Genomic DNA, 72089 nt, shown 5'->3' on the forward strand with positions numbered 1-72089 from the left:
TAGCAGATGCGTTGACCACTACGCCGTCCGGACACAGTGGTCAGCACAACCGCACGAACCACCCTAGCATGCCTCAAGTTAGACACAAACTCTGAGCTTACATCACACACTAATGACTAGTGCCACTGTTCATTAGTCTCATTTCTCGCAGCATCTCCTAGATTCCCATAAGAGTTCGAGCTTGTTTTGTATCTGTACTGAAGCGATCACTAGCAGTCACCACCATAATTAGCTAGGGTCATTGTGTTGCAGTATGAACAGCATGACGAACTTCTTTGCCGCAACAATTTCACAACATCTCAGTTTATACTTCAGCTGTCCCGTTGTAAAAAATAAAAAAAAAGATCCTTTGGTTTAGGGGTAGTGTCTTTGGCTGATAATCATAAGTCATGGATCCCGGGTGCGAACCCAGCACTGCGTAAATTTCGTATAAAAATCGTCAGCAATGGCGGCTAAAGACTTCCGGCATAAGAAGTTGCCATCGGTATGCTAACGGCCTTGTCAAAGAGGCGGAGGAGCGGACAGAGGTTCATGGTGGGAAATCGCCCCAAACAGGCGGAAAAGTCAGCTATGATTAAACACAAGAGGATGCAGAACCTCTGCATTAAAGGCACATATTGTGACATGTGGCCTTAATTCAAAAAAGTGTCATGCTTGTCTCTCCACTGGCAAAAGATTTCGGATCAGTCTCCCATTCGGATCTCTGGAAGGAGATTGCCAAGGGACACATGGCCATAAGAAAAAGATGGAATAATCAGCGACGGTATAGTATTGCAAAACATAGAGGGTGGATTCTCCGAAGTTTGAATGTTACAGGAAAACTAGAAAATCAGAAGAGGGAAATGGTACGGTTCAATATGATATAGTGGGTGCCAGTGAAGTGGAATGGAAAGAAGATAAGGATTTCTCGTCAGAAGGTTACAGTGTAATACAACAGCAGCAGAAAATGATGTAACGGAAATGGGATTCGTTATGGATAGGAATGTAGGACAGAGACAGACCTACTGCGAACAGTTCACTGACAGCGTTTTCATCATATTCAGCATAAAGCTAACGCCGACAACAATAGTTCAGGTACACATCCCGACGTTGCAGGCAGAAGATGAAGAAATATGGTCTGGGCAGTAGGAATGAGGGAGGAGAGGAACTAATTGAGTTCTGCAATACATTTCAGATCGTAATAGCGAATATACTGTTCAAGAATCACAATGTGTGGTGGTGTATTTGGAAATGACCTGGATACACGGGAAGATTCTAGGTGGATTGTCATGGTGAGACAGAGGTTCAGAAAAAGGGCAGTCAAAGTTGTTGGAGGTCGTAGGTACAAGGAAGGCAACCTTGAGTAACAGGAGAAATTCTTCAACTGACGGATGAAATGTTCAGTGAAAGGCTGGAATACAGCAATATAAGGCTTTTAGGAATGAAATAAATAGGATGTTAAGGGCAGCCAAGGCGAAATGGCTGTAGGAAAAATGTGAAGAAGTCGAAAAAGAAATGATCATCACAGCATATAGAACAGTCTAAACAACCTACAGTGAAACTGAAAGCAAGGGTGGCAATGGGGATTCTACGGTTAAACGCTGAGGAAAGAGCGCTTAAGTGGAAAGAATACATTGAAGGCCTCTATGAGTAGCATGACGTGTCTGATGACTTGATAGAACAAGAAACGGGAGTCAACAGAGAAGACGTTGGGGATCCAGTATTAAAATCAGAATTTAAAAGAGCTTTGGAAGACTTAAGATCAAATAAGACAGAAAGAATAGATAAGATTCATCGCAATTTCTAAAATCATTGGGGGAAGTGGCAACAAGGCGACTATACAGAGTGGTGTGTGGATACGGTTACATTGGCGACACACCATCAGAATTTCGGAGAAATATCGTACGTACAACCCCAAAGACAGAAAATGTTCACCACAGTGAAAACTGTTGCACAATCAGATCAATATCTCATTCATTCAACCTGCTGACAAGACTAATATACAGATGTATGGAAAAGGAGAAGGAATATCTGTTAAATGACTATCAGTTTGGCTTTAGGAAGGGTAAAGGCACCAGAGAGGATGTTATGACGTTGCGTTTGATAATGGAGGCAAGGCTGAAGAAATATCAAGATACGCTCACGGGATCTGTCGATACAGAAGAAAAGTTCAACATTGTCAAATGGCGCAAGATCTGCAAAATTGTGTGAAATGAAGGAGTAAGCTACAAGGAAAGTTGTATAATTTGTACAAGAACCAAGAGGGAACTATAAGATTTGACGACCAAGAACGAAGTACTTAGATTAAAAAAGGTTGTAAGCCATGAATTCAGTCTTTCGCCCTCACTTCAATAAATGCATCGAAGAATTAATGACGACAATAAAAGAAACAGAATAAATTTTAGGGTGAAAGGTTATCAATGATAACAGTTCCTGAGAATATTGCTATTCTCAGTGGAAGTGTATATTGACTATAAACTGGAAAAAGACAACATTAATGAGAAGACCAGAAATGAGAATGCGAAAAACTCAATATCAAAGTTGTTGGTCACGAAGTGGATGACGTTAAGGAAGTCTCCTACTTAGGAACCAAAAAGCCCCATCATCATTTTCTTGGTGCCTTATTCTCGCTGCAATGCGGCGTCGGCCTTGTAAATGTTGATTTGGCAGTTTTAGTTGCAGAGGGTGGCTGGATGCGCTTCCTGCCGCCACCCCGAACGCCCCCCCCCCCCCCCCCCCCTCCACGACAGAATTGGTGCAGCCCAAGAGTCTGCATCTAGTGTAAGCCATGGAACAGTGCAAAGGTGTTTCACATGCCTGTAAGACGTGTAACTGAGGCAAAACGTGGGGACCAGCGTGGTATTCACCTGGTGGGATGTGGAAAACCGCCTAAAAACCACATCCAGGCTGGCCGGCATACCGACCCTCGTCGTTAATCCGCCGGGCTGATTCGATCCGGGGCCGGCGCGCCTATACGAGTTCAGGAAGAGGCGCATTACCTCTCTCGGCTGCCCTGGCGGGTCTTGCAACCAAAAAGCCCATGACGAATGTATCAAGAGGTCGACTAGTACAGCAAAAGAGGGAATTCCTGTCCGAGAGATTTTTGCTGGTATGAAACTTAGTCCTTAAATTTAGGAAAAAATTTCTCAGAGTGTATGTTCGAATCAGAGAACTATATGGTAGTAAAATATGGACAATAGGAAAACTGGAACAGCGGAGAACCGAAGCATGTGAGATGTGATGGTACAGAAGAACGCTGAAAATAAAGTAGACTGATAAGATAAGGAGGGATGGAGTTTTCCGTAGAATCGGCGAATAAAGGGACAAAAGGAGAACACTAAAAAGAAGGGACGGGATGACAGGCAAATGTACGAGGTAGATACAGTTATCACACAGTAAAGTTTGGGCACATTCTAACTTTTGTTACAAAAAAAAAAATAAGAGATAATTCCATGCAACTAACTTCGTGAAAATATGTGAATAGAGGAAACGAGGAATACACATCACTTCGGTAAACCACTTGTTTGCAGATTTCACCTTGCAACAGTGTTGATTGTCATGGTTTCGTTGATAACTCGACAAATTGTCAATATTTTGAAATTGTTAGGTTTTGGATTTTATTGCTATTATCAACAATCACTGAATTTGAACGACATCGTGTGTTAGGGCTACAAGAAGCTGATGTACCTTTTGTGATACTGCACAAAGACTTGGCAGGAATGTAGCCATTGTACAGGATTGCTGGCAGAGGTGGCCACGATTTGTTGCTAGACGACCCGACTCCTGACGGACACGTGTCACTAAAAAGTGCATCGTGTTTTGTGAATGGTCTGGCGCATCGCACTGAATCTACAGCAGCAATTCGAGCAGCAGTTAGCACCACAGTGACTCGAAGAACTCTTACATAGCGGTTACTTCAAACACAGCTCCGAGCCAGACACCCTTTAATGTGCATTCCATTGATCCCAAACCACCGCCATTTCCGACTTCAATAGTGTGAAGCCCTCACTGGAGGGCAGGATGGAGGTCTGTTGTATTTTCGCATGAAAGATAGTTCTGGCTCGGTGCCAGTGATGGCAGAGCGTTGTTTAGAAGGAGGCCAATGGAGGGCCTGTAATCAATTAGCCGGCCGAAGTGGCCGATCGGTTATAGGCGCTAAAGCCTGGAACCACGCGACCGCTACGGTCGCTGGTTCGAATCCTGCCTCGGGCATGGATTTGTGTGATGTCCTTAGGTTAGTTAGGTTTAAGTCGTTCTAAGTTCTAGGGGACTGATGACCTCAGAAGGTAAGTCCCATAGTGCTCAGAGCCATTTGAACCATTTTGTCTTCGTGTTAGATGCACTGAACCTATACCTGGACTTATGGTCTTGGGTGAGATTTCGTATGAGAGCAGGAGAACTCACGTTGTTATCCCATGCACCCTGACTCCAAATTGGTACGGAATTTGGTTATTCGACTTCTTGTGCTGCCATTAATGAAGAGCATTCCAGTGGTTGTTTGCCACCAGGATAACGCTCTTCTAACCCAATGTACTCTAAAGGGGTCAACATGTTGCCTTCAACCGAGCACATGTTGGACATCATCGGACTGCAACTCCAGAGTCGTCCATAAGCAGCATTAACTGTCCATTTACTGACCAACCAAGTACCACAGGCATGGAACTCCATCCCACAATCTGACGTCCGGCACCTGTACAACACAATGCATACACATTTGCATGCGTGCATTCAACATTCTGGCGATTACACCTGTTATTAATGTACCGGCATTTCACATTTGCAGTGGATTATCCCGCGCTTACATAGACCTGTGATCTTGCAATATTAATCACTTAAACATGTAACTTAGACAAATATATTCCCGAATTTACTCTTCATTAATTATTATTCCGACGATGTCTTTTCCGTCAGCGTATATGTGTAGCTACCATAGTCTACATATAATAACCGGCTAGAAGACGATCTGTCGGACGGCGCTGCATGCCTGCTCTCCCTTTGCAAATTTGCTGTCGGCGACAGCTCTGCGGATATTAGTGATTACTCGATAAACCGGTCTGGAATTGCTCTAGCAGCAACCGCTTCCGGGGTCACACCGGAATGACGTCACGAACTGTCGCCCTGGCTACGGAGACACCTGTTGCGTCAGCTCTGACTGGACGGCCGAACTGTGTCACCTTCTGTTGGTCGTGCGGTTGAGAGATGCTGGAAGTTGTGCGTCCTGAGAATGGTGAAAAGCGCTTTACACGGATTTTCACAGTAGGAGTACCTTATTTTCGATTGAAGCACTTGCGTTCTCAGGCACACGTTCCGAAATTGATGACGTGAAAGGACATAAAATGAATAATGTGCGGCCTGAGGAGTTACGTAAGACAACGTCGAATCACTGCTACGTGTCCGTCAGAGGAATCAACGACTGAAAGGCTTCAAAAACGTCGCCTGTTCCCTCCCTATTCTCTTATCACGTGACGAGCAAAATAGATACACGCCTGAGTTACATTTTTTCTTATGTGGGGGACCATCAGTAACGTCAGTGAACTAAGAACCATGGAGCGCGGACGTTAAAAATCGCAGCATTAATGAAACGAAACATATTTGTCCCAGATTTTCAATTATTTCTCTAACAAATCAAAGCAGTTTTTCTGCATCTATTACTGCCGTATTTTTTCCTATCCAGTTACATTCAGGCTGCACATAAATGCAGAACAATTAACTACAAAAATATATCACATAGTAACACTTTGTTGAAATTCGTAAGAAGTTATGGAGTACCAATGGGGCTGATGATGTGAATAGAAAGTCTGTCACTCAGATGTCGATCTCACCTGTTCTTGGCTTGCTTTTCCAAGCTAATGACGTTCTGATAAATTCGTGACGTAAGTGTAACATCTTCATCTACACGACTACTCTGCAGTTCACAACTAAATGCCCGGTAGAGGATTCAATGAACTACGTTCAAGAAATTTACCATCATTCCACTCTTGAAGAGCACGTGGTAAAAACGAACACTTAAATCTTTCCGAGCGAGCTCTGCTTTCTCTTATTTTATTACTATGATCATTTATCTCTCTGTAGATGGAGGCTAACAACATGTTTTCGCATTTGGTAATTGAAATTTCATAATAGGATGCTATCGCAACGAAAAGCGCCTTTGTTTTAATGATTCTCAACCGAATTAGAGTAACATAACCGTGGCATCCACTCTCCTGTTTCGAGATAATACAACACGATATGCCCTTCCTTAAATTTTTTCGATGTCCTCCCTCAATCCTGTCCGATGCGGATCACACACCACTCCGCAATGCGCCAGAAGAGGACGGACAAACGTAGTATTGGTGGTATCTTTACTAGACCTGCTGCATTTTCTAAGTGTTCATCCAGTCAATTTCAGTCTTTTATTTGTCTCCCTCGCAACATTATCCATGTGACTGTTCCAACTAAAGTTTCTCGTAATTGTAATCTCTAAGTATTTAGTTCGACTCACAGCCTATAGATTTGTGTAATTTTTTTGTAATAATTCAGCGGATTCCTTCTAGTACTCATGTGAATAACCTCACACATTTCATTATTTGAGGTGAATTGTCACTTTTCGCACTTTACAGATATTATCGAGTGAGAAGTAGTTGCTGCAACAATACTTTTTAAGGAGAGAGAACGCTCCGATTCTTAAGCTCGAAGATGACAGCTCTACCACCAGTCTCACCTGCTCTTGGTCAACAGTCTATTTCGGGTCTTTTCAGAATATTCTCAGCTCCTACATTTGCCTCGGAAAAGAGGACATATTTTCGATGATGACCAGCTAGAGAAATGAATGAAGGAAACGCGTATCTGGAAAGGTAAGATTAGCCACACAGAAGTCAAGAGCAATTGCTTACAAATGAGAAGACATAGCAAAGGTATTCTCACAAAAATAGATAGATTTTGCAGCTACCTCAAAAAGTAAATAGAATCTGAAAGGTCGTAGATATGTTGAAAAATGTCTAATATTGTGCAGAAGGAAGATTGTGTTTAACGTGCCGTGGGCTTAGAGGTCATTCGAGGCGAAGTACTAGCTCGGACTGTGTCAAGGAAGTCGAAGGAAGCGTCCGACGCCCTTTCAAAAAAACAACCCCGGCATTTCCCTGAAATGATTCAGGGAAATCACGAAAAATCTAAATCAGGGATGGCCTGACGCAGGTTTGGACCAACGTCATCCCAATTCGAGTCCAGTTTGGTAGACACTGCGCCACCTCGTTCGGTCTAGTGCTGTCCAGTGGCGTACAACAGAAAGAAAGACCAAGTATAATTGTGGCAGTATACGCGAAAAGAAAATGGAAAAATATGTCAATAATTATGAATGTATAAACGAAAGAATTATAACAGCATCCATAAAATCAGAAAGTGAAAAAGCCTAATTCTGAAAGTAGTTCACACAACAGAGGAATTTAAGATTGAATCAGTTACATTTTACAACGCCTCTCATTTTTCTGTTTGTTTTTGGGACGGGGGGCATCAGTTTTCGTAATGATTTGATGCCCTCTCCCCCTTCCCCCCTTCCTATGAGTTCCTCTCTTGTACAAACCTAGTTATCTCAGAGCAGAACTTGCACCCTACATGGACCAAAAAATTACAAACATAAACTTGTTCTGTTCTGTGAGCTAAATGCAAGCATTGAAGACATTTCAAGATCTAATGTTAGAATGTCGGAGAAACAAACTGTAATCATAATGAGCGAATACTTAGAGATTTTTCAACTTTTAATAATTTAAAAATAACTGACAACATTTCCTTAGAGAAAACGATATTCTGAAATGTAATTGGACCCCAAAGGATACAGATAGAAGTAAATTACGTAATAGTGAACAGAGAACGGAAGGTTGAGTAATAGATGAAAGTGCATACAGAAGGTCTGATTTCAGTACTGATCAGTATCTGTCAGACTGGCACTATTGTTAAATGGAAGCAGAAGAAACTATGTAGAACACAGAATCAAGTAGAGGCTTACATTGACTTCAAGATGAAAGTTTTAAGGGTATGTATTGGAACACATTAAGGAAAGAATTAGAACAATTATTCACTAGGACTCTGTCGTGGAGGGGCTAATACTGAAAAAGCAATACAAAAGCTACAAGTGAGGCATTAAGAAAGGAAAGGAAATATAGCCAAAGACGAAGTTTAAAAATTTGTTCAGAGGAAATTTCGGAAGAAATACAAGAGAAAAGAACAGCGTATAAAAATATATTTCCAAGAGTGCCTTTGAAAATACACAAATACATAAACAGAAAGGGAAGAACATGAAAGGAGTCGTGAATAGAGCTCACAAGTACGGTGCGAACAGATATATTATTGGTGTAGCAGTACAGCAATTCTTATTCATGCCCATCAATAGAAAGTATACAAAACTTCGAAAACATTAAATGAAACAGGAAAAGAGACAATTTTGTTGAATAATTATACGAAAGAGGAGTGGACTATATACTATAAAAACCTATGGTATGATGCTAATACGGAATAGAAGAAAGAAAAATGATCCAGATAACGGTACAGAAGTAAAAAGCCTCAATGATTTAACAATGAAAGAAGGTTTAAAAGCCGCAAAAAATCGAAAACTAACAGATGTAGATGGAATTAATGCACAGTTAACTGAGTGTGGATGATTATCACTACACTATAAGTTGTTGTATCTATTTAGCATGAGTTGGAAGAAGCAAAAAGATTTGCAGCAAAACTGGAAGAAAAAGTCGGAGTAATCTCGATGTAACAAAGGAGAAGAAAATATGTGTGAAAACTACAGAGGGATGGCCTTACTTGTCAGTGCGTATAAACTTTATGGAAAAATTTTGACCAAAGACTGATGACAGCAGCGGATGAGCACGGGTCGCTCAGTAGGACTCAGTGGCTTCGAAAGTGGACTAGTCGCAGGATGTGCAGAAAAACCTGAATTGATTCGGAAGTATCTGTGGCTCAATTAATAGAACACTGAAGCATAAAACACGAAAAGAAGCATGACTGAATTTTTATAAAACATTTCCAAATTCAAACCCGTTGTATGGAAGTTGTGATGTAGGTTTTTTCTCTGTTATACAGATTCGAGTAGTATCTATTCATCTGTGGTCTTCGATTGTAAAGCCGATTACACATTTGCTATTAACTTTTACTGTTTCTTTTGATACATGTTCGCAAAAGGGACTTCAAATTAAATGTACATAATGTTATCTGTAAGTGTATGTTCTGCTGCCGTATTTTATTTATTGTGAGTAAGAAGATTGTATTTTATGTTAAAGAAGTTCTGGAGTACCGTAGGGCAGAAATTAACTGTGCGATTATAGACGAGCACAAAGACAGTTGAAAGGTCGAATTGGAAGTCGGAAAGATGGACTGAGATCTGGAAATTCTTTAGTGGAAAATGGACTGTATTTTTGGATAGAAGAATTAATTTTGCTACAGTGGATGGACGGTATAGCGTCGAGAAGAGTGGCAGAAGAGTGTTGCTAGTGGCAAGTGAAGAGCTGATGTTGTTGGAGATTGTGTTAGCAGTACGGAGAGCTTGGCGTAGTCGCTGTAATGACGTCTTGTCACATTGACTGATAGAACTTTTCGGTGAAACGTTAATTTTCTTAAGTATTCGACGAAGAAGAGTGCAATATGAGAGAGAAGAGAAGGAGAGAAGTAGATGGAACAAAGAAGAGTGAGCTACAATTGTACATGCGGAAGATCGTCAAGTAAGAAGAGAACAAAAGGAGCACTGGAAGAACCAGAAATAGTTTGACTCTCATTAAGGGTATGGGCGTGGACGGAGTTTTAAAAGAGATAATGGCGAGTGAGGTTATTTGTTATTTATTCGTTAGAGAGAAGAATTGTGTGGGTGGACTGTGGCATACGAGGGACCGCGTCTGCAGAAAAGTGACCGTTAAGTGGACTTTAATATCTAACAACGCAATTCATAACTTTGCAAGCAAGTCCGAACTACTGCTGTGAGGGTATAGCTCGCATGAGTATTCAAAGTGAAAGTTTTAAATATGTAGCGCACTTCGTCTGTTAAATGCACCAACTGCGCAAGCGGTCATCCTTAAAACCTGGGTGCTTTGTTTTGGACTTTACCTGCTTTGGAAACCAATCCAGAAATCTTCTCTTCTTGTCGCCGAACAGTGTAACCAAGCTGTATTCTGAGTTCAAGAAATTTTTAAGTCAATTGATTTAACGCGTTGAGTGCAGCCGCAACGTACGCCTTGTGTCCACCGGCCGCTCCAGCAGAGCCGTGTACACGGCATGACCTGGCAGAGAAACATCCGTCACTAGGAGCGCGACAGTCAACGTGTTAATTCCGGGCACGATACACTGCCATATTAGCACCTGGGGCTAATCAACGCCGGAGCTGTGGGCCAGAGGGGACGGCAGGATTACGACAGCCCAAGATACGGAACATCACCGGAATTATGTCAGAATAACTGATAGCTAGTCCATATTTATACAACTTCAATTTGGTTAATCAGAACATTCTGAGAAGCAAATCCGTAGAGATAGTGAAAGTTTTTAGCAGTGAGAATGTTCTTGTGCAATAGTATAAATCAGACTCCAGATTGCAGTTGGTCGTATACAATTTCTGCAGAAGTTCAGTTAGCTAAACCGTCATTACTTGAGGGAGAGAAACATTAAATTAACTTCAGTTATAACTACAATTCAGTTTCTTCCATGGGGTAATTTAGTTTGTGGTCCTATTCAGTGAACTTTAGAGTTACATTAATTACAGACAGTGCCAAAACTACGCACAATTATTATCATTTACTCACAACAGAATATATTTCTGGAAATTCATATCGTTTCAATTTAACACATGTACACTTAAACAAACATTCAGTTATTATCATGATTACTAATAGTACTATTATTACCAATTATTACTCTTATTATTTATTTATTCATTTACATTATTTAGACGCATAGAGGATCACTTAAAGCAAATTAAGAACTGTGGCTGTTATTTTTCTTGTTGTTCCAGAATTGTTTCATCATCTCGCTATGTTGAGCTCGACGTTAATCTGATCAGTTTGTTCTACGTACGTCGAATTTGTCAAGTGTAGACCTTATATCTGAAGACGTTTCGATCTTAGATGTCTGTTGATGAGATTTTGGCATTTCTTTAGATCTATTTGGACCTGTTTTATCAAGAATGTTGTCGTTTTCAGTTTCAGTATGTACGGCAAAATTTTCTTTCTTAGTCGGTTGTCATCTAGTCTCACGATGTGTCCATAGAATTTCAGGCGTCGTTTGCGGAAATGGATTTCGATGTTGGAATATTTTTCTATGACTGTGTGATTGTAGACGGTATCCTTCGACGGTGAGTTTTGGGCTAAGGATTTTTGGGATGATTTTTCTTTCAGCCATTTTGATATTATCGAGGTCTCCTTTGTAATGAAGGTTTATAGTCTCGCTGGCGTAGAGTATGTCAGTTTTGATAACAGCCGTGTAGTGTTGATATTTTGTGTTGATGTTTATGCATTTTTTATTGTATATGTTCGCATCTTTCTCGTAAGCTTTACGCATTTTGAGTTCCCGTGTTTTTTGTGCTAATCTTACTGTAGCACTTGGCTCAATAACAACTCCTAAGGTTAACCTTGTTTACTGTGCCATATTTTGTGATTAAATTTTGTGTTTTTATGTGTTTTGTATCCATGAATTCAGCTTTAGACAAAGAAATTTGCCATTTATCTTTCTCGGCACATTCTTTGAGGACTTCAATCTGATGGATTGCTGTTTGTTCATCACCAGAACGATCGTGAGATCATCAGCAAAGGCTAGGCATTTATCTTCGATATTATCCTTTTCTTTTCCGACACTGATGGATCTCCACATGTCTCGATTTTCCCGTTCTTGTTCCCATTATTTGATGACTTCCTCGAAAAAGATGTTGAAAAGTAGTGGAGAGAGGCCATCGCCTTGCCGGACGCCAGTCTTGATGAAAAAAGGCTGTCAGATGTTGAGGCTGTCAGAATTTGACTTCGGAAGTTGTGTCTTTTAAGGTTTGTTGGATGAGCCGTTTTGTTTTGGGATCCAGATTGTTTGCTTTTAGTATATTAAGCAGGAATTGTCGGATTATGGAGTCGTAAGCTTCTTTGAAGTTGACAGATGTGCAGATGGATGAGAGATTTCGTGTAGCTCGAATTTTCAGTTTAGATTTCAGGTTGAAAGTTTCTTCGGTGCCGGATCTGTATAGTCTGAACTCTGCTTGATATTAACCTATTAGGGTCTCGAGTTGTTCTTGTGCGCGTTGTAAGAGGACTTTGAAAGGAAGGGAAAGATGGAAATTACTATTACTATAATTATTTTATTATTGCTACTATTAATTATTTCTATTATTTCTTCTTCTTATTATTATTACTGTACTGTAATTCTTTACCTCTATTATTTCTAGTATTTTTATTACTGCTACTACCGTACTGTAATACCTTACTCTTATCTTCAGATGGTGCGGCTTAACCAACATCAAACACGTCTACCGACTGGGCCGGGGTTTTAAGTACACATCATTCACCATTTGACAAACTTTATTATCATTAAAAAACGCTGTATAAACTAAAAGAAACAGTTTGTGAGATTAGCAACTATTACATTAAACAGCATTTATAAAGGGAACAAAAGTCTCGATACCACAGCAGTTCTAAAATGAAACAAAGCCTTTTATCAAATTATAGCTCTTTATACGTAGACAAGCCCATAAACCGGCACCCTCTAACGTCAAATTACGCCCAAATGTTATTATCAGTTAAAGCACAGCATATTTTAATAAGGGGCGCGTCGGCCGATGTGGCCGAGCGGTTGTAGGCGCTTCAGTCTGGAACCGCGCGACCGCTACGGTCGCAGGTTCGAATCCTGCCTCGGGCATGGATGTGTGTGGTGTCCTTAGGTTAGTTACGTTTAAATAGTTCTAAGTTCTAGGGGACTGATGACATCAGATGTTAAGTCCCATAGTGCTCAGAGCCATTTGAACCAATAAGGAGCGCAAATAAGTTAAATACAGTTTCTCACCTCCTTTGACAAGAACATTACAGACTGGTACTACTGGGGTGACTAAGCATTTAAACAACGATCAAACTAAGACGCAACGGCCTGAATTTTTAGCATTAAAAAAAAATGATTATGGCATGCCGAGTCCAGGCGCAGTCTCTATATCTGCAGCGAGAAAAAAATTCCTGCGCCGTAGCTAACCTTAGAATTCAATAAATGAAGAAAGAAACTTAATATTTCACCCTACGGCCTTATCCATTCCCCTGTTGTTTTGTTTTTATGTCAGTACCAAGGAACTCTACCCCGTGCAAGACTGGCCACAGTTCACAGCGCGCGGCTAGTGCTCGGCAGAGATAAATCCCTTAAGCACGAGATGCAGATTATATGATTTTCCTCTTACAGGACTGGACTGGTAGCAGCAAACTCGAATAGGGTGCTGACCTGACAAAATAAGAAGTAAATAAAAACAATGTCTTTGCATTTAGGCTCCGCGTCCACGAAATACAGTCAATTGTGGCCAAACCAAACGCGAGGTCCATAAAGCCAGTGCCGTTACAACACTTGACATTAAAAGAAAGGGGGGAGGGGTGCCACAATAAATAAAGTACATAAGTACTGAACCAAAAGAATGAGTAGTTTACAACAGGAATAGTTTCCCACAGTAATTAAAAAACCTTGGTCAAATTTAAAAACATATTACACTGTTGAAATAAGGGATATCAAACTGTAGCGAGATCCATTGTCCGCCCCGGTCCGTTACAATAAGGAAACTATAGTTACATGAAACAGTTAATAGATTAGAATTAATCAGATTAATAACTTAAGATCGAGCCACCACTGCACGCTGAACTCTGCCGCAGTCATAGCGCTCAGCGAGAAAGGTAGAGTTGAATGAACGATATAGTACTCACGCACTGTAGGTGTCACGAAAGATGAGGGGAATAGAAAAATAATTCCAGAAGTACTGAAGTAAATTTGCAACTCAACTCGGCTCTTCGCCGGTTAACAGAGGCACCGGGAACGAGACACGCGAGCCAATGAGGCTCTTGAACGGCGTAAACAGCCACGCTCACTTGTAATAGTTGAGACAAGAAGTGGGTTCCTCGGAGCCAAAATTCACTTTAGGCGAACAAGCAACAAGGGACCTTAATTCTGCGGCCAAGAATCAGCTAGCAAAACATCACGCCGAACATTATTCAATTCCGGAAGACTTGAGTGAGCTCTGCACTAAGAAAGCCGTTGTCACACACAAACGTCCCAGTGTGCTAAATCAGTACGCCTTGTCATAGATTCGAGCTACGCTACCCCCTTGGCATCGAGAGGTGATGACGTCGCCGCTCAAGCAGCACCGGTCCCAGCTGTCTACCTCCCGCTCCCGCGGCAATGCTTCGCTTCACCGAACGCTACCCGACTGCGAACTCATGTGTACGAGGCGGGCAACTTGTAAAAGTTTATGTTTTGTTTGTCTGGTATTTATGTGTGAGATTAAGTTACTCCACAAGTTTGACTTAGATGAAGCACAGTTTCAAATAAAGTCGTTTATTAATTTAAATTGTGGGTAGATTACTGTGTAGAAGGAAAGAGACAAATCCTAGACAGTGTGGCTGTACTTTGGTACAGCAAGAGACCGAGTGCACAAACCGTACCTGAGTAAGCAATATTCAGTTAGCAAGAGCTCAGCTAAGTTAACGCAGAGTACACAATGAGGTGGTTAAAGTCACGGAATACCTCCTGATATCGTGCTGAACTTCCTTTTTGTCCAGCGTAGTGCAGCAACTCGACGTGCCATCGACTCAACAAATCATTGGAAGTCCCTTGCAGAAAAAGTTGGTTCAAATGGCTCTGAGCACTATGGGACTTAATATCTATGGTCATCAGTCCCCTAGAACTTAGAACTACTTAAACCTAATTAACCTAAGGGCATCACACTACACCCAGTCATCACGAGGCAGAGAAAATCCCTGACCCCGCCGGGAATCGAACCCGGGAACACGGGCGTGGGAAGCGCGAACGCTACCGCACGACCACGAGCTGCGGACATGCAGAAAAAGTGACCAGTGCTGCTGTAACGATCCCACCCACCATCTTGAAACGGCAGTTGATGCTAAAGTTATACCTCTGCGAGGAATTTTCGAAAGATGTGACCGTGAGGTAACCGAATGCAGACAGAACAATCAAACTGGGATTCGTTTCCGAAACACTCCAGCTGAGTATAACAAACAGTAAACGGTTTGTCACGAACAGACGTTCTGCCAGCACAAAAGCAAGTTTTAACATTACATATTAAAACCTATCGCCAGCCTAAATGGGTATTCTTATGTCAAGAAGGCAGTGCTAATGCTAACCTATCCGTCCTTGGCACATACACTAAACTCTTTGCTGGCCGCTGTGACCGAGCGGTTCTAGGCGCTTCAGTCCGGAACAGCGCAGCTGCTACGGTCGCAGGTTCGAATCCTGCCTCGGGCAAGGATGTGTGTGATGTCTTTAGGTTAGTTAGGGTTAAGTAGTCCTAAGTCTAGCGGACTGATGACCTCAGTTGTTAAGTCCCATAGTACTCAGAGCCATTTGAACAAAACTCTTTCCTCACACGCGTTCGTACTACAACACAGTAACGTAATCTTGCAGATAAATCTGCTACCAACCAGCAAATGGCCAATGAGATAGTAAACAGTAACATAGGTCTCTCAACAACACGTACCTTAAATGAACTAGGTGCAACAGTTTATAAAACCAATTACTGATGCACATGAAACTAGTAGCAATACTGAACAGGAAAAAGCTTGAAATGATCCTGAATTTAACTCAGGGTGTCTACTACTGATCATACTCTATAATTTGGTTCGCTAGTACAGGGTCTCTATGCCTTAGATTAACCAACTTCCATTAGAATAGATAACACAGTAAATAGTTGTTTCTTAAACTCGTTTTAAAGCAGCTAAACAGTGGAAATCTAGCTACACTGTCCCTGAAGGAGCCTTTGCACTGCTTCATTAACTAACTAGCCAAGTTCATGGGGACCCTTTAACTTTCGTGGTTCGAAGAACCATGCTCATTAACAAAACTACACTAGTTTGTATGATAAATGCTAAGTATTCTTATCGTTATTTATTAATTAAGTAAGTTCAATAATCTATAACTCTTTAAGGGGAGTTGGAACTCACTGTCCCGACAATGTTTAATTTAGTTGCTTGGCTTCCCTATATTTCAGGAACCATTGTAGCCATTGACAGGAAATTTTCACAGGATATTAAACTGTATATTCAGAGTTTACTGGACTACAATAATTGCATTTCAGCCACAGCTTTCGGAAATACAATTTGTTAATTACACGGTTAAAATTTTGTGTACTTTTTTGTACGTTATCCTAAATAATTTTAATTATACATAACATTATGTTCTTCTTTTAGTTCAGGAGATTCAGGATATGTGTGTTATTACTCCCTGAAAATTTGAATACTCTACTTGAAGTGGTTTCTGAGATATAGGGAAAAATGCAACAGAAAATGTAATGTTTCAGCAACGGCTTCTAAGGTTTCAAAAGACTGTAGCTCACTTAATATACGGTGATTTTTTTATTTTTAGTCACTCAGAAGCACCTTGCACCATACTGTATATCCATCCTCTTGATCTTTTTCCAAGTTTTTTCTTCTTTCTGGACTACCTACCTAGTGGCCAACTGTGCTGCATACTATGCTTTATCAATGCGAACCTTATCCATACGTTCAAGGTCTCTGCTGCAGTTTGCTACTCGAATAATTCCCATATGCTGTAGCACTTTCACCCTACCAATGTTGCCATAATGCAATAACAGCATCACTGACGCCCACTTTAGTACCTTCATTCCAACAAAAACATTTTTTGGTAAGCGAGTCCATACAAGATTATTGAACGACTCATTGGGATTTTGAGTTTGACCATGCAGACACTTCTTCAGTAATTCAGGATTTTCGAGGTCTGTAAATAATTTTCATGATTTCCATAACATGGATGGTGGTGATGTACTGCTTTTTCATTACTTGACATCCTGTGGAAAAAGGTAGCCGATACTGCCTGCTTCATTTTCAACAAATCCTCAGTATTATTTCTAATGGCCATCCCATGGCCATGCTGTTGTTAGCCAGCCTCTTATGGTTTTACCATCATACAGTTTCTTGTCTCTCAAACTTTGTTTCAACTTCCTCAACCTCTTCTGGATGTGACCGACTCATACCAGTTTTGTGATAATCTTCTCACCATAAGGCTGAGCGACTATTACACTGTTATATGCTTTTGACTCCCCATCACCTAAGAACTTAGCGTAACACATTCCCCTTTCGTTCACAGATCGACTAAAAATTTCAACAGCTGCAGAGGCCTTCATACCACCACTTGTTCCTTCATAATTTCTGTCACAGATATGCCCTTCTTCATTCCCTGATTTACACTTATAACAATGTTTGGTTAAAATCTGGAAATCTATTACATTTCCAGTATCCACACTGGTCACCGTAGCAACAGAATTCTTAGAACTGTGACCACGTTTCTGTCAAGTGCATTAAAAAAAACTACTGAAATGTCAGTCATGCCATCATTTCTTTCAACAGCTTCGTTTTCAGCACCTCTCGTTGAATCACATACATCAGATTCCACAGCAGCTCCAATAAATCCTGCATAGTTGTCGATCTTACAAGGTGGGCGTGGCATATTCATCACGGCACACATTGATTCTGCTATAGTGTGTCGTTTGCCAATAGCTCTCAATCCATAAAACCACCTAACACTTACTTCAAAATAATTATCTTTACACTTATCAGAATTCCAAAATGGTTCAGTATATTTACAACTGGCACAACTAATGATAAATTTCCTGGCTAGTCCATTTGACACCTCACTGTCTTCATGTAGACTAACTGACCCTCCAGATATTTTACATCACACACATTCTCCTAACACCTCCTATTCTATCAGAATATAACCTAACCTACCATCACTTTCGTTCCGAGAAAACTGTATATTACAATGTCTTATTTTAATCTAATAGGTATTTCTCTAGTACTGACGAGTTTGCCTCTATTTCATCGTCTATAACTTCACACTCCACATGTTGAACACAATGTTTCCCTTTATTCGAAAATCTATCACCATGAACCCACCAAGCCGTACTGCGGCTCGAGTTGGTGCTGTTTGTAGGTTTCTGTCCTCTGTTGGAGGCCAGACCGTATCGTTTAGTTGACACGGCCGTATCGTGAGGTGCGTGGTACGCATTTCGGCGTTTCAGCTCGAGGTTAAGCACTAGTGTACACTGAGAATAAGTCCCATAGTGCTTAGAGCCTTTTGAACGGTTTTTTTTTTTTTTTTTTTTTTTTTTTTTTCCACTGGGAATGCGCTCGCGGACGTCCTCATCCTTATGTTTACTGCACAACCATCTAGTGAGGCGCCCAAGAAGCTGCGGAAGGCAATCTTAGTTGTGCCGTGTTAGGCGGTATTCGTCATTTGTTTAGTGACATTGCCGACCATCAGGATCGGAACGCTATTTGGGAACCGGTAAGAAACAGCTTTCGGCGGGTGAGCATTTGGATGAATACATTATCAGGAAAGCCATTTTGTGTAAAAGGGTGGGACGTACCAACGAGGTTAAGCATCCTAATACGCCAGGTTTTCCATTATTTTCACAACTCGCTGATTGGCGGGCATTTAGGAACCTGTAAGACCTTGCAGAAGATTAAGGAGCATCTGACTTGGCCGTCTATTGACCGAGCCGTTAGAGAAATGGTTTCTCGGTGTCAGTTGTGCCGTGTGGACAAACAGAATAACACTCTTCAACAGGGGTTCCTTAGTTCTGAGTTTGAATCTTGTCCCATGGACAAACTCTATATTGATTATGTCGGACCCATACCTCGCACCAAAAGAGGCCATCGGTATGTTTTAGTTATTATTGACGCGTTTTCGAGGTTCACCTGGCTTCTTCAGAGTCGTAATGTCACTGTTGCCACCACCATTTCGCATTTAACTAACGTATTTAGTGTTTTTGGACCCCCTAAGCAAATCGTTTGTGATAATGCGCCGACCTTCCTTTCGGCTCCCTTCACGGCCTTCTGTTTTCAAAGCGGTGTTAAGCATGTAACTACCACTCCGTATTATCTACAGGGGTCCTTTGCGGAAATGGTCAATCGTAACCTTAAATACACACTCATTATCATTCATCAGAAGTCTCCCTGTAAAAGGGATGCTAGTCTCCCTTGGTTTAACTTTGCTTTCAATACCACCAGCCATGAGGCTTGATGTTTGCTTATCCTGTTAATACCCCCTTTTCGAACTTATAGGGGACTCAAGACCTAATTCTTGCGAAGATCACCCCTCAGGTCGTCGAGGAAAACTCCTCGTTTTCTGGGTCCGTGTACGATTATGCGGATTTCAGGTCCAGTTAATCTTCTGGTTAAGGACAACCGTACCGGTAAGCAATACTGGGTCCACCTTAATCAAATTAAGTTTGGTTACCCCTCTAGTTGGGTCTCCTAACGTCCTCCCCCCCCCCCCTCCCACACAGTTTTCTCCATCAAGGTTTCTATCCACTGTTGGAGGCCAGACCGTATCGTTCGATTGACATGCAGTTGTTTGTTTCCTTCTCGTGTTGACTGGCACCACTTGCTTTCGGAAGCGTTGCCTGTCCGCTAGTGGCAGCAGTGGTAGTTATCGGCATGTACTAACTGTGGCCCTATCTTTGGGGCGACGTCGTGGCTCTTCTGGGTCGTGTCAGTGTGCAGTTTGGTTGGGGACTCAGGAGGAGCCAGGTCCGCGCAGTGCGAGAACACGTCGGGACCGTTGGTGGCGCGCATGGACTGTGGGTTTGAAGGCCTGTGGTCACGAGGGTGCACGACATCGTCGTAAACCGGATCCTACAAGTTTTAAGTTGAGTGCATTTGGATTCAAGTAAAGAAACCTCCACCATTGTGAGATCTGGCGTTTCTCAGTGACTTGGGTTCGTGTTGCTGCTCATAGTGTTGCCGAGGTGAAGAGCAGCGAGTGGAGTGCTTGGGGAAGGCGGATCTGATCTGCTTTCATGGACTTCTAATTACTATTTATTGCGTTCAGTTTGTCGATATTTGTTAACTTCAACCAGCTGTATTTCTCCTGCCTCATGCCCGCTAACGCCCCAGTTACCTGCCCTGGAGGTTAGTGTATGTAACGGCAGTGTTCGTTTCCTCGCCTTGCCGCTGCTGTCCGTTAAGGCATGTACTTTTGACACCTTCCTAGATCGTAAGTTGGCTGGCGATTCTCCTACTCTGGTGGTAGTGATTGCTTTCTCGTTCCGGTCGCTCTAAGCACAGTATTCTGCGGGTGGAGTACAGATCGCCGGTTCCGGCTTTGTCGTACTTTTACAACTTTGCATATGGTTTATTGGACGTCAGGTAGCCCCAGCAAGATTATCATTAGTCATTCGTTAGACTGCCACTAGTCTCAGTTACCACCTTGTGAAGTGAATGCAACTCTTGACTGCCTATCCAATCGCTCGTGAAAGTGTTTTTTGCTGCACCTACTCAAAGGTCGAAACCTGGTGCACCGTCTGTGACTGGTCCTTGTGTTTTAATATTGTATTTGCTGTTTTATTGTATGTTTATAAGTTTTTATAAAATTCTCATTCTTCTCGTTACTTCAGGTTTAAATGATTGCGCTACCAAGTTAACCATCATTTTGTCTCACCCGTTTGGTGATCAGTTGCCTGTAGTTTTCAATTAACCTAGCTATTGCATTGCGGTTTTACAGTATGTTTGTTAATTTTTTTTATAATTGCCGTTCTTGGCGTTAAAGTCATCAGCTATGACTGTGATTACTTGCCTTAAAATTCTGGGATCACATTGGCTTGTTTTTAAAACATTATTTGCTGTGTCTGCATGTTATGCTCATTTGGTATATTGTAAGGCATTGAAAGCACTATCAATTACACAGTTGTTTATTCCTTCATTAAAAACTTGTGATATCTTTATTTATTGCTGAGTCTGGAATTATCGTTTTAAATCAAATGTATGTAATTGCAAAACGGAACCAACAGTAACTGATTACGGCCACGTCCACAATCGCAACCGAATACTGCCGTCCTTCACTACCAGGTTTCACCCACGTTTCTTAAAAACACTTCGTTTTTGCGTCATACTTCACTTTATGAGAGATTTACCAATCTGTTCGTCGCATTTCCTTCGAGAAACGTTAGCACCTCCACATACAACGCTTGAGTATGAAACGATACGATACTGTTTTTGACAGTGCTACCAATACAAACATGTAATTTAACCTTTATAACACAGCAATCCACAGCATTCTACATAAAGAACTACCAATTTTGTTAGAACTTGAAGCAACACACATAAAATTTTTAACATTTTCAACCGGTGTAGATCATGAATGAGATTTTAACTCTGCAGCGGAGTGTGTGCTGATATGAAACTTCCTGGCTGATTAAAACTGTGTGCCGGACCGAGACTCGAACTCGGGACCTTTGCCTTTCACGGGCAAGTGCTCGGTCCGGCACACAGTTTTAATCTGCCAGGAAGTTTCATATCAGCGCACACCACGCTGCAGAGTGAAAATCTCATTCTGGAAACATCCCCCAGGCTGTGGCTAAGCCATGTCTCCGCAATATCCTTTCTTTCAAGAGTGCTAGTTCTGCAAGGTTCGCAGGAGAGCTTCTGTAAAGTTTGGAAGGTAGGAGGCGAGGTACTGGCTGAAAAGCTGTGAGGACGGGGCGTGGAAAGGCGAAGGTCCCGAGTTCGAGTATCGGTCCGGCACACAGTTTTAATCTGCCGGTGTAAATCATATTTAAAAAAGTAAAATAAAATACTTTCCTTGCAAGTGTATAAGTGATATATGTATCATTTTATTCGGAAAATTGCAAATTTTATAATGAGATAAAAATCGGAAAATGTGAATTTTTTTCCCCCTTTCTAACCATCCTTAAATAACAAATGTGCTTTGGTAAGCAGTCTTTTGATGTACTCATAAATATAACTGGCTGTGCAAATGGCAGCCGGCCGCGGTGGCCGAGCGGTTCTGGGCGCTACAGTCTGGAACCGCGTGACCGCCACGGTCGCAGGTTCGAATCCTGCCTCGGGTATGGATGTGTGTGATGGCCTTAGATTAGTTAGGTTTAAGTAGTTCTAAGTTCTAGGTGAATGATGACCTCAGAAGTTAAGTCCTGTAGTGCTCAGAGCCATTTTGCATATGACAACACATTATTAAATTCAAGTTCAATCACTTCCTCAGAATAAATTAGGACACTCGGAATTAAATTCACTAGGATAGCATTGCTGTCGAGGCTTGTTATTTGAGATAATCGCGGGTGTAAGACAGAGTTTTTAGCAACTACTCGATTATTATTAAAACCAACCAAATTTCACAAATACCTGGTCCATTCACAGATCGCCAAATATAAACAATTTATTGAATGGCTGGTCGTATTGGTGGCACAATTTTAAGTGACTATTAACGTAGCGGCGATGCCATCCTCCCATTCGCATTTTGTGAGGCCCCTGTACAGATCGTCCATCTGCACACGCCATTCTGTCACCTCTGAAAACTCGTTTTTGCCAGTTACCCTACTATTTTTATTACCATTCGTGCCTCTTACGTCTACGAATCCGCCCACCCTTTCCTCGACTACAGAACTATTATTTGCAGTAGCGGTTTCGCTTCTATCTACTGTAACGTGTACATTCAGTTCTGCTGCCTCACATACGGCTTCTCTTGCAACAGCTGGAACATTGGCACCGGTCGTTGCTCTCTGATAGCTTATAAGTTTGCTAACGCCGGGCCCACTGCGTGCTATCGGGGAATCACTGTAGCGCGCACCTGTCGACGCACGTGCTGCATTGTGCTTTACCTCGCGACCGGTTTCCTGTTTCGTTATTCGGTGACTGTTTCGGTCAAAGATAATTCGTTTGGACCGGTAAATTCTATATGCGTCAGCTTGGCCCTGAACATCCGTGGTATTCAGTTTTTCGTATCAGTACCGTGTGCATTTTGTGCGCAAAAACCTCTACTGTGACGGGCAGAGTTTCCTCTTACTTTGCCCCTACCTCTGCTTCTTTGAATCACATTGACGCAATAACCATCGCCGTCGCTTTGATCGTCATGATTATAGTTGCTTCTGTTACTATTATTCAGTCGGTAATCCCTGTTTCTTCGCCAGTTGTCAACGGGTTCCACCCCTTCTAAAATCGCTAAGAAACTTCGGCGGTTGCTTCCTACGTATCTTTTAGAATTTGCTGGCAGCTTTTTCCATAGGTCCCAGATGATTTGGGATTCTGATCATCTACTTCTTAAGTGTATCAACTTTCGGTACCAGTATTCGCAGAAATCTTTTAAAGAATCCTGCCCCTGTTATCATGGAGTTTAGCCATGATAAACTGTAAGTAGGCTGTTTAGGTTTTCTTATTGGTAACGCCACGTAGCGCTCTGTATGAAAATCGCTGGCTGTGCTGTGTGCATTCTGTGGCTGGTTTGCATTGTTCTCTGCCATTGTAGTGTTGGGCAGCGGCAGCTGGATGCTAACAGCGCGTAGCGTTGCGCAGGTGGAGGTGAGCCGCCAGCAGTGGTGGACGCGGGGAGAGAGATGGCGGAGTTTTGAAATTTGTAAGAATTGGTGTCATGAACTGATATATATATTGTGACTATAAAGGTAAATACATTGTTTGTTCTCTATTAAAATCTTTCATTTGTTAACTGTGCCTATCAGTAGTTATTGACTTCCGTAGTTTGAATCTTTTAGTTAGTTGGCAGTAGTGGCGCTCGCTGTATTGCAGTAGTTCGAGTAACAAAGACTTTTGTGAGGTAAGTGATTTGTGAAACATATAGGTTCATGTTAGTCAGGGCCATTCTTTCGTAGGGATTTTTGAAAGTCAGATTGCGTTGCGCTAAAAACTATTGTGTGTCAGTTTAAGCACAGTCGTGTACAATTGTTCTAAGGGGACGTTTCAAAACTCCCACCGTAAGCAGTCTTGCCTTTGTGTCAGACCAATTTTTGTTTAAATTCATTAAAAGCCCATTGCTCAATATTGAGGTTAAGTCTGCAGCACTTGGCATCACCTGACAATGCTCTCATCATCACATTTATCTTTTCCTGTTTCTTACAAAAACGTCAGTGGATTTGTTCACATAACCGCTATCGTCTACAAAGTCATCATTTGCCTCCTCCGTATTTTATTTTCTGATTTGGGACGCTCTCAACATCTATATCTGCTCATTTACGTGTTCATGATACTGTGTGTAGGCGAGCTGCATATGGCTTGCGGCATCTGCTATCTGCTTGCGTAAACTATTAATTCTGCCGTCAGCATTTCCCATGGCGTCCGGCACTATTTCTTTTTATTCACTCAGTGTAGTTACTGCATTTACATCTTTGTACATTCTGAATGTATATTACAAATTACTTTTGTAAGCAACTTCTACTATTGTTCACTCTACTGGATTTCATTGCATCCTCGCGCCACTAGACATTCACCACTCGAAACACAATACTTTTTCCGCTAGATTCCTCTTGAATTTTATGATCGAAGACAATAAACGTCCTGTAACGCAGCGCCAAGTCTAATGGTGCCATCCACCACCTTGAAATGGCAATCTATGCTAAAGTTATACCTTTGTGAGGAATTTCTGAAAGTTATGACCGTGAAATAACATAATGGAAACAGTACAATCAAACTGGGATTCGTTTCCGCAACACTCCAGCAGACTATAACCAACAGTAAACAGGTGGGTCAAGAACAGACATCCTCCCAGCACAATAGCAAGCTGTAACATTACATATTAAAACCGATCGCCAGCCTAATTAGGCATACTTATGTCAGGCAAAATGATAAAGCAGAAGACACTGTTAAAATTAACCTAACCTTTCTTGATACATACACTAAACTCTTTCTTTATATTTGTTCATACTACAACATAGTAACCTAACCTTGCAGATAAATCTGCTACTAACGAGCAAATGGCCAATGAAATAGTAAACAATAACGTACGTCCCTCAACAACACATACATTAAATAAACTAGGTGCAACAGTTTATAAAACCAATCACAGACGCCTGAAAGTAGTAACAACACTGAACAGGGAATAGCTTGACATGATTCTGAATTTAAATCAGGGGGTCTGCTAATGATCATACTCTATAGGTTCACTGCTGAGTACAGGGTCTCTATGCTTGAACATTAACCAACTTCCATTGGCATAGACAACACAGTACATAGTCCTTCGTTAAATTCGGTTTCAAGCAGCTAAACAGAATGAAAATCTAACTACACTGGCTCTGAAGGAGCCTTTGCATTGCTTCATTAGCTAATTAGATTACCCTTAAACTATCATGGTCCAAAGAATCTTGCTCATTAACAAAACTACACTAGCATGTGTGAGAAATATTAAGTATTCTTATCATTAATTACCTAAACAGTCTTTTCATCTACTCAAAAATATAATTGCCTGTGGAAATGACAATACAACGTTAAATTCAAGTTCAACTACTTTCTAAAAATAATTTAAGACTAGGATAGGATTCCTGTCTAGGTTTGTGATTTGGAATAATCACAGATGTATCATAGAGTATTTATCAACATCACGATTTTTATTAAAATGAACCAAACTTCACAAATACCCGGGCCATTTACAGAGTGCCAAATATAAACGATTTAGTGGACGGCAGGTGGCACTGGTGCGCAATTTACAGTGGCCATTAATTGGCGGCGATGCAACAATAGCTGTACTGTTGGCGTCACCCTATTACATATCTTCTTGGCGCCATAATTATATTTTTATAGGACTAAAAACCATGGCATGGTATTGGTATCCCTAAATGCAGCATCCGAGGCCCATAAATACTGCCCTGACGCTCTTCTGGCTTCAAAACTCCAGGAATGTGAACCTCAGTGATCCGCTGCTGCTAGGGAGATGGGAGTTCCCACGTGTGCGCCAACCACGGCTTTTCCACCCGCCAGGCTGCTTTCGTAACTGCGGGGCTTCCCCATGAATTTCACATTCAACGCTATGTTTTCTAACTGTGGACCAAGTCATTTACAGTACATTACATAACAATCATCCCCTTAGTTATTTAAATTCACAATTATGATTTGAACAACATCGTTCAAAAGTTTCACATAACTGAACTATATATACATAGTCAAAGAATTTCGATGACAGATACAACATTACACATAAACAACACCACAAACTGAAGTAAAATATCGATAGGCAGAAACAAAATAAGTTGAGAAAATAGGTGTTGCACTGCCTTTTTAACCGTCCATAATTCGAATGGGCAAAGGCCTTGCCGCAGTGGATACACAGGTTCCCGAGAGATCACCGAAGTTGGGCGCTGCCGGGCGTGGTCGGCACTTGGATGAGTGACCATCCAGGCCGCCATGCTCTATTGCCATTTGTCGGGGTGCACTCAGCCTCGTGATGCCAATTGAGGAGCTACTCGACCGAATAGTAGCGGCTTCGGTAAAGAATACCATTTTACGACCGAGAGAGCGGTGTGGTGACCCAACGCCCCTCCTATCCGCAACCTCCACCGAGGATGACACGGCAGTCGGATGGTCCCGGTAGCCCACTCGTGGCCTGAAGACGGAGTGCACAACTCGAATATATTGTCGGCAGAGGATTTTGTTCATGAACCGATCTCTCGATTATGTCGCAAAATCATTCGCTCGAATTGTTCAGAAATTTCTTAAAACATACCGAGAGTAATTGTGGCGCTGGGACATGGTTTATTGTCATCTATTCAAACTCCATCATCGTTTAGGAACATGAAGTTTACGAATGGCTGAAAATGGTCTCCAACTAGCCGAACATGACGAAATTGTCAATGATCGGTTTAGTTGGGACAGAAGATCCAGTTCATTCCATGTAAACGCAGCCCACACCATTAGGAAGTCACTACAAGTTCGCACAGCGCCTTGTTGACTGCCTGGGTCTATTACTTCGTGGGGTCTCCACCACACTGTGAACCACCATCAGTCCTTACCATCTGAAATCAGCACCCACCTGATCCGATAGCCACTGGTCCAATCGATATGGTCGTGAGCCGAGCAGAAGCATTGCCAGCGATGTCGTGCTGTTCGCAAAGGCACTCGCTGCCTTACCAAATTAACGCCATATTTCTCCTTGCTATCCTAACAGGCACATTCGTCGTTCTTCCAACAATGATTTTCGCGGTTATTTCACACATTGTTTGTTGTCTGCTAGCACTATACCTCTACGCAAACGCCGCTGCTCTCTGTCATTAGGTGAATGCCGTCGGTCACTGCGTTGTCCGTGGCGAGAGGTAATACCTGAAGTTTGGTATTCTCGGCACACTTTTGACCCTATGAATCTCGGAATATTGATTTCCTAAAGATTTCCAAAACAGTGTGTCCCATGCGTCTAGCTCCAACTACCATTCCACGTTCGAAGTTTCTTAATTCCCGTCGTGTGGGTATAATCATGTTGGAAACCTTTTCACTTCCTGAGTACAAATGTCTCTACTCCTGTTTGGTAGCATACTAGATAAGGATATAAGACCGCCATAACGCAATCATGCAACGAAACATGCAGCCGGCATGATATCATTCAACCCCAGGTTACCAAACCCTCTTAAGATTTACGATTTCAGTTGGTACCAATTATTAGTCGTTCCCTACGATCTTGTGTTGTCAGTATCGGGTACAAAAAAGGACATTTTGTACTTATTTGGTATGGGACGTAAAACTGGAGACCTTGTAATTAACTAGAGCGTAAACTATAAATCAACACTTGTGTTGAATAAAATATGTGATACTAAAATTTACGATGGTTTAGTGAAAACCTAATGTTTCCTCCTCTCTAGTAATCTAGGACTAAACGAACTGGTCTACTCGCACCTCGGTGAAACAGCGTTGTCTTATCATTGTAAATACTGCTTCGATTTACAGCCAGTCATGTCGCCAATAACCCCTGCGAATGAACCTTTCGATTACAAAAATTGTGTATCCGTTTTCGTAACATTGTTACGTGAACAACTGTATTTTCTTCTTCTTCTGCAGTTGCCTTATAATGCCAGTCGTAGCCTGTTACACTTCCTATTTTTCCCCGGTCTGCCTACACTTATTTTCTCTTACGGTTTAAAGTTAATTACCTGCACGGCGTTCTTTCTGGATTCAATCTTTGTAGATGGTAGTTGCATTTCTTTTGATTTTCATTCAGATTTTGTTTCACACTCAAACTTTTGAACACCTTTCGAATTTTATTCATCCTTTTACATTCCTTCACCACTATAGGAAACCTCATTTCCATTCCTTGTATTTGTTTTCTTGTGTTTTATTCAATATCCATAATTCACTTTAAAACGCTGACTACACGTTCTGTTATTATACAAACGAGATGCAAATAGTCCAGTTCGCTTAAATGGCTTAATCCCGCCAGCAGCTTTTATTTTTCCTTTAGTCTTCTACGACGGTCTTAGACCATTATAAAGTTTGATATTAAACAGGAGTGACATACATTCACTGTTATAGCAGGCTGATTCTATAACAAGTCAGCTCTTAAAATATGCTGTGATGAAAAATCTTCCGTTATAGAAATTCATTGATGGCACACTATCTCATACAAGTCTCTTTTTTGAATTTATTGTTGAGGGGACGTGGGAGTCAGCGGCACAATCAACACGTAGTACAGCCAAATAAAAGGTGAGATATTTACAAATTGTGTTCAGATTTGTAAAGGTTTTATACAAACTTCATTGCTTTCGTTTCTTAAAAGTGAAAAAGGAAAACCAAAAGATAAAACGTAAACCATAAAAAAGCATTTAATACATTTCAAACAAAACTCAGAAGCCCAGAAAGGAAGTAGCAATTTAATTTGTCAAAATGGTTTATTTATTCCTGAAACCACTGAGAACACTTAGAACTTCTTAGAAATTATTTTTGTATACTGGATAATAAGAAATTAAATTATAATATGAACAAAATCAACAAATCATAAAATTAGCTTTGTACAATTTTTTCCATTAACGTTCCTAATTGCTTTCTCTTAGAAAAAAAAAAAAACTATTTATTTCAGTTCACTGTATGAAACAAACAGAATTTACTATGTCATTCTGAGACATATTTTTCACACTACACTGTCTTCATGCTGTTTTCCACAAATGAGTTTGCGGCATTGAGAACAGGCACTGATTGTTGTACTTGATCTTTTTAGGTGTAGCTTCTTGGCAGCATAGATGGGATCGTTCGCGTTTTCCTGGCTCTGCTGTTCAATCTGAAGCATATAAAAATTCCAGACCCCTTAACTATATGAGATCTTATTAGTTCAAGACCAAAGTTAGTGACAAAACCCCTTCTGTGATTTAGAAAATTCTTTTTCCTGTTTGGAAAATTGATAAGGAAGGTAGAACATTCATTTAGTGCTGCTAAATCAGTGCGTTTGTAGAAGAGGGACATAGGCCATCTTCTTGGCTTCTGATATGTCTCTTTGTCTTTTATGAGTCTTCACTCATCACCCCTTTTGAGTGATAAGTGTAAAGCATCGCAGTCGCTTTGGTCAACTAGAGTTTACGCGAGAGTAACTGGTAGGCTCTACGTCTGAGGGTCAGTATATGCAAAGATGGATAGCGTCCGCTGACACCACTTGCAGTCTTCTGACCTTCAGGTATGGTCGTCTGTTCGACCGCAGGGTGGCAACAAGTGTGAGGTTAAAATCATTCCGTAGAGTCTCAGCGAGCTCCACTGAAGTGTAGTACCGATCTTCGGAAACATTCCGGCTTGATTTTCAGTGGGTTTTATTAGTCTCTTTACAATATCCATCGGTCCATTTAGATGCTGTGTATTTTCAAACTTTCCTGCATATACACTCCTGGAAATGGAAAAAAGAACACATTGACACCGGTGTGTCAGACCCACCATACTTGCTCCGGACACTGCGAGAGGGCTGTACAAGCAATGATCACACGCACGGCACAGCGGACACACCAGGAACCGCGGTGTTGGTCGTCGAATGGCGCTAGCTGAGCAGCATTTGTGCACCGCCGCCGTCAGTGTCAGCCAGTTTGCCGTGGCATACGGAGCTCCATCGCAGTCTTTAACACTGGTAGCATGCCGCGACAGCATGGACGTGAACCGTATGTGCAGTTGACGGACTTTGAGCGAGGGCGTATAGTGGGCATGCGGGAGGCCGGATGGACGTACCGCCGAATTGCTCAACACTTGGGGCGTGAGGTCTCCACAGTACATCGATGTTGTCGCCAGTGGTCGGCGGAAGGTGCACGTGCCCGTCGACCTGGGACCGGACCGCAGCGACGCACGGATACACGCCAAGACCGTAAGATCCTACGCAGTGCCGTAGGGGACCGCACCGCCACTTCCCAGCAAATTAGGGACACTGTTGCTCCTGGGGTATCGGCGAGGACCATTCGCAACCGTCTCCATGAAGCTGGGGTACGGTCCCGCACACCGTTAGGCCGTCTTCCGCTCAAGCCCCAACATCGTGCAGCCCGCCTCCAGTGGTGTCGCGACAGGCGTGAATGGAGGGACGAATGGAGACGTGTCGTCTTCAGCGATGAGAGTCGCTTCTGCCTTGGTGCCAATGATGGTCGTATGCGTGTTTGGCGCCGTGCAGGTGAGCGCCACAATCAGGACTGCATACGACCGAGGCACACAGGGCCAACACCCGGCATCATGGTGTGGGGAGCGATCTCCTACACTAGCCGTACACCTCTGGTGATCGTCGAGGGGACACCGAATAGTGCACGGTACATCCAAACCGTCATCGAACCCATCGTTCTACCATTCCTAGACCGGCAAGGGAACTTGCTGTTCCAACAGGACAATGCACGTCCGCATGTATCCCGTGCCACCCAACGTGCTCTAGAAGGTGTGAGTCAACTACCCTGGCCAGCAAGATCTTCGGATCTGTCCCCCATTGAGCATGTTTGGGACTGGATGAAGCGTCGTCTCACGCGGTCTGCACGTCCAGCACGAACTCTGGTCCAACTGAGGCGCCAGGTGGAAATGGCATGGCAAGCCGTTCCACAGGACTACATCCAGCATCTCTACGATCGTCTCCATGGAAGAATAGCAGCCTGCATTGCTGCGAAAGGTGGATATACACTGTACTAGTGCCGACATTGTGCATGCTCTGTTGCCTGTGTCTATGTGCCTGTGGTTCTGAAAGTGTGATCATGTGATGTATCTGACCCCAGGAATGTGTCAATAAAGTTTCCCCTTCCTGGGACAATGAATTCACGATGTTCTTATTTCAATTTCCAGGAGTGTAGATTCATGCTGATTACATATCTAGTTTCAGAATCAGACAGCATTTTAATTAGAGTGCTGTGTTCTCCAGGTTTTGTTTTAGAAACACCTTAATGCGCAGTGACGATGGAACAAAGACAGCATCTGATCCACTGTGATGTGTAGACCAGGAATGAAATAAAATGGAATTGAAGAATTCAAGCTTTCAGAACTTTCTCTCACTGAAGCAAACAAGTCAGTCTGGCGACTTATTTATCTTGTATTCTCATAACCAAAACTCAATATTATAGTGAGTTAGAAAAATCAGGTCCGGCTCACTGATCCATAGTACACTTGTCGGCCCTGAAGCATAGACCATAGATCCCAGACAGATGTCTTACTGTTATGGTTTGAACCCATAATTGGTAAGAGCCCTATATAAAAGTCCCAACCACCTGAAAGCTTTCCTTGGCGTTACCGATGGGCCTTCGAAGGATCGTGGGAAATAAAATCAAATAAACGATTTTCAATTATCAAATTCTATAATAACTCAATCTTAAATGAAGTAATGAACAACTAGCTTTGATTTAAAGTTCATAAATCAAACGACGTGGATAAAAAATATAAATATTGCGTCAGTAGGCCTACGAATCCCTCCAGTTGGTAATGCTAGAGTTAAGGTTCTAAGTTATGCAATCAAAAGTTATGGCCATTTACGTAACATATTTTGATGGTCGCTAAAAGTGAAGATAAAAAATCAGAAAAATGTTAGTTTGTAATCATATTACACGAGAAACGTGTTTCTTTTGTTATTTGTTATCCTTCTCCTAACTTGAAACAAACTATCTCGAAAGTCTTGGAGTTCCCGGGATCGACATATTTCCATTATCAGTGTCGATAACAGACAAAAATCGTCGAGGCTCCATTCCGGGGATTGAAGAACTGTGTATATATATATATGTAACTAATTATGTCCTAAAATTTCAGCTAATAATAACGGATTCTCGGTTCAAGAATCACAAGAGAAGGAGGCATACTTGGAAAAGGCTGAGAGACATGGGAAGATTTCAGTTAGATTACATCATGCAGACATGATGATAAGGTACTAGCTCATATGAGCTCCCAGTTACAGATACAGACTCAGTTCACTATTTAATACTAATCAAGCGTAGGCTGAAGTTCAAGTGACTAGTCAAGAAAAACCAATTCGCAAAAAAGTGGGAAAAGGAAGTACTAAGGAATGGAGAGATACGCTTGAAGTTCTGTGAGGCTCTAGATACTACATACAATAAGGAATAGCTCAGCAGGCAACTGAAGTTGAAGAAGATTCGACATCTCAGAAAAGGGCAATAACAGAAGTTGGAAATAAAGCCATAGGTATAAAGAAGCTAATTGAGTACAAACCATTGGTAACAGAAGAACTACTTCAATTGATCTATGAAAGAAGGAAGCACAAAAATTTTCAGGAAAATTCAGGAATACCGAAATACAAGTTACTTAGGAATAAAATAAATAGAAAGTGGAGGGAAGCTAAGGCGAAATGGTTGCATGAAAAATGTGAAGAAATCGGAAAATAAATGACTGCGGGAAGGACTGACTCAGCAGATAGAAAAGTTAAAACATCCTTCGCTGAAATTAACAGCGAGGGTTGTAACATTATGAGCGCAATGAAAATTCCACAGTTAAACGGAGAGGAAAGAGCGAATAGATGGAAAGAGTTCAGTGAAGGCCCCTATGAGAGGGAAGACGTGTCTGATGACGTGACAGAACAAAAACAGGAGTCGATACAGATAAGATGAACGACCCAGTATTATAATTCAAAAGCGCTTTCGAAAATTTGGTGTAGAATAAGCTGAAGGGAGAAATAACATTGCATCAGAAATTCTAAGATGACTGAAGGCGAGTGGCAACAAAATGGCTTTTCACTTTGTTGTGTAGCATGTAAGAGTCTCGCTATATATCATCTGACTTTCGGAAAAGCATCCTCCCCATACTTCCGAAGATTGCAACAGCGGACTAGTGCGAGAATTGTCGCACAATCAGCTTAACAACTCAGGCACCCAAGTTTCTGGGAAGAATAATACATAGAAGAATGGAAAAGAAAACTGAGCATGCACTAGATAACGATCAATTTGGCTTTATGGAAGGTAAAGGCACCATAGAGGAGGTTCTGACGTCGCGGTTGAGAAGGGAAGCAAGACTAAAGAAAAATTATGACACGTCCGTAGGATTTGTCGACCTGGAAAAAGAGTTCGACAATGCAAAATGGTGCAATATGTTCGAATGTCTGAGAAAAATAGAGGTAATCTGTAGAGAAAAACAGGAATTCTACAACACGTACAACAACCAAGGTGTAGGTAAAGAGAGTAATAAACAACATGTACAAGAACCAAGAGGGAACTAGAGAATGGAATGCCACGAACGAAGTGCTCGGATCAAAAGGGTGTAGGATAGGGAAGTAGTCTTTCGCCCTAACTGTTAATCTATACATCGAATCAGCACTGGTAGAAATAAACGAAAGTTTCAGGAGTGGAATTAAAATTCAAGGAGAAAGGATATCAATGACGAGATTCACTGATGACGTCGATATCCATGGTGAAAGAGAAAAGAATTACAGGATCTTTTGAATGAAATGATCAGTATAATGAGTACAGAATATGGAGTGAGAGTAAATCGAAGAAAGAGGAAAGTAATGAGAAGTAGCAGAAATGAGAACAGATAAACTTAACATCAGGAATGATAATCACAAAGTAGATGTAGTTAAGGAATTCTGTACCTAGGCAGCAAAATAACCTACGACGGATGAAACGAGAAGAACGTAAAAAACAGACTAGTGCTGTCAAAAAGAGCTAGCATCATACATAGGCTTTAATTAGAGGAATAAGTTTTGGGAATATACGTTTGGAGTAGAGCGTGTTAGTGAAACATGGACTCTGGGAAGAACGGAGAAGAAGAGAATCGGAGCATTTGAGCGTGGTGCTACAGAAGAATGTTGAAAATTAGGTTGACTGATAAAGTGAGGAATAAGGAGGATCTGTGCAGAATCGGGGAGGAAAGGAATGTTTGGGAAAAACTGACAAGGAGAACGGACAGAATGGTGGGACATCTGTTAACACATCAGGGACTGCCTTCCTTGATACTAGAGGGAGCTGTTGAGGGCAAAATATGTAGGGGAAGACAGAGACTGGAATACATCCAGCAAATAGTTGAAGAAATATGTTGCAAGTGCTACTCTGCGATGAAGAGGTTGGCGTAGGAGAGGAATTCGTGGCGGGCCGCATCAAATGACTGAAGACTCAAAAAAAAAAAAAAATAAAAAAATGTAGTTAATCTTCAGCGTGCGATTCCTAGTCGTATGTGGCCAGTTCCCCATGAAGGTTCTGTTTGACAGGGGATACACTGTCCTGCAGCCTAAGATGACACAAATTTAAAAGATGTTTTGAATAAGACAATTTTGAGTATAAGGTTGCGTCACTATAAAAGACTGAAGCAATTAAACTGCCGATGTTTCACCGAATATCCAGCTGTCCTGTCCAGCGCGTTTAACAGCAGGGTACTGGTGAATGTCTCCTCTCATACACGGTGTATTTCGGTTGTCAGGTGGGTACCGACATCACATTCTGGTATGTCATTGAGCAATTTGAAGATATGATGCTATGTTGGGAGATGGCTTTACTGTAGGCCATAGCACGTGCTGCTCTGCTAAGTGATTGGTGGAAAAGTCTCGTAGGTGACTGCCAGCTTGTATCCGGACCTAGTGTTTTCCAGCAGAGAGCAACGCCCCACAGCAATACTTCCGTGGACGCTGTTAAAAACGGTAGGGATACCATGAGCGATATTCTTTCCGGAGAACTACCTGGAAACACTTAGGCTACAGCTTAGCTTTTTATGCGATCTTCGCGTAAGTAAGTCTCTCATAGTCCGATTACCAACCGTTACGAATACAGCCAGGTCTCTCAAAATTACACGGGTGGAGCTTACTAACAGCGTCAAGAGAAGGTGCTGGCTGGCCAACACAGGCGGTCTGCTGGGTTGGAATCGTTGGAGGGCAGGCTGGGTAACTTGTGGCCATCCTTCCTGTTTATCTTTTACAACGTTTGGTTTCGGACTCTCTTATTTTTCGTTACTGCATCCGCTAATGCCGAGCAAACCCGTGATGTTCTTCAGAATTAATAGAAACCCACGTCCATGGTGGTGTTCAGCTACAGATGACTTTTTGTTCTCTCCAAGTTGTACGTAACGTTCACGTTCCGACACGCAACTGCTAATGAGTCTCCCGGTTTTAGCAACGTGAACTATGGGGAACCCACATCGACGTCTATAGCTGCCGCAGTGCGGAGAAGACCTACGGGATCACTTCGTACATCTCAACAGATCTCGGATCTTGCGGACACTCTGAAATACGGATTTGATTCATTGGCGATGCACCAACATTGCCTAAGCTTCGTACATATCAACAGATCTCGGATCTTGCAGCCACTCGAGAATACGAGTTTGATTCTTCTGCGACTCAGAACATTGCCTAAGCGGTCACCGACGCTTCTCACTGAAGGTAAGTAAGCAACAGGAAGAGTAGAGCCTCTTCTGTACCTTTGCCTGCTTTTTTTTTTTTTTTTTTTTTTTTTTTTTGCTGCACTTCATAGCTCGTTGTACGTCACTGCTGCTATATCTATTCTCAAGAAATGTTGTACAGAGCTCGTTCACTTCGTGTTGCAGGTGGTCAGCGTTACTCATTCGACGATGTAGGGCTGTCAGCATATTAGCACAGCGTTCTTTTGTGATGGATGGCGCTGCAAGTCTGTATGTAGGTATCTGTTGACGTGCGTCGATTCCCTGTAAGCATTGTGCGCTACTTTACTGCTAGGAAAGGAATGTTTGGGAAAAAGATGTTCTGTTGACACCTCTACATCTAGGAAAGGAATGGCTCCATTATTCATTATTTTATATTTCTAGCGTGAACTGTGAGTTGTAACTTAAGCTGTTGAAGACTGATGTAATCTATGTGATTCTGCTTCCACATTCAGTCATACGACGGATGTGTCGTCGATGTACCTCAGCCAGAAACGTGGGCTCAGTCGCCTGTAATTTAGCACAATCTGTTCTAGTGTTACCATGAATATTGCAGCTACTACAGAAGAAACGAGATATTCATAGTCATTTCGTCTGTCTGCTGACTTAATTCTCCCTGCCAGCTAAGATATCTTGATGAAATGCACATTTACAACACGTATCAGATGCGTGGTGGTATTTGCTTCCATACGACACTGATGGTTTCAGCTACAGGAACGTTGGTCAACAGAGATTTCATATCGAGCAAGCTATTGGATCTGCACCCAGTACTTACACTTCCCGTTTAATCTGTGTAAAATAAATAGAATCATCAGCGTAAAGCTCTGCGTAAACAACCAGGCTGTGTAATTTGTGGGCCAAATTTTTCGACAAATAACGTGTGGGTTTGTTGACCCTACTGACTATTGGTCTTGAAGCACATCTATGCTCGTTCATGTTTGGCCTATTCTTGGTGGCACGTGTAGCCTCCCAGCTGAGTGGCCATCGATTCTAAAACTCCTAAGCAGGGCCTACATTTGTGTCCCTATCTTCGCTGTGAGGTCACTATTCGGTTCTTTGTACAAGGGATCGTCCAACAACTAGCTCATTTAGGCCCCAAATGATGTAGTGTATATTATTACTGTGGCATTGCCTTTACCCACTTGCAAGTTTATAATAGCTTTGTTTGTCCTCAGTTTTCTTAATTCATTATCGAGATGAGATATTCTGTTTTAAAGGCTACACATGCTGCCGGACTCTGTTTACTGTCATATCCTCTCTGCCTCTGCTTGAGGTAGTTTCCAGAGAGTACCAGTAGCTTGTATAATGTCCTCTGCCATAGCGTAGCTGCATCACAGAAAAGTTCTTAGGCAGAACATGGGCGGGCAGTTGTCTTGTCGATTCTAAGCATTGCCAGATCCACCACTGCGCAAGGCGTACCTAATTTCGGCTGAGCACTTCGTACCGCCTGTGTGAACGCCTTAAATGTCCTCTATTGGCCCCTCTTGACTGATTACATATAGCCTGCTTGTGTGCGCCAACATTCAGCTCCACTTGACCCATTATCAGTGGTCACTGCCATATGGCTTCAGTGCTTTGCTACACGAAACCATTAGCCTGGGCAGAGGCTACCGATTCGCTGTTGCCCACCAATCATTTAAGAGTGTTGCCAACCAATCATTTACTAGGTACAGCCAGCCAATTCGCTGTTTCATATCAACCAACTACCAGAGTAGCACAGGCAATAGTCTGTCGTTCAGTCTTCTCCCTCCAGAGCATTCTTACTTCAAATTGTGACGTGACGTCAGTAGCCAACGAAATAGGTAGTAGTTGCGGAAGACATTCAGCAGTAACTACCATAACGGCCCTGAAGAGGACCTTTACAAAGTCAGTCGAAACTTCGACAATTTTGTTGCTTTAATGTTTTATAATGACGTGACCAAATAACCAAAATCATTCTATGTACAATACCACTGGCCATGGAATCATTCGAATTTATAAATTAAAAATGTGTCTTAAACAACATACAAACAGGTGACATTAAATGAAATGACTTTTCAGGCTTTTCCGATGGATCTGTTCCAAATACTCGTCTCGTGTTTTCGGTAGGATCATATTGTGTAAATCCCAAAATATTTCGCTGATACAGCAGCTTCATTTGGTTGTAGCTGTTGTTATCACTGCTATGAGATGTGACTGATGATAGTTATACGGTGCAACCCTTGAGATGCAACCATTGGATCTTTTGCTGACGTCGTAATCTTTGGTTACAGAAGTATCTCTGCAGGACTCTTAGCGCTTATCTTCAGTAAGTTTGAGAAAGAGATTGTGGCATTCTTCAAACACATACTTACCTCACCATATTTCTTTTTAAGTAATCAGCACTTTCAGCAAGTAGATGGTGTCGCCATGGGAGGTCCTGTGTCTCACATGGGGGCCAACTATTTTACTTTGAGGAAACAGCACTGCAGACGGCAAGTCTCCAATCTTCCTGCTTCTGGCGATTTGTATACGATAAATTTGTGGTGTGGCCCTGCGGAATAGACACATTACCCATGTTTCTACAGCATGTGAACTCGCTCCATCAGAACGTACAACTCCCCATTGAAAAAGATGGCATGTTAGCATTCCTGGATCTCATGGTTAGAAATATAGTCGACGGTACACTGGGTAATGGAATTTACCGAGAGCCGACTCAAAAAAAAAAAAAAAAGGTTCAAATGACTCTGAGCGCTATGGGACTTAACATCTTAGGTCATCAGTCCCCTAGAACATAGAACTACTTAAACCTAACTAACCTAAGGACATCACACAACGCCCAGCCATCATGAGGCACAGAAAATCCCTGACCCCACCGGGAATCGAACCCGGGAACCCAGGCGTGGGAAGTGAGAACGCTACCGCACGACCACGAGATGCGGGCCCGACTGACACAGTGTTCTGTTTGTAGGCCACAACCTGTCATCCTTCAGAATGCGGTATGTCTTACGTTCTTTGGTGTATAGAGAACATGTGGTCTGACATAGCGACAGCCTGTCTGGTGAGCTACAACGCCTGAGATCGGTGTTCAAAAAGAAAGGCTGTTCTGATACATAGATACGCCATGTATTTCGTTCTAAGAAAGTTCTGAACAGGGACGTAAATGAAATTGGGGAAGCACCCATTGTAGCGGCATTCATGCCGTATTTTGGCAGCATGTCTTCAAGAGTAGGAAGAATCCTGAAGAGATAAGACATGTAGTGTGATTTTAGGCCCAACGAAAATGAAGAATTTCTTGTGCTCGGTCAAAGACGACCTTAACCTTAGGAAACGTGGCGTACATATGAGATCCCATGTCAATGTGGGAAATATATTTGACACGCATGCCGAACCACGCAATAACACTGTATTGAATACCATCATTATACGCTCCTAGGCCATCCAGTTAAATGAGCTGTAGCAGAGCATTGGCTGGACACGTCGCATCGCCTGTCGTACGAGAAAACTGAAGTTTCATTTAGCTTTATTGTGAGACTGTATTTTTAATGAGGCCATACACATCCGTAGGGTGGACAATCTTACCATCAGAGATGCAGGTGTTCAAGTAAGCGCCACTTGGAATCCAGCATTATAACAAACCAGAAGAAACAAGATCTTTCGATTCCTTATTCGGCGTGATGAACTGCCGGTATTTAATTCAGCTTTTACCCACAGGAGAGTCTGGCAGCAACTGCGAGCGTCTTTCCACGCACGCCTATTGCCTGCTCCTGCCACGATAAAACTTCGACGGCTGTCACCAGTCGCGCCCTGTGTCAGTGACAATAACAGCTGCCACAACCTGGTATCGAAAACTTGTATCGACCAAATATTGTGGGACTGCACAATATGGTCCGACGGCAAGCAGTTACTGTTGCAATAAATGATGTGTTTTTAAAAATACATTTGTAGTGATTTTTAAAACTTTCTAGGTTACTTGAGAAACAACCACTGATGATAATATGAATGATACTATGGTATGATGATGAGGATGGTGACGGATAAAAGTGGTCATGGTAACGATGGATGTGGAGTGTTGAGTAAAGTGAAACATCAGATAGCGACTAAAAGTCAGTGTGGTGGAGAAAGAGGGAGGAAGCAAAATGAAAGGTTAACGTGATACGGTGCGTTGTGACTAGGATTGAAATGATGGGTATATCTGGGAACGGATTTCCAAGATTTGAAGGGACTGTAAGAATTAATTGCAGGTGGACAGCGTTATCGGCACGTTGTAGATGGAAATGTGGAAAATTGGGCGACAGAAACGCCTAGTTCTGCGACCGAAGGTAATGGTTTGGCTTCTCTGCGGGTTTGCTTGAAGTTTCCACGTAAAAAGTCTTATGGGTAACAACAGTGACCAGTCTGGCAAATTTCGGATTATTTAGTTGATATGAGATAACGTGAGCGTGGTAGTCATCAGTGGAGTAGTTAGGGTGAAAGCCACGTTTGGTATTGGGGATAGGCGCTTAGGGACTCTTTAGGTAATATCGTTTCAAAGATTCTGCTGTAAATTTGCACTAGGCAATGTAGTGTTTTTAGGTACTTCGTCCATTTCAGTGCATGTCATGTGTCAATCTGATGCCATTCAGCTTGTAGGTAACTGAGAACATGTCGCTGGAGCTGTTTGTGGCGTGTGAGAATGTCTCGGTCCTGAGCATGAAGGAATTCCCTGTAGTGAGGACAAGATTCACAGAGCAGAGCATGAGTGCGTAAAGGGAGAGGTGACAATGATAGTAGATAATTCAGGGTGATATATAATTGAAAAATTCCGTTTCAGATGGTGTGTTGTAGGAAATCATGCCTCAAGCTAGTTGTCATCAGATTAGGGAGGTTTGAAACATGAAGACCTTATCTTCTCTGAACAGTTAATATTAAATACTGAACAGAAGGATACAAGCAGCAACATTTTCATATTTAAATAGCTTGCCAATTTCTGTACATAGGCGAAGACAGGCATCTAATCTTGTCACCCTGTCTATTACTTTCCAACACCACAAAAAATTTATAGTCATCAAAGGTCTCATTCATGCATAAACCAAATATTTCATAATAGGCAGCATCAAAGATATCAGAACGAACACCCTCATCACACTTCTCTCACTTCGCCTAAAAGAAACATTACACATCAACTCCTCATTTATGATATCTAAAACTTAACAGTTCACAGCATTCTGCATGAAATAATAATTACCATACAATGTCTTACAGTTCATCAATATATATTTTCATATCTCTTCCTAAAAACCTCAAGTATCTTCTGCCATCATCCTTTAATGTTGCAAGTTACCTTCAACATTATATATCTCATGTTGGATTCTTATATTTTCTTATAATCCTCCAAACTTCATTACAGACTCTTTCCCTTCTATTCCTTACGCAAAGACAACCAAGATTCCATCAAAATAAATAACTTTCTCAAAAATACGCAAAAATCTTATAGAATGTACTGGACACATAATTGCAGGCACATAATATTCTTCCATAGTTGTGTACCAAAAATCGCTGATGAATGGAAATTTGTGACGATTAGTGAAACTGATATAAACACAAAGAGCAGACGAAACACACAAATTTTCCTTTCCTTGGTTTCTTGACTTAATACTGAGACAAATCGTTCTATGACCACAGACAAGCAGGTAATTCCAAAATTGCATTGGGAAGGTTTGTATGATTTGATCAACTCGGAATTCTGAAACAGTGTACAATAATTTTAGCAAAATTATCTTGCTCAAATATCGTGCATGTCAGGTCAGAAAATTACATCAGTTATATACTGCCACAAAAATTTAGGCAGTAAAGGATATAGCAATTTAAAGAATTCTACACACATAGCAAATAACCTGATAAGAAAGACTATTGCAGCAAGAGTACACTAAAGTAACATTGAACAAAGAAATTGCAAAAAATCAGTCAACAGTTAAATTACTCACCACAACAGCTCCTACCTGTACTAAAAATATTTTATTTGTAGACAGACTGAGTTTGTTAGCTGTCAAGCCTCATTTTATGCATATGCTCCTACACATGGTAATATGTTCTGAGAAGTCTCTTATCACCTAGATTAAACCTAAACTATTTCTCTTCTCATGGAAGTTCTTATTTGCGTTATAGTAACTTCACTTAATGAACGATTTAAAACTATAATTGCTGTAGTTTCCTTAACCTGCAACTAGGAGACATGAAAGAGGAAAGACGTGATACTCAGAATAAGAAGTAAACTTTCATGTGGCTGGAGTATAGAAAACGTCAGTTGGTACACCAACAAAAAATTGCTGGAACCCTACACCAAGACTGTGCCATTTTTAGTTGTACAACCTTAGCAGCATTTCTGTATGCTCTCTCTTTCTACAGTCTGGAATTATCAACTTACTAAAAAAAATGCTGCCGAGCACAGTGACCTGGCATCATTTTTCCCCCTCAAACTTACTGTTAACTTGCTGTTTTCCACACAATGTACACTATGCAGCAAGAAAGCTTTAACTTGTAACAACCAGGATGTATAGAGTCAGTATCTTTTTCATAATTATGAAACAGCTATACAAAGTTGCTGACTAGCTCATGTCTTCTGTAGTCTTACTAAATTGTTCTTTATTATTTACCATTTGATTATCAAAGTAGCTGTCAAGAGATTGTACTTGATGTCCTGTATCCTGGTTCATCGAATCTGCCTGAACTCCCACTTCTAGTAGCAAAAGCTTATTAGGTTTCACTGAGATTAGTTCTTTACAGATTTTTTTGGCTATCCCTTAAATTTATGCCTGGTCCATTTCTTGCTGACCTATTATTACATGAACATTTCCACTTACTGCTGGACAGGTTACTAACTGGTTTGCCATTGTTACCTGACAACTATCTTAAGAATTATCCTTGTGTACTACATCCTGGCTATCAGTGTTCAGCACTTTCTAGCTCTGCTGGTGTGGTTTCCAGTTTATTTATAGTTAGTACCTGATAAACATGTTCATTTTTTTAAGAATCTGTGTGGTCATCTGAGACTGTATCATTATTCTCAAGACTCTACCTATTCTCTGTTTTTTCATTATGATCTGTAATATTCATTGTCACCTTTTCCTATTCTCTTATACTCTCATCTACTAATTTCCTAATCTCTTCAACTCCTTTAAACCTCTCTTTTTGGAATTTAATATTTCCTTGTTGTCTGTTACTCAATTCGTTCTTCTTGTTACACCTCTCATCTATAATTTCCCCAATCTCTTCCAATCTCCCATCTTTTATTATCTTTTCTAATCTCTTTACAATCAGTTCAATTTTGTAAAATCCTCTTCCTGCTTTTCAATATGCTCTTTAATAGACCCTTCACACCTTCTGACAAGTTTCTCTTGCCTTAAACATCGTCTATTTTCCACAATCTCCTTTATAATCGATACAGAGGTTCTTTAATGGTAACCAGCATTTTCAAGAGTAGAAAACAATGAATCAAAATTACAAACTTCATTCACCAGGAAATAATTATCACACAGGGAACGACAACAAATCTGAGAATCAACAAGGACACAGAAAAAGCTTATCTACACCTCTATCTGAAAGACAGAGATAAACTTACAAAGAGAGAGCAGAAATTTCTGCAGTACATATATAAAAGAAGAGAAATACCTGCACTTCAGTGACAAAAGAGTGAATATACATTATTTGCTGATAATCTCACTGTTGGGCTCCCATAAACTCCTAATATTCCTTATAAACATCCATCATAAATCACTACCTGACTTTACAACACCAAAAGTAAAAAATAGTGTTCACTGGAAGCAAAAGCTACTAAAAAAGAGGCAACAGGAAGAAAAAATATATTTTAGGTAAACAAAGAATAGCAGAATAGCACATGACAAGTAGAAAAAACTTTTTCCAAGCAGATGCCTCCTTAACACTGTATGTCACTTATGAATTTTATACAGTAAATACGAGAAAGTGCACTATATTGTATCCTCTCTCAGGAACACCAAATAAAGTTAGTGATTGTGTTGTAGCATACTAAGCGATATCTAGAATGAGCAAAGAGAAAAAGAAGAAAAAGCGATGCTATTAAATATTTTTGTCTACATATACTGCAGTATGATACTCTATAAGCAGTAAGTCAAGCATACCAACTAGCAATACAAACATTGTGTGTAGTTCACCATTAAAAGTATATAAATCTCACAGTTAGAAGAAAACACATGGAATAACAATTCAATATGTCCTATTGCTCCACACAAGATAGATCTCTACTATGTATAAAAAACTGTTGTGTGCAGTTAATTTGTAAAAAATATCAGAATATTTTACACTAAGCTGTTTCATTAAAGCATATTCATCTCATTTGCTACACTGTGCATCATACAAATTATGTTTTATTATGTCAGAAATCATAAAATATAAGGCAAAAAACATCAGAACACATAAATAGTAATTTTATAGCAGGTGCAGTTGTAGGGCAGAGTTTTTCATATAAATACTTACCCAAAAGATACCAATAAAATTGTATCCTGATGGAGTTCCCAAATGTATGTTTTCTGTTTGTCTTAATTTTGCTATCTGTTTGACTGTCTATCTGGTGTAACTGTATGCTTTTTGATGGTTGTGGATCAGCCAGCTTGCATTTCGCATGTATTAAACACTCATTGTTTCTTAAATGCACCAAGTACTTTCTGAATGTACTATTAGGAATGAATAAGTAAGTATTTTGAATTCTGATTACAGTGTCACCTTTATATCATGATCTTAAGTTTCTGTAACTACAGTACTTTTCAATATAGGTGTTACCTATGTAGATTTGATCAAATATGAGAGATTTAATTACTCTAAACTGTTCTTGACAATCTGTAAATGATTAACAACTGGAAGCATAGAATAGCTATCTGTAATTCACTAAAAGACTATGTCTTGAAAAAAAAGCTGTAATGTTTAAACTGTTGCCTGCTAAATCTTGATGTAGTTATAAACGTAACTTCTGAGTGATATGGAAAATTTACAAGTGCATATAGTTTCCTAATTCTTTCTCACAAAGTTAATCTCAAGCCTAATAATAATATGACTCACTTGTGCAACAACAGACGCACCTAGGCACCGTCTGCGCAGCTGCCCCCCATCACAGGTTCGAGTCCTCCCTCAGGAGTGTGTGTGTGTTGTCCTTAGCGTAAATTAGTTTAAGTTAGATTAAGTAGTGCGTAAGCTTAGGGACCGATGACCTCAGCAGTTTGGTCCCATAAGACCTAACCAAAAACTGCAAAAAAAAAAAAAATTGCAAAGGCAGGCAGGACGTTCTCAAAGTCACGGAGGATAGAAGTGACGAAATGGCTGGATAAAATATTGGTTTCCCGTCCCTTTAAGGAGGTAGAATGGGAAGTTTAGGTACGATTTAATTTATGGACGTTGCGCTACTGTTCAGTTGTTTTTCTGACAATCTGTTCCGTGACAGATCCTAAATTTTCAAAATTTGTCATCTGTAATCGAAATAAAAACAGTTTTGTTTAATGCATGTATTATATTTACAGCTTGTAAAAACCGACTATACACCGTCTGATCTCTACTATGCAATGCAACTGAAACTACCAACAACTGGATGAGATGTAAGAAATCATGTTGTTTCTGATAGTATATACATTAATCTCACAGAGTGCAATGCAAGTATGTCAATAGTCAGCAAATCATAAATTAATACACTCCTGGAAATTGAAATAAGAACACCGTGAATACATTGTCCCAGGAAGGGGAAACTTTATTGACACATTCCTGGGGTCAGATACATCACATGATCACACTGACAGAACCACAGGCACATAGACACAGGCAACAGAGCATGCACAATGTCGGCACTAGTACAGTGTATATCCACCTTTCGCAGCAATGCAGTCTGCTATTCTCCCACGGAGACGATCGTAGAGATGCTGGATGTAGTCCTGTGGAACGGCTTGCCATGCCATTTCCACCTGGCGCCTCAGTTGGACCAGAGTTCGAGCTGGACGTGCAGACCGCGTGAGACGACGCTTCATCCAGTCCCAAACATGCTCAATGGGGGACAGATCCGGAGATCTTGCTGCCCAGGGTAGTTGACTTACACCTTCTAGAGCACGTTGGGTGGCACGGGATACATGCGGACGTGCATTGTCCTGTTGGAACAGCAAGTTCCCTTGCCGGTCTAGGAATGGTAGAACGATGGGTTCGATGACGGTTTGGATGTACCGTGCACTATTCAGTGTCCCCTCGACGATCACCAGAGGTGTACGGCCAGTGTAGGAGATCGCTCCCCACACCATGATGCCGGATGTTGGCCCTGTGTGCCTCGGTCGTATGCAGTCCTGATTGTGGCGCTCACCTGCACGGCGCCAAACACGCATACGACCATCATTGGCACCAAGGCAGAAGCGACTCTCATCGCTGAAGACGACACGTCTCCATTCGTCCCTCCATTCACGCCTGTCGCGACACCACTGGAGGCGGGCTGCACGATCTTGGGGCGTGAGCGGAAGACGGCCTAACGGTGTGCGGGACCGTAGCCCAGCTTCATGGAGACGGTTGCGAATGGTCCTCGCCGATACCCCAGGAGCAACAGTGTCCCTAATTTGCTGGGAAGTGGCGGTGCGGTCCCCTACGGCACTGCGTAGGATCCTACGGTCTTGGCGTGCATCCGTGCGTCGCTGCGGTCCGGTCCCAGGTCGACGGGCACGTGCACCTTCCGCGGACCACTGGCGACAACATCGAGGTACTGTGGAGACCTCACGCCCCACGTGTTGAGCAATTCGGCGGTACGTCCACCCGGCCTCCCGCATGCCCACTATACGCCCTCGCTCAAAGTCCGTCAACTGCACATACGGTTCACGTCCACGCTGTCGCGGCATGCTACCAGTGTTGAAGACTGCGGTGGAGCTCCGTATGCCACGGCAAACTGACTGACACTGACGGCGGCGGTGCACAAATGCTGCGCAGCTATCGCCATTCGACGGCCAACACCGCGGTTCCTGGTGTGTCCGCTGTGTCGTGCGTGTGATCATTGCTTGTACAGCCCTCTCGCAGTGTCCGGAGCAAGTATGGTGGGTCTGACACACCGGTGTCAATGTGTTCTTTTTTCTATTTCCAGGAGTGTAATTGGATCACGTTAAATGCACTTTGTCTCAGAAAAATTTTACTTTATGAAGATTTGAGAAGGCAGGTGGGATGTGGAGGCTCAGTGTTAACTAAATTAAAATCTGATATAATTTAGTAGTATATCAATAAAGTGCATTAAAGAATGTGCACATGTGTACATTACTGCTCATTTTACTACAAATTGAATATCAAACAGAAAGTTCATGAAATTAACCTTTTGATCAAAACTTTCTCTTATATTCAGTATGTTAAAGGAAAAGCAGTAAAGAGTGATGTGATTGATTCCTGAGTTCTTTCCTATTATTAAGTGGTTAAACCAACAATGTTCTAATATTTAAAGTTAGAATAACAATACAGACAAGCTAAAATTGCTCCCAACAGCGATATTCTGTTTCATACAATGCTGGTGCATGTGAATGTATAGTCAGATGTGACATTATATAATAGTTCGAAGTTGCAGAAACAGCAATCAAAATCAGGTCCTTACATCAGCATACCGAAGTCAAATATCAATCGAATCTCAATAGAGAAATTTGGAATCGAGAGAGCCTTCTTTAGGCAGGTACACAGAAATTGTGCTTTCTGTGGTAAATATCACAAACAAAAGTGCCATTGCTCATAATATAGAAATCTTATTACATCTGTTAAGGAATGAAAGGGATTGGATGGTTAGAGATGATTAAGATGGTGGCAAAGGTAAATGTGAAATCCGGGAGAATGATTAGCCCCTCAGTTGGATCATTTAAAAGTGTTAGAGAGGTTGAGAGATATTTTGGAGATGGGCGACTGCTACTTTGCCGTGGGCAATAGGACTGTGATTACTCTCAGTTTAATGAATGATACAAGGAATGATGGGACTGGAAGATGATTTCGCTGAGGTAGAAAGCACGGATTTCAGGTTGTCAGAGGATATGAGTAAGACAAAGTTTATTGGAGTGGAAGGAATGATGTTGTTGTATAGGATATTATATGTTTCCTGCAGCATCTTCATTGAGACAGGGAAGTGTTTGAGGACTAGGTTCAGATGAGTGTTTCGAGGTGAGCAAAAAAGAAATGGGAATGGGTGACGTATGTATTATTATGAAAGATAGTGCAGGTGGCGAGGGTTATACGCTGCAGGATATGGAGCTTTAAAAATATGAATATTTTGCAGGACTAAGGCTACAGAACAGTTGATGTCTTCAAAGATGGGCAGAGGATGGGGTGTGTTGTTTATTAAGAGTTACTTATAAACTGAGATGGTGAGTTCATGTTTTCGTTGAGGTGGTTCGGATTTGCCTTACGTAGGGCGAGATAGGTCGAAGCTGCTGTAGGTAGGTTAGGAATAGAATACATTTATTCTGTTTGTATTTGTATGGCGTCAACTGTCAATGTGAACTTGAGTGCAGGAGACATAGTAAAATTAATATCTCTGGCACTGTGAGTGCATGCCACAGTTTTTAAAATTAAGTGTATTTCACGGCTATCACACAGTGTGTAACGTGAGACTGGTGTACAAACATACTGTTACGAAAATCTTATGTACACCTATACATAGCTGCACAGAGACAATGTACTCGATGTACCCTATACTGATGATGTGCTCATGAGTTTTTCTTCATGTAGACTTCATAATAATACCAGTAGTGATAGTAATATGAGTTAAATTAAAAGGCCAATTTGCACAATTTGCCTTTTAAGTAAACTAAAAAGCAGTAATGGTTCTTATACAGGTATATAATAAAATACAACACATCAATTTGCTATTATACGGCTATGCAGCCCAGTTATTGTGGCCAAATTCGTCTGCACTTGCCATTGCCTTGGAACGCTTAGTCGCAGAACAGTTGCAAAATTGTCTGGAAATTTTCCGTTTTGCGTTTTCTCCGTTTCTTCATTTATAAATATATAAGATTAGAGTCTTATAGGCGTGTAAATTTCTGTCTCCCTCAACACACCCATTAGTTTACCTTTTTGTACCTGTAACGATTCACTGATACTAAGTACTTTGTGCTTAGAACCCTTTAAACCTGCAGCAAATGTGGAGGGTCACTTATCATTGTGTGCTCTTTAAATGAGTTACTGACCTTTCTTACTATTTGACCAACGTAAAACTTGAAGAAATTTTCACAGTTAATTTTATAAATAAATTAGCTATAAAACCTGGCGTTGTCTAGGTATTCATTTTGCCAATTATCTATTAGAAACGGAAGGAAAAGAATTACGTTTGTAGCAAAGTATCTCAAAAATTTCATTTCCATGATTTCGTGAAAACGTCTTTAAAATTATGAAATAGTCATACAACGAAACATGCTTAATGTACAAATGTAGAAGTGCAGCATCCAAATTAAGAAACACGGTCTCGGAGAGTTTCTGTACACTGGCTGCAGCTCTTCGTGTGTGTGCAATACGACTTTGTAAATGTGTTAGAGGCAATGTCTCTTCTTAGCTCAATAGACGACTATCAGTTTCGCCTTCAACCATTTGAACTTTGCAGTTTAAAACTGTCAAAAGCGCTGCGAGATGTCTGAGATATTTAAGTTGACTCGACTGTAAGAGTGTCTTAGTAGCACAGAATAAATTTGTTAAAATGCATGCATGATGCGGCATTTTTTTTCAGGTATATCATTGTTGATGATATCATACATCTTGAACTACACATCGTACATTTGTTTAGTTACATTCAGCAGCATATGTGGATTCTGTCATCGAAAGATATCGTGAGTAGAGTTAGTAGTAAAGAAGAAATTTATTTAAATGTCATGCATGATGCAGAAATCTTCCATGCATCTCAGTGTTTATGACTTCTTATCTCCTGATCTATGTGTCATGCAGTGATACAATTTTGTACGTATATTCAATGGCATACTTGGATACTGTATGCACAATGTACCGCGAATAGAGTCAGTAGAGAAGTAATAAATGTAAACTTCATGCACAATGTGTCATATTTTTGAAGTATGTATGTGTTTCCTTAAATATTTGTGGTATCATTTTATACTTCTGCAAATGCATTTAGCGGCATATGTGGATACTGCCTGCGAAATTTATAACGAATAGGGTTAGTGGTACAGAAGTGTTACATTTATATGTCATGCATGATGTGACAGGGCATTTCGCTACTTATGACGACATATCTCCATAACGATGATAGACAAGTGGTTCTTACGCCCAAGTGATCGTTACCAGGTGAGGTGGGGCAGTGGTTAGCTCACTGGACTCACATTCGGGAGGACGATGGTTCAATCCCGCGTCTGGCCATCTTGATTTAGGTTTTCCATGGTTTCCCTAAATCCCTCCAGGCAAATGCCGGTATGGTTCCTTTGAAAGAGCATGGCTGACTTTCTTACCCATCTTTCCCTAATCCGATGAGACTGATGACCTCGTTGTTTGGTCTCTACTCCAAAAACTTTTAACATATAGCGTGGGTAATATCTTTTTCGATAGCTGATTCCACGTGAACCCCTGAAACAGAATTCCTCGGGACATTTTAGCAAAAGCTGCAATCTGTATAATCATGGAGACATCTGCGCTCGTATCTACAGAAGGTCTTTCGCAGTTTGTAGACTTTCTAAATCACAGAAAACGCAGAAATAATCTAAAAGTTGAATATGAGATGAATTCTGGACGAGCAGGGAATGTCCCAAGTGGATTGTTTGCTCAGCCATCATATCCAGAGATGCTGTAGTGACACGGAACTGGGGGTACCGTCTGCTGGTGAGAGGCATAACCTACGTGGGAAGGCAATTATGTGTGGGCATTGGACCGCTGCACATTGAGCCCTGCTTTTGGTGTCCTGGTGTCACATCACGAGGCAAGTGACACCCCTTGTTTTCCGTGTGCAGTCTATAATATGAGCTCCGATAAGCTGGGGTTCCTTATGAAGTGAAGCACCGCATCGATGCGCAGCAAACATGTAGCTCCAGATGAACACATGTTTTATCTTCTTACCGAGAGGGCTGGTTATCAAACTCCGCCACTGCTAGGATAGTGGCAATTCGAGGCACTGACTGAACTCGTTTCAGTGACGCAACTGGAATAAATTGAGTGTTTTTTTTTCGCTTAGCTTTTTTGATGTCTCTTATTTGACTGTGTAGTTTTTATATGAAACATTAATTCTCTGTTAGTCCAGATAAATGTAAAAGCCAGCAGTTTTAATTAATTGTTTCAATTCAAAGACAGGCTGGTTTCACTTAAAGTGAAAATTATACATCGTAGATTACATTTTGACAAATTCTGTACCATTAATGCAATTTTCCGCTGTAATAATAATTATAGCTTCCTTATCTTAATTACAAGAATTAACCAACGCACGTCGACCCACACCAGGGCTTCTGCTCCAGCTACCACTGGAGGCGAAATACCGAGACGACGACTTTAAACTCTCTTTCTCGGTTCCATCATATTTTCAAATGTTCCCCATAACAGATTTGAATAAGGCAGTAAAATTTTGAGATCGACTTCGCAATTGGTTATGCCACAATTTATAAAATAAGCATATTTAATATTTCTGCCTGTTACCGACTTTAACGATGTTACTGAAGATTTTTGTAGTCTGTAATTCAGTTCTGAGGACTGCTTGACATAAATAAATTTTCATAATACGCCACTTTAAGGTCTGCAGGTGTAGTACATTAACAGTAACCGTACCGACAAAAATGAATGGTTTTTAATGAAGTTAAATAGCTTACAACTTAATCAACAACACATATGTGTTAACTACGTTACAGTCTGACGACCCCGGAATGTAATCAAAGTGTGGAAAAATCGCAATGAAATCACCTCTTTCTACATTGTGTTAAAAAGGAGTTCCACGTTTGGGTCGTATGGTGAAAGGAATACAAAGACATTACGAGCAGTTAAAGATATTTGGTACTTTCACCCGAGTATTTTTTTAAATTTTTATTCCTTCCTACCTCTTTTAACTGAAAGACATTGATGTAAAGGGTTTCTTGCGTGCATTTTTGCTTCACAGAACGTCCCTAAAGTATTCTGAGGCAACCATAGTTCATTATTCGGGTTAGATTATTGAGCAATTTTTGTCTGCAACTAAATCAGCAACAGGGGTAAAATGAGTGGACGGTTGATGATAACGTCACTGAGCGTGAGAAGAGAGTTTGTTTTATGAAGCTATACAAAAATTTTCTTATGGATAGCGTTCGACCACTATTGCAAACGGAAAGTCTACAGTCGTCTTTAAGTATTAGGCAAATTGACCAACGAAAATTTTCAAAGAAGTTTATCTCCATTCTCTTATAACACAATCTGAATTTTGATTTCTAATGACAATAGCAGTGCTTCCCCTGCTTAGAAATGTTCGGAATTAAACAGATTAATAAGTTACCACCAAAAATGCTGTTGGGACAATGCACAGTCGTTTGTATAACCGAAACCGAGCAAAACAGTGTATTCCCAATTTGTACGTTCTGAAATTACTAGCCAGCTCAAAAACTTCCAAATCCTAGAAGAAAATGACAAAACTCAAGTTGAAGAGATTGATCTACTGAATTGTATGCATTAGCAAAGTGTAGGTCGTCGGCTTCCCTGATAGCAGTAAATGTTACAAAAGACTGCAGAAGAGTGCGTTACGAATTAAGTAAAGTGCTTTTCTCAGTGAAACGTAACTGTTAAAAACGAATCAGATACCGTAAGTACTATATAAAGCCACGCGGTTGTAAGTTCAAATAAAATAAACATTTCAATGCAATGAAAATACAAAGGCAAATGTTGGTAAGAAGACATGCTGGAAATATTGGAGTGCAAGGTTCGCAGGAGAACTTCTGTGAAGTTTGGAAGGTAGGAAACGAGGTACTGGCAGAAGTATAGCTGTGAGGATGGTGCGTGAGTCGTGTTGTGTAGCTCTGATGGTAAAGCACTTGTCTGCGAAAGGCAAAGGTCCCGACTTCGAGTTTCGGTCCGGCACACAGTTTTAAACTGCCAGGAAGTTTCAGATATGCTAATGTTCCAAAAGATTCTTTACAAGACAGACAACCCCATGTCGGTGTTTACCTTTTGTCTCCAATACAACACAACAGTTGTCAGAACTGTCTTCATATAGCATTATCAAAAAGTAATACCATTTGTAGGGGCTGGGACATGGCTCATATAACTATTAGTGGACTGGGCTGCTAGTGTGTCAGGAGGGTGTGCCGTTTTTCCTCCTGCACCTGGGTGCTGTGGTGGTGGTGACTGAAATCATATGGCAGACCATTAGTGAAACATCCCTCGTTAAGGAAGTCTGTTATGCATAACAGAGTAATGGCTGGCGAGGAGGTCGCTTCCCTGTGTGAAAGAATTGGTCACAAAGGCTTGAGTGTGCCGACGTCAGCAGTACATCGCTAGGTATACTGGTTGCTACAAGTGCAGGTTTCAGCGCAGCTGCAGAGGGTTAACAAAGGCAGTACCTTGTCAACCGTGGGCGAAAGTGAACAGCCCTGTCTGTTCATGTAGTAGCAGTGAACAACACTCCGGACCATGTAGTGCTACCCCATAGCTTCTGGCATGGCTGAAGATGCCATGTGTCCGCTCTGCACGTTGGTCCCCAATAATGAGCCAGTAGACAGCGACAGACCATCTGGACAACAAAATTGTTCAGAGTCAAATCCACGACACCAGGGCAGCAGCAGTCAGTTGAAGGGGTCACCCAGCAGATGACGCAATGATGCCAAGCGGGCACAGGCCTGCAGCTGTTGACAGTGAAGTCTGATGGTGGTGGCTGGCGGGCTTCGTCTTGAAATGTAAGCAGTCTTTGACTCATAGGTATCAGCTGGCTTTGGCTGTATTGCTGGGCTAACTGTGCACCTTTGTATACTATTGAGAATACTGTGAGCCAATTGTCAAGAGTTTCTCCCCTGACAACACTCCTACACTGTAAACCATATCAGGCTCGAGTGGCCAGTTGTCTCTGCTGGGCAATAATGATATCATTTCCCTGTCTATTCAGAAGCTCTGCTGCAGCTGTAAGAAATCACAACTTCGTCTTTCAAAGGTGATGGTTGGCACCTTCCAAAGCGTCAATACACTGGATATAATCTCTTGCTACATATCACCTGGTCATAAGACAGACAGACGTTTGTCGCCCTATGACATCTTTCTGCTAATCGAAGCAGGAACAGGTCATTGCCACGGCGAGGCTGTGGTGCAACAAATTAAATTAGTTTTCTTGCTTTTAGCTAATAGAGTGGCGCGGTAGGGAAGGGGTGGGGGAGGGGAGGGACTGATATGCATGAAGGATTACTGATTTAGGAAACACGATTGTATGCCTGGAACCATGGGGTGAATGATCCTCCAGCTAGCAGAAAGGAATGTTGTATTCCATGCAAAGTGAGAAATTGCTCCAGCGGCAACGTAAGAAAAATATATTGGGGCAAGAACCTGTAGTGAAGCATTTTTAGGAATGTAGTTTAAGAGAGGACCATACAGCGGTCTAACCTAAGTATGATGAAACGGCAGATGAACGTCCACACGAGAGTCTAGTGGTGGACAGAAACAATCCTCACTGTTTTGACCACGTTGTCACTAAACTGAATCTGGTGGCATGGCCTCTGACTGGCTCTTGCAACACAAGGACTTTGAGTTCCGCGAGACAAGCCACACGGGACTGCTCAGCGAAATGGCAGCAAGCGGCGTGAACTATGGTACTATGACATGAGAACAGCGGACTGGCGTGCGTCATGCTTATGCGCTCATTAAGGGAGTCGGTGCGGATAGCAGACCGCCTTTCAGAATTTCGGGAACACCATCTTAATGAATCCTTCGCGTGAATGGCAGCTATTGAATTTCTCGTCTAGTTAACACTACTGGAGATGCCTACTTTTTTGATAGAAAGACTGTAAAATGCTGTTTTGAAACAAGAGTTACAAGATACTTTCCTTCCTCGTAAAAAGGCTGAAAAGCATTGAGAAATTTTGAATTAGAAGGAAAAATGTTGTGAATGATAGTGAACCTGGATGCATAGTACGAAACTGAAACGTTCTTCTGATGGTGGAGTATTTGATGTTTGATGTGTCCTAAGCACACTGAACGATACTATCCCGTGACGTTTGAAGTGTGTACAAACTGGGCTCTAAAGAGTCAATAATACCGTATGCTTTGAAAGTACGTTCCACTGAAATGAAATTTCTTCTAGCATTTACCAAATTTTCTAGGTAAAATAACAAAAGAAAATAATACTGATGGAGATAATGAAATAAATGCAGTTTAACGGATTAAGGCAGTGACGACAGGACGTGATATAGATACCATAAATTTCGATGCTGCCGAAAGTCTGGAGGTATTTTCGTACCGTGATTTTCCATCAAGATGGCAAAACACGTAGTTACAGTATAGCTGAAATAAAGTTCAAATGGCTCTGAGCACTATGCGACTTAACTTCTAAGGTCATCAGTCGCCTAGAACTTAGAACTAATTAAACCTAACTAACCTAAGGACATCACACTCATCCATGCGCGAGGCAGGATTCGAACCTGCGACCGTAGCTGTCGCTCGATCCCACACTGTAGCGCCTAGAACCGCACGGCCACTCCGGCCGGCTGAAGTAATGTCCTGGTACCGAATGACAAAGTTGGCACCGACGTTGTCGCCTACAGATTGGTCAATGTCAAGCTCTATTGCCCCTTAAATGTATGTGGTATGGACATCTGTACGTTTCATTATTGATTATCATATCATTTTGTACGAAACATCAGATAAGAATTACTCTACCGCGCGGATAGTGTGCTGAAGGGGGAAGGGGAGATGAGCCGGGAGGGAGGGGGGGGGGGGGGTGATGAGGTGGGAGGGAGGGGGGGCGGGAAGCAGACTCTCGAAGCACTGTTGCACCTCACACACAGTTAGCCAGTGCGAAATACGACAGTGTAGCAACTGCCGTCATTGTCATACGAATGAAACAATGCAGAAATGATTGGACAATGTATACTTGTCAGTAGTTTATCTAGGCATTTCGTAATGACAAGTATTCGCACAAAGCAGAAGCAAGCGGACTGTATAAATATGTCAGTTTGATCAGAATCTTCACACAGGTGAAAACTGTTGTTCACTTATGTGAGTGCGTGGTTTCTGTGCTTTTGGATTATCTCGTATAAAGGCCTTTATATATGTCTACCGTTTGACAGGACACGATCCTGATACAACAGTACATGAAGACTCACAGTGAACCTGCAATATAAGTATGTTAGCAATTCAGTAATTAATGTTTCATTGTGTGTATATATGTCTAGTTTTATAGAGTAACTACATTATGGTCCTTTGTATGTTTCATGCTAACGTAATGTGCGGGAGTATCTTGTGAAGAGAATGAGTACGCCGTCCCAGCAGCCGAGCAGAAACTTAAAAAAGGCCTGAACATTTGAATTACTAGCTTTATTGAGCATTTATGAATTGTAGTGTCCTTTCACGTATTGATTTTCTAAGTATAAATAGTGATGCTACATTACTTTTACTAGAATTCCAGTATTTCAGTAGATATAGTAAGACAATATTTTTTGTGTTATCTATGTACTGCGTATGTGTCACATTGTAAAGTGTAGATCAACAGCACTAGGATATTAATTTTTTTTGCGTGTGTAAAATTTAATAGTCACTTTTGTAGGACTTACTTAGTGGAGAAACTGTCAATTGCTTATTTACTTGGTGATAACCATATCTATGTTCAAAGCCAATAAGCAAGCACGCATCACTAATGCCATAAAATGAAGTAAATAGTGTGAATGCATCGTCAACTAGTGCCACAGAATTTAATACCGGCGTAGTTAGCGATATGTCGATTACGGCTGAGCAACCAGCAGTAATTAATGTGCTCACGCCGTCGACACAAACGTTTGCTAGTTCCGACATTCATCTGTCGGATGAAGTCCAGAGAAATATGTAGCAACCAACAAACAACATGAATTTCATCTCTGACACAAACGCGTGCGAAAACGAAATTACTGTAGCGAAAAATGTGTCGGTACAATCCTCATTAAGCCCAGCGTAATAGTCAATTGCTGAGAATACCGATTTGTTATCCCAGCTGATGTCATGTTTGACTGTCATAAGACAAGGGACTGAAGCATTGGAAACCACGCAATCCACATTAGCAAATGACATGAATCGTAGATTCCAGACATTGGAAACCACGCAATCTAATCTTGCAATGGCACAATCAACGTTTGCAAATGACATGAATCGTAGATTCCAAGTATTGGAGAGTGGTTAGTGCGTAATTTAATACTAAAAGAAATAAATGATAAGATTTTTGAAATATTCCAAAGTTTGGAAACAAAGCAGAGTCACTTGATTGCCAGTCAGGCACAACTCATAGTTACACAAGAACAACAGTATCAGGAATTAACAACCAAATACAAAGACATCTTATGTCGTCAAGATACACTAAATCATAAAGTACAAAAAGTTATTTATGTACAGAACATTATTGCGCAGGATGAGAATAAAATTAAGCACTATAACGAGCAATCTGTCATTGAGCTTATTCAGAGGATAGATACTGTCACTCTCGAAGGCGAGAAACACATAGAGAAACTTTTCAATGAACATTGAAGTTTGGGTGAAAGAGCAAACCGAGACAGTGCGAAATTATGTTGACCAAACCTTGAAAGAAACGGTTTCTAACGTGCAAGTTAACAACGAAGCTGCACAAGAACAACTTAAAGCAGAAGTTAAAGAGATTAAGGAGAATATAGGAGATGAATTTACTGCTTGGAAAGCAAAGATAGAAAATACATTAAAAGCATGCCAGCAGGGTCTAGTTAATACCAGAGAGGCACATACTACTTGCAGTTTATCAGAAGCAGACATTATTTCTGATGAAATCAGTGAAACCGAATCCATGAAACAGTATCCCTGTATTGGTGCATATTCACGTAATCAACGAGAAACAAATTATCAAGATTATCATTCACCGCGAAGTAGCTACCAGAATACACGTGTGACTACGAATGAAGAGAAAATGCTTAAATATCGTCAATTCCAGATATTTATTCCCGAAAGGAAGTCGATCAATCCTGTCGTATTTATCAAGCAATTTAGAGAGATATTGCCACTAACGAGGACTGAGCAACAAAAAATTATTTACGTTGCAGGATTCATACATTGAAATGGATCGATTTGGCGTCAGAAGCATTCGATTGGTGTCAAGATTATGACTAATTTGAACGCGCTTTCTTGCACAAATACTGGTATAAGAGAGTACAAGAATACGTAAGGAGGTTTTTGATCTACAGCCTTGTTCTTTCAAAAATGGATCTTTAAGAAAGTATTTCGAGAAGTATATAAATAAAAGAAAATACTGGAATGAACCAATCCCGACGCAGGATATCATTCGAATATTAAAGGGCAAACTTCCACTTGAAGTTAAGGAAAAACTTCTACATGTGCCTGAAAAACATGTGCAAGATTTTCTAGGCACATTGGATCCAATAGACATTCTGTTCGAAGAATCACGTGTGCGCTATAACCAACCAAGTTACCAACCTAATAAAAACAATAGTAACAACAAACAGTATGGAAAAAAACCTTTTGCACACAATTTACTAAACCCACAGGTGAATTATTTCCAGAAAAACGTGAAATTTGGTAATGAAAATCCATACCACTGTAATCATGACCAGCAATGTGAACAAACATATAAAACGAAATGGAGGAAGACTAATAAGAAGAGGAAAGGATACTATCAAGAAGGGAATTATCAGCAAAAACGCCGATATCAGCAACCAACCCAAGAATGTCACAACCAACCACAAACTTCGGATTGCGAACCAATGCTAATGCAAATGAATGGAGAAATCAACCACCAATAATAACTGACGTAACGGAGCAGACATCTACTTACTAATAATGGACAATCGTTAAACTAAACTCGACTGTCAGAAGCCCCGACGGTGCAGTCGAGGAAGGGGCGAAAATTCAAGGTTAAATTTTTTTCGGTACAATGATGGCAGATTATTAATAGAAGAACTTCAGCAGGATATGATGCCTTGTCAAGAGGAACATATCACTGAACCTATTGCGAAAATTCAGGCGGAAATTGGGGGCATTACTGTGCAAGTTACTTTAGATACAGGAGCAGCAGTAAATGTCGTTTCTGAGAAGTTATTTCAAAGAATACTTCAGAAAGCAAATCCACCGATTTTTCCTGTTCATTGCTGTAGAATTGCAGGCCCTATTGGTCATAAGTCTTCTGAGGTTCAAGTGCAGACTCAACTCCAGTTAGATATAGGAAATGTAGCTATAAATTACATATTCCTTGTAATAGAAAAATTGGTTGAGGATTGTATCCTGGGTATAGATGAATTTAGAGAGAGAAATTGGCATGTCGATTTTTCTCTAGGCCGTGCCAGTTTTACAATAATGGATCAGAAACATCAAGTGAATCTTCTCAGGGAATATAGTATCCATGGAAAGTATTGTCAGGGACGAAAGCTGCAAATAAAGTGGATACATAGCAAACCTGCACGGTATTACCAAATTAATTACTTGCAACCAGTCTTAAAACCAGAAGATATGGTATACGAAAAGGTGCAAGAACCTGAATATTTGCAACAAGATCAAAGAAAGCAATTATATGATCTTCTCAGGAATATCACGAAGTCTTTCAAGAAAAACCTGGTTTATTCAAGGGATACACGTGCCACATACATGTGATTCCACACCAAGTTTTCTGCTGTATTTTTTATCCAGTACCGTGGCACCAACGAAAGGCAGTTGATGCGGAAATCCAACAGACTCTTGAATGGCATCTGATCGAACTTTCGAAGAGTCCATACTGTAGTCCGCTTCATGTTGACCCGAAGAAAAAAGGAGGAAAAGTTCATCTCGTGCTAGACGAACGGCAGTTAAATAAGATTATCGTGCTCGTGCGAACTCATCCGGAAAATATCTATGAGTTAATTCAAAAGTTCGAAGGGATAAAATACTTAACAAATATTGATCTGAAAAGTTCATTTGGGCAGGTTGCACTAGACGCACCATCAAAAATTACACCCCGTTTGTACATGCAGGTAGAAGCTACCACTTTAAGGGTTTACCTTTCGGGCTAAACTTGAGCTCAGGAGTTTTTACAAATGCTCTACATTACACATTGGGACCAGCACTTCGAAGCAATTTAACTATGTTTGTGGACGACATGCTTATAGCTACGACCACATGGAAGGAGCACGTTGATTTATTGAGAAGAGTGTTAGAACGTTTCAAGAAAGCAGGCATAACCGCGAATCTGTAAAAGTCCCATTTTGCTCGAGATAAAATCAAACTTCTGGGTCATCTTATAAATGAAAAAGGCAACTTACCGGACTCCGAGAAACTAAAGGCAATCAAAAACTTTGCAGTTCCAACACCAAAAAAGCAATTAAAGGGCTTCCTCGCAGTTGTCTCTTTTTTCAGGCGTTTCATTCACGACCATTCTATTAATGCAGAACCGCTGTACAGCTGGTACAAAAATACTCCGTGGGTGTGGACGCAACATTGCCAGCATGCATTTGAAGCAATAAAACATGCCATAGTCAATTCACAAATATTATATCATCCAGATATGAGCCAAGAATTCGATTTAATGGCAGATACTTCGGAAATTGGAATAGGTTCATGCCTCTTCCAAGTAAAGATAGTAGATAGAAAATCAGCGTACTGTCCTGTAGCTTTTGCTAGCCGACTCTTAACTGCTTGTGAAAGAACATATACGACTACCGAAAACGAAGCATTGGCCGTAGTCTGGTCATTTAAGAAATTTTTACTATTACTTTTACGGAGCGAAGACAACAGTATACTGTGACCACAAAGCGTTAAGTTTTTGCAAACATGTGAATTATTATTAGCAAGATGGACGCTCTCACTCCAAAAGTTTCAGTTTGAAATTAAATACATAAACGGACAGGATAATTTCATCGCCGATGCACTGTCTAGAATGCCAGATGGAGATATGTCAACTATTAACATCACGTATAATCCATCCGAATTTAAAGTTCTTATAAAGACTGATAGAATATATAGGAAATATTTTCTTGGCATGTGTAAGAACATGGGAAACCTACAGAATGAAGATCCTCATTGGCATTCAATAAAGGAAACTTTAGCAAAGCCTGGAAACGATGATCTGAAGAGACTGTACAAAGTTGAGGACGACGTCTTATTTTTCGAAGGGCATCTTGATTCAGATAACTGGAAGGTGTGTATTCCCGAGAAGAATGAGAATGACTTAATTTTGTACACGCACATCACTTGGGGACATTTTTGAGTATTAAAGTGTACTCGGAAGATTCAAGCATACTGCTACTTCCGAAGTATTCGCAGGAAAGTACCCAGACAATGAAGGATATGTAAAATTTGTCAGCTAGCCAAACAAGGAAATTTTTGTGTGAAAGATTTCCTACATCCTATTATACCCACTAAACCGCTGTCAATCATTTCGGTCGATGTCTGTGGTCCTCTACCATCATCAAGGAGAGGATGCAAATATATTGTAGCTTTTCTTGATATATTCACTAAGTATCCGTTACAATCAGCTACTGGTGCATCCATAGCCAAGAAGTTGGTCAATATGACACATGCTACGACAGAATACACCCCATATGAACCGATTTTTGGAAAACAGGAGCAGAATGACTGGATTCGGCCAATTCCTGAAGTAGCTGTTAACAAAATGGACCTGCAAAATAAAGTACTACAATCTTTACTCAATATAATGAACAAGGCAAGGAAAAGGAAAACATATTTCGACAATCGCTTGGAAAAACATATAAAGTGAAAGACCAAGTTTTAGCTAAAACTCATCCTAAGGCTTCACTTATACAGGGGAAGAACACAAAATGACAATTATTGTATCAAGGACCATTTGTGATTACCAAAATAGCCCCTCCAGGAACTTATGTTCTGAAGGATGTGAAGAATGGAAAGGTGAAAGGAATGTATCCTCATCACTTGTTAAAGGAATTTCATGATAACTGAAGATTCTGAAGATAAAAGGTACTATTCTTATCAAATAATATTGATTAGACAGTTTTCATTAATCCTATGAATCATAGTTTCTTTCTATTTCCAATTTAGTAGTTAGTTTTTCTTTTCAGGCATAATGTACGAGAGATAAGCAGACATTATGTATTTGTTTTCCATTGTAAAGATAAGTTTTCTTTTCAGTATGCAGAGAATTTAGCTATAGCATGAATGATTTCTTTTAAAAATTTTATTTAGTTGATAGTAACTTCAATCAGGTTTCACAATGCATAATGACAATGGGTTAGTGACTCAAATGAATCTGGTCTTGTGTCAATTTGACAATGTCAGTGTTTGTTTGTATTTTTTTTTTTACTCGCTGAGTTGAAGTCATGCTGTTCGGAAGGGGTAACCCGTTCTCAGTTAAAAAAAAAAAAACGCCTATTACTTTGTTTCAATCTTTTGTGATGGACATTGTCTTTATAATTGTACTATTGTTGTAACATACCTGTCTATGTAAATTATGTTATGTCAATTGTTGCTCGCGAAGTTACCAACTGAGCGAATGCCGATCAGGTACAAGCACATCAACAAGTGTTTATAGTCCATCTGAAAGATGACGAGCATAAGTTGAGACGGTATCACCAGTTGGATTAGTGTATAGTGCATTCTATGGTTGTTGATAGAAATGAAGAACACCTTACGACTTCCGAATATTTCGAATTCAGGACAGAGAATTAGAAAGAACTTTAGATTAGATTCTATTTCAGCTCAGCATAGATCAAACACCTTTTCCACAGAACTTACACTGACTCTTATTTTCATGTTAAACATATGCGGGAAACCATAATACCCAAGAGGATACGGTGAAATGGGAATATAATTCAATCAGTTACCCAGAGATGACAGATAGAAGGGAATCGTAGACGGACGTAAACCAACGCGTCGACGGTTCACCTCAAGACACAGAAGATTAACATTGTTGTGTTTCTTTTCTGAACAGTGTTCAAATTCATTAAAAATATCCATAGTGTAACAACTTTTACCATTGTAATTCAATTAATTTTCTTTGCAAATGAGAAATACGAGGATGGTAAATCTACCCCGAGGTTTTCCTTGGTTTTCCTTTGTGGGGCTTGGCCGAATGGCTAGATTACCCGTTTGAGACATCCCAAGGCGTGTGGCAGAAGCTCTGAGTGATGATGAAAAAGGTTTCTCATCACATCTCATGCCATCCTCGAGAAATGAATAAAAACAAGCAAGTAAGCTATGTATATAACCTGCATCAGTAATTTTCAAGCAGCACAGGCCTTGTCAGCAGTATATGCACCCAAATCTATAATTTCCATTACGATAGTCATTCACTAATACCAAAATATCATAAGAAATATAGTGGACATTAATACTCTAGTGAACATTAATGCAGCGTCATAAACAATCACCAATATAGTGTTTGTTTCTGCCCCAAAAAGTTCGTTCCCAAGGGAGGCATATATGATGTATCATGCAGCGTAACTTGCTGTGACAGTGCGAGAGAGAGAGAGAGAGAGACAAAGATATTGTTTATTACTCTGTGGCGGTCAGCGCTCACATAATTATTCTTAGGATATAGAGCTTTTGTTTATGTTAAGAGTAATTTTACAAGAAGAGAGCCATTCTTGTGATGTAAATATCGAAGCCATTGCGAGTTTTGATTCACATTGTAAAATACATGTGTATATGGAAGGAAAACAGTTAATAGAACAATAAAATATTTTTCATTTCAAGAAGGTAAGTGTTATTCTACACCCATTGTATACTTCTATTGTGATTTAATAATAAATACCAGCTTGAGAACAGTTCCGACGGGAGTGTTCACTTCTAGTGAAATAGTTCTATGTTTTCTTCGGAAAAGAAGTCACTTCATGGATCATTCAAATCCACAATATTACCTGGGCATTTCTCAGAACTGAAAGCAATCTCATTACTGTGCAACAGAGCCCCGAAGAATATTTCTCCGTACTTTGGGTACCAATTTCAACTCAGCACGGTGTCTGCAGCATCTGGAGCAGATTTCTACAACAGCGGAAGCGTGTAATCGCTATCAGTTTCACACATAGCCCTGTGTAAGCTGTTTGTATTTACCCACAACAGTGAACATACAGTTACTCACACACATAGAAAGACAATACAAGTTGGTGTGGGAAACATTTCAGTATAAAGGACGTGTGGAGCTATACAGTAATTAGCCTAGTAGTAGTAGTAGTAAACATATTTTTTTTTTTTTTCTTTCAAAGGAGCCTTTATACTCGGCACCCTCCCCAGCCGGCTTACATTTCCACCCAGCGCCACATACCCGCAGTACCCTCTATGTCCTCCATATTCGCTAATGTTTCCGCCCATTTACTATAGACACTGCGTTCGGATGTCGCAGTGGTTAACGCATTACCTAATAAGCAGGAGACCCCGGGTTCGAGTCCCGGTCCGGCACACATTTTCACTCTTCGCTGGTGATTCCGCATAAAGTCCTAATGCAGTTGATAACGTTAGTTCGTTCCTTTTCGTTTCATTTCTCCCCTCCACCGTTACGTCACACAATATTATTATCTTGGGTCCATACAAGGCATTCAGTCCTTAGAAAGGGACGATATCCACAGTAAATTGAAGAATAGGTAACTGCATAGGTTTCATTCCGACAACTATGGCATTTACATTTGTTATACTGTGTGGGTGATGAGATGACTCCGAGGAGAATAAGGAAACCCGTCATACATAATCAAGTTTCAGGACGAAATTTCGATCAAAATAGTTTACGGCCAGTAATGTGCCACTTTGTGCTTAGTCATATAGTAAATTCAAACACATGATAAATGGCGTAGTTGTAACGCTACTTCTCCTGCACCACGATAAATATTGTCAGGACAGAATCACATCCTGAGACAGTGTAAAGAAATATCAATACTGCAGTCGTACAGATAACGGATTGGGATATGGAGAACTATGTTACACAAAAAAATTGTACTTCGGTTGTTGTACAACATTATAAAGACAATGTGAAGGGTTTATTTAAATAGTGGGACTAGTCCATTACCTCCACTTTTCTGCCTATAATGCTTCTGCAGCTAATGATCCAAATTAACAGAAAGAAAGTTTCATCTCTAGCAAGAAGCCATATGCTTGAATATTTCTGGAATCTCCACTGCAGATTTTTCAGCGCCCATTTAACTTTAGGACTCTGTATCTCACAACGAACAAAAATGTTCTTGTACCACTATTGAAGTAAGACTTTCATGTAAGACTTGTTTCTGTGCCTATCGGTTAGACTGCTAATGCTGGAAACATTCTCAGTGACAATAAAGACTTAAGTGCCTTTTCAAACTCAAATAAGCTCAACAAGCATTCATGACCATTCTCCGTGAACACGTCAATAGTCTTGAGAAATTCATTCGTAAACTCATGGACTACTTTCAATTTATTCTACAACATGACCTTTCTGTTCTCCAAGATTTCTGGACTTTTGCCTTCAAAAACTTCACTAATTTGGGAATACCACCTCTGTTTCGTTTAGAAACCGAATAACACTATGCAAGGGGTTGCGTCTTCAGTATTGTGAAACGTTATATATACGTGCTGAACAGAGAAAAAACTGATAGCGCAGAATAACGTCGCAGATAAAGGCCTGACCAATGATCGGACTACCCTAGCCCACTAGGTGGGCTATTCGAATACTGACTGCAGCTTCTGTTCAAGGTGTGCCATGTATATACATAAAAAAAAGGAAAAGGAAAAAAAGAAACTTGTATTCTCTACTGAATACTACATCTAAAATATTACACGCAGCCTTAACATCTCGCAACTTTTTTCGATGTGCCAGGCGACACAGAGGCGGCGCAGTTAGAGAGATGACAGAACGTCAGATTCGCTGCCCAATCTCTTTCACGAAAAAAAAGCGACTGCTACCCCAGGCAATCAGAAAGACAATTTCTGGCCCGTTTGTAGCCCCGACTACGCAAACATTTCGTGATTACTGCGTCAAATTATATAAAACGGCGAGGAGAAAATATTTTTCCTGAGCGTCTTGTTTATTTGTTTTTCTTTATTGATATTTGCAGCATTCTGTTTCCTGCCGAAGGCTGTTGCTTGCTGAGTGCTCGAGGGCACAAACTAATATTTCAGGTGTTTTTCACTCTAGACGCAGTGGTTCGTAATGAATATGTACAAAGGAAGAGTACTTAGGATCTTCAAGAATTCGAGACTTCACATAACATCAATCAGTTTCACATTAAAGGCACTTAATTCAGTTTACATATTACTAAATAGATGTCGAATAACGTGAGGCGTCCTGAGAGCTTCAGCACACTATAGCTACATTTATTTACAGATAAATGAAAATAGGGTGTATACTATTTCAGACCAAACAAGGACGTCATAACATTTTTTTTGTTTTTTTTGTTTCTCTTTTTGCGGAAAGATAACTATTGATACAATCTGTAAACCCTTTAATTAGAAAAAAGTCGCATACCTACAACATCATATGCATTCCACAAGTAACTGAATATCCTAGAAAGAACTCCATACCAATACATTTTTTGATCAAAATATCTGAACGCTCATATGAGCACCGGAAGCTGGCCGCGGTGGCCGAGCGGCTCTAGGGGCTTCAGTCCGGAACCGTGCGACTACTATGGCCGCAGGTTCAAATCCTGCCTCGGGCATGGACGTGTGTAGATGTCCTCAGGTTAGTTAGGTTTAATTAGTTCTAAGTTCTCTGACCTCAGATGTTAAGTCCCATAGCGCTCAGGGCCATTTCTTTTTAGCACCGGGTTTTCAGAGAGGGGTACCCACCAGCATAAAACGAGGTGAAGAATATTGTGTTGTCAGCAGTGCAGCAGTAACAGCAGAATGTGCTGGTTTGTTTTGTTTTGCTTTAGGGCGCAAAAAGCAAATGGGGTCATACGCGCCAAAGTCAAAACTATAGAACATGTACATAGAGAAGAGATAAATGACTATACGTCAGTCCCAATGGACAGAATAGGAGACAGCTAAAAACAGGCACTTGGAAAAAGAGCTAAACAAACACCATTCAGAAATGAAGGTCCAAAACTAAAAATTAAATGGTCTTTGCCATATTGCTTCGGCGGATAAAAAGTAAAACGCGATCGACAGGCTTCTTGTCATTCGCTAAAATGACTGATAAATCAGACGACAAACCTAAGGTAGAAAGTAAATGGTTAAAAAAAAGGCATTCCAGCAGGAATTGGTCATGCCGGAATTGAATATGGTATGGGCCCAAGCTTAACCTTGATGACAGCTTCCACTCTCGCAGGCTTGCGTTCAATCAGGTACTGGAAGGTTTGTTGGGGAATAGCAGCCCATTCTTCATGGAGGAGAGATTTCGAAAGCAGTCAGTGAGGCCTGGCTCGAAGTCGCGTTTCCAAAACATCCCGAAAGTGTTCTATAGGATTCAAGTCAGGACTGCGCAGGCCACTCCATTGCAGGGATGTTATTGTCATGTAACCACCCTGCCACAGTCCGTGCATTACGAGCAGGTGCTCGATCGCGTTTAAAGATGCAACCACCATTCCCGAATTGCTCTTCAACAGTAGGAAGCAAGAAGGTGCTTAAAACTTTAATGTAGGCCTGTGCTGTGATGGTGTCACGCGAAACAACAAGGGGCGCAAGCCCCCTCCATAAAAAATACGACCACACCATAACACCACCGCCTTCGAATTTTACTGTTGGCACCACACACGCTGGCAGATGACGTTCACCAGGCGTTCGCCATACCCACACCCTCCTTACGCTCTTTACACCAAGCGAGGCGTCGTTTGGCACTTACCGGTGTGATGAGTGGCTTACGAGCAACCGCTCGACCATCAAGTTTTCTCACCTCCCGCCTGAATGTCGTAGTACTTGCAGTGGATCCTAATTCAGTTTGGAATTCCTTTGGGATGGTCTGGATACATGTCTCTCTATTATAAATTACGATCCTGTTCAACTGTCGGTCGTCTTTGTCAGTCAGCAGACGAGGTTAGGCTGTACCCTTTTGTGCTGTACGTGTCCCTTCACTTTACACTTCCCTATCACATCGGAAACTGTGGACCTAGGGATGTCTAGGAGTGTGGAAATCTCGCGTACAGACGAATGAGACAAGTGGCACCCAATCATCTGACCACGTTCAAAGTAACTGAGTTCTGGGGAGATCTCACCGTGTCTAATATCTATTGCGGTCGCTGCCAGCCCCCGGTAGCTTAGTGGTCAGCGCGACAGAATGTCAATCCTGTGGGCCTGGGTTAAATTCCCGGCTGCGTCGCAGATGTTCTCCGATCAAGGACTGGGTGTTGTGTTGTCCTAATCATCATCATTTCATCCCGATCGACACGCAAGTCGTCGAAGTGGCTTCAAATCGAAAGACTTGCACCCGGCGAACGATCTGACCGGCGGAAGGCCCTAGTCACGCGACACGTTTTACTGAGGTCGGTGGTATGGAGTACCTGGCAGTAAGTGGCAATACAATGCACCTACAATGAAAAACCTATGTTTTTGGGGGTGTCTTGATAACATACTGTATTTTACATGAAAAGTGGCTCTCTAAATTTATGCAACGGAATTTCGCAAGACCAAAGTGATTTTTTTGTTGTTGCTAGAATCACTCAAGTTCTCTTGGCACGTAAACAGTGTCATTGTTTCACGATCTACATTGACAAGCAGTTGCATCAGAGGAGCAGAATTTTTTATCTGTCGTTTGTATCATGCAGCCGGCTCTCTGTGGCGGCTTCTCTGTTTTCCCCTATCATTTCTATCCTCTGTAGGCCCTGGGACCAAAGAAGTTATTTCCTGATGTTCCGTCAACATGACCCTTGTTGTGAATCCTTTCCACTTATACCTTCCTTCATTTTTTCTGTCGAGAACCTCATAACTACTTATATTTTCCTCCAATTTTCAGCATCTTTCTGCAACACTACATCTCCAGCGCTTCGATTGTCTTTTTCTCCGTTCTTCTTAAAGTACGTGATTCTTAGCCACACAACGCTATGCAGCAAACGTATATTCTCAGCAATTTATTACTCAAATGTAGTTCGACGTTTCATACTTGTGGACTTCTTTTCACCAGGAATGCCCTGTTTGTCTGTGCTACTATCCTTTCTACGGTATGTACTCCGGGTTTCCACCGACATGTGCTACTCTGCATCCAAGACAGGAGAATTCCTTCACTTCGTCTACTTCATGTCCCCTGTATTGTAGGTACATTTGTTGATAATCTCAATTCTGATACTTCTCATTACTCTCGTCGCTCTTCCTCAAATGTAAGCCGATGTTCGATACTAGTAAAATAATTTATCGACGAATATCCTCTTCACATGTGGTTCCGCTTGTGTCGTACGTCATGTATTATTTTGCTTCCAAGATAGTAGAATTCCTTCACTTCATCTACTTCGTGGTTCCCAGTTTTGAAGTTATGAATGCCCCTAATAAATTTTAGGTTAAATTTAGCTAATGAGCTGTTGAAGTCTTCTGTTGTGAGAAGTTCCTCACGGTTTTCCCGAGATGAATGGGTGAGCTCTGACAGTTCTGGATAAAAAAATCAAATAAATACGGTTTTTTATTTGTTAGAAATCGGTTTCGGCACTTTCCTCATGCCGATAGCTGTGCTCCAATCACAGACTGCTTTCTAAAATTTTAAGTTCTGGATCTGATAAAAATTCACCAAAGAGAAGAAATTTTATCTCTCAGCCAAGAAACCTAAGTCGGTATAACCAAGTTGATCAACTTCCTCAACACATAGAGGTGAAGAATGTCTGTGAGGGTCACAGAACCATGCGCAAGAAGTATAATATATTTATCTGAGTGTACATAAAATTCCATGGACAAAAAACTTTTCAAATATTTTTTTCTTTTACTGGTTAAGACCCGAAGTTCAGATATATGTACCTTAAATACTTCAGAAAATATAAAAAATAAATATTGATACAACGTAATTTTGAATGTGTGGAGCACCAATAGAACACATGATGATAACATTTTTCTTTGTTTTTTTTTTTTTTTTTTCATCAGGTCTGAAGAAGATGTGACCTGAAGCCCAAGCTCTGCTGGAAGGCGCCATCTAATTAGTGTCCTAAAAGTAGGAAGCCATCGTATCGTGTATTACTGTGGGCAGTCCACTGGCGCCAAGGAGACGCGTCGCAAGCATACAATGACACGGAGTGTCATGCACTGCGTGGGAAGCCAGTATTCTGTGTACTGCCGGCCCAGGGCAACGCAGCTATAAGATCCCTGAAGTGGCGTGAGACGAGAGGCCATCTTACCCTATTGTGTTTGAGTACATGGCACTAGCAGGCATTTGGCTGGCGCCAAATTGACTGCTTTGCCATTGACTCTGCTGGGGAAACGTAAGAGCAGCTACCATTGGATAGTACAAGTAACTTCTAGACTGGGGAATCAGAATCATTGTATACGCATGGAGATGGTGTGGTTGGCTAAAAGGCAAAGTAGGACAGATGTTGGGAAGCATAATCTGCCTGTTTCTGAACTCGAAGACTAAAAACTCAAAACGACTAATTAATTCTGTAAAAACTGAGTATGGAATGGAGATTGTTGCACTGGTTGGATGTGATGGTCAGCACTCGGAATAATCACTGTGATTAGTGCTCAAAATTATGCACAAGATTCACTTGCAGAGGGATAGAGTGAACATTCTGTTTCTTGCTGCGAGCACTCTATGAAACTTACTTATACCTGAGGCTCACCAGGGGATACTTCAGCAGGGAGAGGCACTTTCATCCTGGGTTCCGATGGAGAGCAGCTTTCCATGCAGGTCAATGACTTAGAATTTTCAACTACCACAAATGACATTCGAGGGCACCGGTAACGCTAGCGGCGCGGGGTAGCCATGCGGTCTGAGGCTCCTTCTCAGGGTTCGCGCGGCTCCCCCCCCCCCCCCCCCCCCCCCTTCGGAGGTTCGGATTCCTCTCTCGGTTAACGTAAGTTAGATTAAGTAGTATATGTAAGTTTAGGGACCGATGACCTCAGTAGTTTGGTCCCATAGCCCTTACCACAAATTTCCAGCCAGTTGGTGTGGCCGAGCGGTTCTAGGCACTTCAGTCTGGGACCGCGTGACCGCTACGGTCGCAGGTTCGAATACTGCGTGTGCGTGATGTCCTTAGGTTAGTTAGGTTTAAGTAGTCCTAAGTCCTAAGAGATTGATGACCTCAGATGTTAAGTCCCATAGTGCTCAGAGCCATTTGAACCATTTTTGAACAAATTTCCAAAACTTTCTGGTAAGATGAATAGTAGCAATTTTCACAAGCGAAATGATACGATGAACGTGCAGTTTTCAGATTGCTGTTAGGATTTTTACATTCATATTACAAGTACATTTATTAGCAAACTGGAACTCAACATGTGCTCAGTCGAGATAGTGGATGCATCTATGATTCTTTATGTAGTTATTTCTTTCCTCTGCGACTACCAACTATCGTTTTCTGAGATCTTAATTTATCCCCTATATGTAATATTTACTTTCAGGTATTCACCTCAAATTCATTACCTGACCATTGCCAAGGTGCTGATACTTTAATTCCATTGTAACTTGAATTAATACTTAATGAACATAACGATTTCCTGTCTCCGTGCATCAGTGTTTAACATGAAATCTGCAGTGAAATGTGATCAACAGGGTTTTATAGTGACCATTGTTCATTCAGTAGCTTCATAAACCTCCTATTTTTATCACCTTCTGAGTGACAGCAGTGATATTTCACCCATGACTGGACCACACTAGTTTAATAAAAATAAAGTCATTAAGTCACCCATTGTTCAACAACCTGTAATTAAATTCAAATGATTATATGAGGGGCGACCTGATTTTCGCTAAGATCGCCTAGGACAGATCTTTCTGAAACCGACAGGGGTATGTCAGTGGATTAGTTATAACCCCAGAACTGCTCTTCACGGGCTGGTCAGAGCCACTGAACACAGTGCTCACCATAATGCCGTGGGTGGTCATCTGGTGGTAAAGCGCATACCTCGAAACCGAGAAAGTGTGATATCGAATCCTGATGGACAACAGAAATTTTCAGTCTTTCCCTCAACAACGCACTTAGTTATTTATGTAGTTTAAAGAAATACTGAAATTTTCTGTTGTCCGTCTGGGATTCGAAGTCACACTCTCTCGGTTTCCGTAGTGTTCTGCGCTCGGTAGGAAAGAACCAACAGTCAAGTTTGTACGCACTTTATGATAATTAAAAAGCGCCTTCTTGGCAAGCATTAATTTTTGAACGCAAGAACAAGAGAACCCCACAATTCTTGTGGTGGCAAAACCACACAGTAAAACAAGACAGTGAAAGAAAACAATGACTAAAATCTATTCTATTAATTGCAAGCTACAACGTGCTACAGAAT

Source organism: Schistocerca gregaria, chromosome 1 (assembly GCF_023897955.1).
Source record: "Schistocerca gregaria isolate iqSchGreg1 chromosome 1, iqSchGreg1.2, whole genome shotgun sequence".
In the NCBI taxonomy this organism is placed as follows: Eukaryota; Metazoa; Arthropoda; class Insecta; order Orthoptera; family Acrididae; genus Schistocerca; species Schistocerca gregaria.